Source organism: Callospermophilus lateralis, chromosome 6 (assembly GCF_048772815.1).
Source record: "Callospermophilus lateralis isolate mCalLat2 chromosome 6, mCalLat2.hap1, whole genome shotgun sequence".
Lineage (NCBI taxonomy): Eukaryota > Metazoa > Chordata > Mammalia > Rodentia > Sciuridae > Callospermophilus > Callospermophilus lateralis.
The window spans coordinates 148,538,763-148,610,677 of record NC_135310.1 but is presented as its reverse complement, the minus strand read 5'-3'; the positions used below and the strand labels follow the sequence as shown (position 1 = coordinate 148,610,677).

The following is a 71,915-nucleotide window of genomic DNA, read 5'->3' as shown; positions in this document are numbered from 1 at the left end:
TACTACGGAGCTCCATCTTCAGCCCTTTGTATTTATTTATTTAGAGACAGGGTCCTGCTAAGTTGCTGAGACTGGCCTTGAACTTGTGATCCTCCTGCCTCACCCTCCTGAGTCACTGAGATTATAGGCAGGCGCACCACCCCTGGCGACTCTCAGCAATTTGCAAGCACTGAATACCCTGTTATTAGACATAAGTCCCGATGATGTAGAACAGATCTCTTGCACTTATTCCTCCTTCTGTGCTGAAATGTCATATCCTTTCCCCTGTCCCCACTCCTAGCCCTTACTAACCACCTTTCTACTCTCGGCTTCTATGTATTTGGCCTTCATAGATTTCCTGTGTGAGAGAGCAGGCAGTATTTGTCTTTCCACCCCTGGCTTATTCCACATAACGCAGTGTCCTCTGAGTTCACCCGGGCTGTTGGAAATGGCGGGATCCTTCTTCTTTTAAAAGCTGAGTAATAGTATTCCAGGATGTGTCCCATGTATACCACATTCTCTCTCTCCATTGATCCATCATTTAACACTTAGAATGATTCCATATCACACTATTGTAAATAATGGTGCAATGAACTTGCAAGTGAAGCTGTATCGTCCACATTCTGATTTCATTTCCTTTGGATACATACCCCGTAGTGGGAATTCTGGATCATACAATAGTTCCATTTTGAATTTTTTTTGGAGGAACCTCCCTACTGTTTACCGCCATGGCTGTATTCATTTACATTCCTACCAGTAGTGTATTAGGGTTCCCTTTTCTCCACCTCCTCACCCAAATTTGCTTTTGTCTTTTTGATAATAGCCATCTGACGGGTGTAAAGTGACAGCTCTTTGTGGTTTTAACTTGCGTTCCCCTGACCACTGATGATGTGGAACATCTCTTCTTATACCTGTTGTCCACTTTAGTCTTTTGGGGGGAAATGTCTGTTCAGGTCCTTTGTACATTTTCAATTAGGTTATTATTTTCTTATTCAACAGATATTTATGAAGTATTTACTCTGAGCCCAGCACTCTGCTAAAGCTCTGGGAATTCAAACAATAGCAAACGAGAAGAAAAAGACTTTCTAATCATCATACAACTTGCAGAGATTCATGGGCATTAAGGGGGGTCATTAAACACGGCTTGGTGGAGGAGAGGTTCAGGAAGGGTTACTAGAGAAAGATACTGCTGGGCTGCATTTTGGAGGCTAATTCTGAGATAACCAGTCAAAAACTTGTTAAGAGAGGCCATCAGGAAAAGGAGACAGTAGGAGAAAAGGCACTGGGGCATGTCCCCACCAAGGCTTGGGTGGGAGGCTCTGCCAATTTGGCATCATAGGAAGATGACAAAAGATGAGATGGAGAAAGTACCCAAGCCAGGTGTGTGTGTGTGTGTGTGTGTGTGTGTGTGTGTGTGTGTTGCAGGGGGCGGGTATTAAAAGTTTCCAAACTCATATATTATCCTGTTGGTGATATTGATGTGATAAAGGGACATAAGCAGAGGACAAATGTAGCATTTTGGAAAAAAATCACATCCTCCAACCTTGTGAAGTACAGAACGGAGGGATTAAAGCTAGATTTGGGAAAACCAATTAAGAGGCAGTTGCTCTGGTGCTGGCAGGAGATGAAGACCTGGACCAGGGAAGGTATAGAAAGGATGGGGAGAAGGGGACCCATTTGAGCCTTAACTTGCAGAATTGGGACTTGAGGAACAAGGGAGAGAGAGCAGAGGACAGCCTCTCAGGTCGATGATGGAGCCTTCATCCAAAATAGAGCAATGGACAGGAAAGGCCAGGTTTGGGGAAAGGAAACAAGTCCTCTTTAGACACCTTAAGTTTGAGGTGTGTCTTCCTCATTCTGGGGGATGTCCAATGGCAGGGAGTTGAAGATATATCTGAACTTGGAGGGGGCTTAGGCAGAGCAGATCTGATCTTGAGGAATAGACTTTGTGACAATAAAAATGGTGGTTGAGTATGCATCACCACAAGAACAGGAGGGTACCAGCTCTGGGGGAAACACCACCCAGAGGAGCTGGTGAAGAGGAGTCACCGAGGGGACAAGGAGGCCAGAGGGTGTGGGCTGGGTGGGGAGAGCACCCCAGTCACCCCACCTCTGAATCTGCCGTTCCTTCCAATGATCCCACTGTGCTGGCCCTTCACAGAGGTTTCCATATTTGTGAATTAACACCTGGTTTTGTTCTTGTTTAACATCTGCCTCCCATGCTGGAATAGAGACTCTCTGAGGTCAGAGATTGCCCCTCTCTTAGTCCTCGGGAACTCCCCACCACCTAGCAAGTCTCCTGCAAATAGCAATTGCTCAATAAATACTTGGGAAATTAAGCAAGGGTACTGGTACTCCAGTTTCCTAGAGAGTAGAGAGTTGTTAAGAATGGCCCGTCTACTAATCAAGTTACATGCGTATTATTCAAATCAAAATATGAAATATGCTGATGTTTATATTTTTAATATTTCTTGGGTAAAAATATTAAGTTTCTGCTATATTTGTCTTTTTTACTTTAAGTCATTGAATAATTCTCTCCATTTCTCAATTTTAGCCTTTCAGATTATTGCAGAAAGGAGAAAGACAGTCAAGGAGCACATTTAGGATGTGTTCATAATATTGTTTAGGCTAATTGGTGGTATTCATTTTTCTCCCAAGCTCCACCTGGTTTTATGGTGGGGGACAGATAGCCAAACTGCTCCATAATGTACCTGGTTATTCATCCTGGGATACAAATTATGTTGTAAATATGGTCTTAATCCAGAGACACCATTTTTTGTGTGACTAGGGATTAAACCCAGGGGTGCTTAACCACCGAGCCACATCAACAGCCCTGTTTTCTACTTTATTTAGAAACAGGGTCTGCTAAGTTGCTTAGGGCCTTGCTAAATTGCAAAGTCTAGCTGTGAACTTGAGACCCTCCTGTCTCAGCCTCCCAAGCTGCTGGGATTACATGCATGTGCCATTGCTCCTGGCCAAACTCTCTTTTGGGCAACACTTTTAAGTTTCATAAGTAAATGCAGATATTGAGTTTAGAAATCATGTAGTTTTTATATACGAATCCTCACACGCATATATTATTTTACTATTTATTAAAATGCTAACAACTAATTGGATTCTAATGTCAAACCCTGAATCTCTTGCAAATCAAATTAAATAATCACATCAATATTTATGAGAGTTCTCCTCTGTGGGCATCGAGGCAAGAACAAGGAAAAAAAATAAGGTCTTGCAGTTAAAAGGCCTAGATTTTGACAAACCTATTTCAGAGATGTGGGTCTTTATCCATCTTTTTCCCATCTTTCCCTCAGTCTTTACCCATCTGCAGAATTATATTTGAGATTTTTTTATAAAGGCATGAAATCTCCAAAGCTACAACAAAGTCTAAAATGGAAACGCCCCTGGAGACATAGCATGAGAGCTCATAGGTGCACCAAGTTTCAAAACACTTCTGATCCTTTTCTGAGACCATTTTCTGATGGGAAGAAAAAGGCCCTCAGCAGAGAGGGCGAGACTGTTGGAAAGAGGGGTTGGGGGGCCTGCAGAGGAGACCTGATTCTTGGTTCCAGGTCCACTGGTTACAGGACAGACAGCTCTGCTCTTAACTTGTTGTCAGACCCATGATTTGGGCAGCCAGGGTTTTCCTTTCCTCATTAGTACTGCCCAGAAAGTGGGCGGTAGTGCTATTCTGGGCGGCACTAACCTCACAGTGGATTCTAAGGTGTTGAATGTGTTCCCATGTAAAGCCTTGGAACGATGCCTGGCAAACAGTTAAATGCTATTAAAGTATTAGCTGCCATTTATTATTTTACTAATTTTAGACCAGGCCATGGAGTTTTGTACAGAGTCAAAAAGTCCTGGATCCCTGTCTCTTGGGGGAGTGATTTGCCATTAGAATCTGAAATTCACATGTTGAGGATGTGGAGGGTGGGGATGGGGGGAGGTGACGGGGCCCCAAGAACCCAACTTTCACAAATGGGATTCTTGACCTGATAAGAGAGGACCAAGGGGACTTGTCTCCCCACCCCCACCCCCACCTTTACGCAAGGACCCGGTGAGAAGATGGCCATCTCTGAACCGGAAAGTGGGCCCCCAGCAGATAGGGATCTTCCAGCATCTCCGCCTTTATCCTCTGGCCCCTGGGTCTGTGAAAGATAAATCCCTGCTGTTTCTCAGCCACCCAGGTTGTGGTGTCTTGTTGTAGCAGCCCCCACCGACTGGCACATGGTGACAGTGCAGACCCTGGGGGGCTGGCTCAGATGTACTCTCCTCCCATCAGTAGCTCCTGATGTGTGAAGTTCATTGACTCTCAGTCCTCAGGCTTGGTTCTGTATTTGTTTGGCTGTCCAGGACCCCCCCCCTGTGGTTCTTGGGAGCCCTGGTGAAATCGGCAATAGCACGGACAGCAGACTTACATAACTGCATTGGGAGCTTTTCTCGGAGGAATTTGCTCAACCCTCTTAGTCGGTTGCCCAGGGAGACAAGCTGGTGATGTCACAAGGCTTGGCACTTCCAGTGGTCCCTCAGTTCCCCGCTACTGGGCTGAGGCAGGTACATCACTGCATTCTACCCAGCCCAACCATGTCTCATCCCCTCCAGGGCAGTGCAGAGACCCTTCCCCTTCCCAGGCACTATTCACCCTCAGGTATTTTGGGGGTTTGGGCCGCAGATCTCTTCCGGTGCTTCTTGCCTCTTGGCACAGGAACTCCCAGGTGCAAGGAGTGCCTGCGGACTCTTGGTTATCTAGATTAAAGATAAACTAAAACAAAACAAAATCAACGGAAAACCAAAAGGAAAGAACCCCTCCAGGGTTCCCCTGAGGGATCAGAGGTTGGCAATCTCAGAAGACAGATTACAAGGATCCTTCCTTCCTTTCCTCCTTACCTTGATTCTTGCCCTCAACATACCCAGTCTCCACCTCCTGGTTTATCACCTGCTTCTCTCAAAGAGATACTATTGCAACTTCCTGTTCTTTCCAAATGAAGAGAGAGTTGGGCCAGGAGAGGGTTTTATTAGCTAAAGCTGTCGGTGTTTCATAATAAGGTTGTTTAAACATGCCACCACCACTGCTCCAGGGCCCCAGCTAAATGGTTCAAAGGGCAGCTCTGGCCCCTTGCCCTCCTCCAAGGCTAATAGGTTGAAACAAATGCAAATCTGCAGATTATCATTATGTAAACAGGATTCTGAAAAACAGCACTAATCCTTTCTCCCCAAGTTTATCAGGACCACAGCCTAAGAGAGACGCCAAGCCAGAGATAGAACTCTCAACTCCCAGGGGTGTGTCTTACAGCTCTCCCAACTGCCTAGGAGTTGATCTGTGACTCACAGAAGGACACTACAAAGAAGTGACCTGAGGTATTCAGTGCCCTGGCCAGAGGGAGCTGGGATGAGGACCTGTACGTGCATATACCACTTCCTCGTTTTGAACTGGTACATTTTCCTCAATTACTACATCCCACGACATGGAAATGAACAGAAGGAATATAAAATATTTCAAGATGGTGCCCAGTGGAAGTACTTGACTCTTCTTAATCTGGTAAGTCCACATGGTCATATCAGGGGCCAATGTATGTGCTATGTCAGTGCTTCACCCCATACCTCCTTTGGGTTTTTATGAAATACAAAACTCCATTTTTGTTTATCTTCTTCATTGGTGGTGAATTTTGTCTTTTTCTATTACCTAACAGTTTTGTTTTGTTTTGTTCTTTTCCTGAGAATTCTACTTTGGAAGTTATCTATAGCTACATTTTTTGGACTGGCTAATTGTTACGTGTTCTTTTGCAAAGAATCTCATCTTGGAACCCCAATGGGGAACCAGACTAATGGTTTCCCCCTGGGATTGACTACAAATACAGGAGGGATTTTGAACCTTGCTTGGGAAAGTCTGTGGAGAGAAGGCAGAGTGGCGTCTGTTGTGTAGGAAGTGTGGTTTCCATTGGAGGAATAATGCCATTTTATAGCACACACAGACTAACAGATTTATCTAAGAAAAGCAAACACATTTTGCCATGCTCAGCTCCCACTTCAACTTTTTATAGGCTCAAACTCCACCTTAAAGGACAAATCACTCAACCCAATAGCAAACACACATTTTCAAATAGTTAAAAACCTTCTTGTCTTCCTAACCTGGCTGACCACACACTGATGAATGAAGTGTGAATGAATAGGAGAAAAAAGAAACTTAAAAAAAAAAAAAGTATTTTGGGAATCTGTTTAAAAAAAAAAAAAAAGTCTTGGAAATTAAAAGCTAAAAAGGGAGCATCTTTTGGGGGAAGAAAACTAATGTATGAGGGTTTTGTCTAAAATACAGGGTGCTGTGTAAACATCTGATTTTAAAAACTGGGTGTAATATGCTAATCCTTTGGAATTATAATCCTCTTGACAGAGGGTGTGTGTGGTCAGAAATAGTGACATTGAAATCCTGAGGTGGAAAAGTCGGAGTTCAAGTTGAGGAGGCCTCTGGGTACTGCCTCCTCCCTCTCTGGCCATTTGCTACCTCTGGGTTCTGGCCAGAAAAATTTGAGGTCCAAACACAGCTTGTTTTGGTGACTGCTTGTTTTAATCCTATACTTTTGTGGAAAAAGAAAAAGAAAGCAGAAAACGAAATGAAATTGCTTTTTCAGGACTAAAAGAGTGCTATCGTGTTTTTAAAATGCTGTTAAGAGTTGTATTGGCTTTATATTAAAAAGGGGGGGGGGAGAGAGAGAGAGAGAGAGAGAGAGAGAGAGAGAGTCAGTCTGTAGCCAAGATTGACGCTCTAATCAAATCCAAGTTCCAGTATGGATGTTCTGTCTCACATAAGGGTGGCTAAGAATAGATGTATCACCTACTCCCATAGACCAGCTCCCTGACTTCCTAGCTCTGAGTTCCCTTACATGCCAAAGAACCTTCATTCTCTTCAATTACCACCAGTGGGGAAACACTTTCATTAACAATACCCTCCTCGTATCTCAGTGTTAATCCCATGTTTACCTCCCTGACCAATCAGCCACCGATCCCACTGGTGGGATTTTTTTTTGCTAGGTCTGACCTTCTCCCCGAGTAGGCCTGCCTCTCCTATTCCAGGCTCTTATTACTTTGGACCTGGAAGGCCACATCAGCTCTTTTCTGTTCTCCCTGTTCAGTCCCTCCACCCACCACTCAGATTCCATGAATCTTCCCAAAGCTGTTTATCATTTTGTTTTGATGATCTCCTTTTCCCCCATTTCTGTTAGTGCATTGCAAATAGACGTAATAAACAGTCGGATTCATTATGACATATTCATACATGCACATCACTCAATCAATCTCATTCCCAGGACCTTCCGTCCTTGCTCCTTCCCCCTGATCTGCATGTTCTACTCTTCTACTATTGTTGTTTTCTAATTAGTGTGTTATAATTCCGTACACCAGCAGGATCCGTGGTGGGAGGTCTGTCCGTGGGCACAGCATCACTTGGTTGATCTCGCTCCTGTACTTCTCCTTCCTCCACCTCTCCTTCTCTCCTTCCTCGGCTCTGTTGGTCTCCCTTCTATTTTTTTGAGATACTCTTCTATTCTTTTTTCCCCTTAGCTTTTACATATGAGAGAAAAACATTTGACCCTTGACTTTCTGAGTCACTTAGCATGATGTTCTTCAATTCTGTCCATTTACCAGAAGATGACATCATCTCAGTTTTCTTTATGGTTGAGTAAAATTCCATTGTGGACATATGCCACATTTTATGGGTCCCTTTGTCTGTAGGCAGCTGGTTCCATAACTTGGCTATGGTGAATTGCGCTGCTATAAACATTGGTATGCATGTATCACTATAGTATGCGAGTTTGGCTTCCTTTGGATAAATACCAAGAGTAGGACAGCTGGGCCATATGGTGATGCCATCCTAGTCTGTAGAGAACTCTCCAAACTGCTTTCCAACGTGGTTATACTAATTTGGAGTCCCACCAACAGTGTAAGAGTAGACCTTTTCCCACATCCTCACCAGCATTCACTGTTCTTTGTATTCTCGATGATTGCCATTCTAACTGGAGTGAGATGAAATCTCAGAATAGTTTTGATTTGCATTTCCCTGATTGCTAAGGATGTTGACCATTTTTTTTTTTTCATATATTTGTTGGTCATTTGGATTCCTTCTTTTGAGAAATGTCTTTTGATTATCATCTGCCCATTTATTGTCAGGTTATTCATAAGCTCTATTTAAGTTGTGATCTGCTGCTCAAGACACTTCTGTGGCTCCCTTCTGTTTTATGGAACCAATCCCCAAACTCCTGGTTTAGTCATTCACCTGTTGGTGCAACCTTAAGGTCTCTCTCTCTCCCCAGGAAAGTTGAGTTCTTTTGCCAGAAGGCCTGTGTCCAACCCATATTGGTCCATAGGCTGGACCCTCCTTATCTGCTTGTATTCTCGTTATCTCTCCAACACTTTGCTTCATTCTTAGACCTCTTGAAATCCTACATTCTTTCTTAAAATCTTTGTGGAACAACTCCAGCCTGAATTCCTTTTTCCTTTCCTGATTTTTTAGAGCATCTCTCAGTCTGTGCTTACTTACCTATAGTATCACTTTTGACTTCCTTCTAAAGTTGAAATATTGGACCTCCAAAATTTCTAGCTCTTGAGATCTCATGAGCTGGTTAATGACTGTGGGTTCTTACTGATTTATTTGTGTTAACTAATGATCGATTCATTGATGATCGCATTGATCATTCATGGAATCGATCATTAGTTAACACAAATAAATCAGTCCCATAGTTTGCCATAACACCTGTGTATTTATTTTATCTCAGCTTGGTGAAGTTAGTATCCCACCCATGTTACTGGGGGAGTTCATACCCCTCCTCTGGAATACCTGCCACTTCACATTGGCTGAGTCCCGCTTACATCTCCTTTTGAAAAGCCAAGCCCATCTTAGTGCAAGTCTGCATTCTGACCACTTCCGCACTCCCCCCCTGAAACTATTCCAGGAATCCAAAGAGAATAGGGATGGGAGTTCCTCCAGGGTTGGTGGCTGTGGTGGAGCGCCACTGAAGAGCAAGAGTAAAGGAAGGAGAGGAGGGGAGGTGTGACTCTCTGCCTAATGAGGGAGTGAACTGACCCCAGGGCAGAGGCAGCTGATTCGGCCTTTGGAGGGAGAGGTAGTGTAGTCAGGTGGTTAGTCGTGAGCTCTGGGCCTGTCTCTCTGAGATGTCATCTCGGTTCCGTCACTGACTATCTCTGTCACCTTGGTCTAGGAACTTCTTTGTACTTCTTTGTAATTTCCACAAATTTCACAGAAATGAAAGTAGTACTTAACCACAGTGTGGCCGCCAGGGATGGATGAGCTGATAGGTGATAAACAGACAGAATGGCCACAGCCCAGCGTGAGCAGACGGAGAGAAGGTGGGAAGCGGGTGGTGAGCTTCCAGCCATCTGTCTTTCACGGATAGTGCAGCTCAGAGGGTGATTCCAAGGAACATCAGTTTCCTCACTCAACACCATGTTGGTGTGTGGTGGAGCTGGGCAGGGTCCCCCACCACCCTCAAAGCTCCCATTTCCCCCGGCTGCATGCTCCGTCGCCCCAGCTGAGCTGCTGTGCTTGCCCTCAGGTTCTTGGAGAGATACAGTTTGCAGGTTCAAGCAGAGAGCAGCCAGTCCTGCTGAATGGGGGCACCCCAGAAGCTGGGCGTGGGAACCCAGCTGTGGATGTCCCTGATCTGCTTGGGTTGGCTTCGTCCATCCAATGCCTGAGTCCTACACAAATGTTGCAACCCTCCCCTCCACTCCACTTTCATTCACGGACTGTCCTTGACCCCTGGGAGTATAAGCTGGTGGGTGCTGGGGTGGAGGATGTTTGGCCACAAAGACTTGCTGTACAGAGTTCATGGGGCTGGTTGGTGGTTCCTCTTTTTAAAAATAAACTTCTTTCAGAAGCGTTGCTAGAGGTGGTGCCACAAAACTAACTGCATCTCCAGGGAGATTCTGGCTCCCGTCTCCCTCCACCCCTTCAACAACAGACATGTGACCTTTCCCGCCCCTCTCTGCAAAACTTCCATCCCAAGATATTCTACTGTGATCCAACTCTTGCTATCAGCCATGCCACACTGGCCCTGCATGCTCCCCCACCTATCCCATAATATTCTTCATCCAAATTTTTGTCATTATTCAAAATGGCATACTTGTGACCTCTATCTTATCCTTTTATCTCAGTTTCTTACTGAAGCTAAATGAGTATGAATGAAAATCGAATGTTACATGTCTATACCCATAGGCTTGGCCAAGGTTCCCTTCCATCCACTTGCCCCAAATGCTACCCCATCCACCACTGAGAGAGAGAATATTCATCCCAGTTCATCCTGATTGCTCTTTTATTCTGGGATATTCATTTATTGAAGGGATTGCATCATTTTGAAGGAGAGGAATAAAAAAGTCCCAACCCAGCTGAGTCAGACACAGAATCTTGAGCCGGGCTGGGATCACTCAACTTTTGAGTGCAGAGAACTTGTGGAATCTCCCTCTCTGGAAATTATTATTATTTTTTTTAATGGAATAAATTCTCATTTCCTGGGGTGGTTTAGCGGGGCTCTGGCTTTAAGGCGAGGAAATAAACTTGATGACTTAGGCTAAGTTTTCGTGGCTTTAAGATTTCTGTGGATCTATGAAGACACAGGAATGTGAAAAGTAAATACCTCTTAACTACGGCTTCATAAACTGCATTAGTTATGAAAAATGTAAATCCAGCTCTGTCACGGGTGGTTAAGTTCGCCAGTTAGCAACAGAAACCAAAGACAGCTCACAAATTTAGAACATCTTAGAAAAAGGTATAGAGCTCTCCATGGGAGCAGAGCTATGGAAGAACCAGTAGAAAAGAAGATCAGAGACAGAAGTTTCCAAACAGCAAGAACAAGAGAGGACCACGTGCCGTCTGCTGTCTCAGGCAGCCCAAATAGGGCATCATCTGCATCAACAAGGGATATCTGGGAGGGAATTTCTCAACTCCCATTGAGAAATGGGAATGCCTGTCACTTGGTTGCAAGATTCTTTAAAGAAGACCAGTTGTTACTACCACGTTAATGCCATTACATGGTGAGGGCTGCCATAGCATCCACCGCAGACCAGTGGCTGACCCGGCCCCATTTTATCCCCCGACTTCTGGAAGCTGCAGGCTGAGATCAAGGGGGCAGGAGTGGATTCTCCAGGCTTGCATATACCATCTTCTCCCTGTGTCCTCGGGGCTCCTCCCTCTGTGTCTGGGTCACGATCTCTTCTTGTAAGGACACCAGTCCTGTTGAAGTAGGGCATGGAGCCCATTTTAACATAATTGCCTCTCGAAAGACCCTACCTCCAAATGCAGTTAGATTGGAATCATTGAGGTCTTCAGCATTGGACTCAACTGACCTCAAAACAACTAGCATTTTCTCCCCGGGTTGCACTTTCTAGGCCTGTTTGACAAACATGATATGATATTGTCCTTGGAGAATGAGCAGACTGTGACTGTTTGGAGGAGTTGATTCAAATCTGTCTTCAATGTCCCCTACCGCATGCGTCCCCTTAGAGCTCAGGGCTCACCTTCCTGGTCCTCCAGCTCTGGTGACTTCCTCTTGGTGATACTGTCCTGCTTCCCTCTTGGGCACTGATGTGGGGACTCCCCAGATATCCCTTGTTGGTACAGATGATGCCCTGTCCCATCAGTGTGAGCTGGGGCCGAGGCGGGAGGGGACTGGCAGGTTTGCAGTGGGGAGCCAACTTTTATTGATGGAGGAGCCCCGGAGGAGCCGAGTAATGTGCTTTCTTCCCTCGTCCGATTTCTACATCTTGTAACTGGGGAAAACAAGAGAGGTTCAGCTTGATCACAAGGACTCTAGGAAGCTCTGGCTGGAGGAGAGCAGGTCACGTGGACTTCATATGCTGGGCGGAGGCAGCCTCTGACCCAAAGGGGAAGTCCTGGCGGAGGCTCAGCCAGTGCAGGACTTTAAACAGTGTAGTCCTTGTCTCCGGGTCCCAGGGCCCAGGTCTGCTCCTCCTGACTCAAGCAGCTGCCTGTTACGGCCTGAGCAGCTGCAGGCGAACCCAGGGGAGAGATGAGAGCTACCTGGGCCGTGGGAGCCGCCGCAGGGAGGCAACTTCTTCTGACATCCTGGGCAAAGGCCTGCCCGTCAAATTCTCCAGCCCTGAGGGGATGATGTGAAAAGCACCCACAAGGTGACAAGAACTGGGGTGGCAGCCCCTGCATGGAATTTATAGCCATTGCCAACCTTCCCGATATATGCTCTTCCAGTGGGAGCTCCCTTTTCCATGGGACCATGGGGCCTTGTCCAGGCCTGGTTTTCTACCACTCGCTCACTCTATGCCACCTGCCTGGCCTATTGCCCCCCTCCTGTCCCTTAGGTGAGGACGCTCTCCCCTCTCCCACCCCCACCTCTTTAGCAGTCTCATGGCACCTGGAGGCTTTGACTACCTTGATCTCCTTGACCTCATCTCTCTGGAGACCCCGGGTCCGAATCTCTGCACAGAAGTCCCTCTAGGCAGGTGGTTGTCACCCTCAGCTACGGAGGACTAGAGTCACCTGGGAGGAGTTGAAGACACCCTGAAGCCCAGGCTGCACCCCCAGACCCACTAAAGTAGAATCTCTAGGGAGAGTCATCGGCGTTTTTGAAAAGTTGTTTTTGATTTTTAATTCCCCCACCCGAAGATAACGCTCTCCCTTCCCGCCTCCTACTGTGCTTTATGTGAACCGTTCTTAGAAATCGGCTGTATATGTAGAAATCTGGTTCTTGTATGTATATGAACCAGACTCTGAAGCCATGAGCCTTTAGGCAAGTTTGTTCATCTCTCTCTGTGCCCCAGTTTCCCCATCTGTAAAATGGTGTTGAGGAGCTTAATAATAGCACTTACTTTATGAGGTTGTGCAGTTATCAATCTTAGCTATGTCTGGCACGAGACTTGTAAGGACTCAAGTCAGCTGCTGCAGTTTTGAGTAGTTAGATTTCTGAGTGATGAATTTATGTCTGATTTAGGGGTTTTAAAACTTCAGCTTGATTTTTTCAGTCTACACCCAAAGGACTTAAAAATAGCATACTACAGGGACATAGCCAAATCAATGTTTATTGCAGCACAATTCACAATAGCTAAACCGTGGAACCAACCTAGGTGACCTTCAGTAGATGAATGGATAAAGAAAATGTGAGATATATACATAATGGAATATTACCCGGCAATAAATAAGAATAAAATCATGGCCTTTGTATGTAAATGGATGGAGTTAGAGAAGATAATGCTAAGTGAAGTTAGCCAATCCCCCAAAACAAATGCCGAATGTCTTCTCTGATACAAGGAGGCTGATTCATGGTGGGGTTGGGAGGGGGAGCATGGGGAGCATGGGAAGATTAGATGAACTCTAGCTAGAACAAAGGGGAGGGAGGGGAAGGGAGGGACAAGAGGTGTAAAAAAGGTGGTGGAATGAGATGGACATCATTACCCTAAGTCCATGTATGAAGACGTGAATGGTGTGAATCTACTTAGTAGACAACCAGAGATGTGAAAAATCATGCTCTATATGTGTAAGATGAATTCTAATGCATTTTGCTGTCATGTATAACAAATTAGAATAAAAGTTAAGGAAAAAGAACTTCAGCTGACATAAGGAACTCCTGGAGGGCCTACTAAAACAACTTCTTGACCCCCTTTTCCAGAGATTCAGACCCCACAGTCCAGGGTAGGGATGTGTCCTGCCTTTCTAAAAAGCTCCCAGGTGATGGGGTGCTCAGGTCTGAGGGCCCAGCAGGGAGGGAACAGAGACTGAATTCACCCCGTTTCCTCTCCTGCCACCCCTTGGCCCAGGGAGTGGTGTGAGGACAACTCTGCAAGATCTCTCCTAGAGTCTGGACCCCAGAGACCAGGCCCCACGGCCAACTTGACTAATCGCTGGTCCAGCTCCCGGCTCCAGAGCGTGCCGTCTCCTCCCTAAGAGCAAGGGTCTCACTCCCCTGGTGGAGCCTCCAGAGCTTCCAAAGATTAGGACGGATTCCGGCAGGAGCCCAGCGCAATACTGGCCCAGACTCTGTGTAGTGGTGACCCGACCCCACCAGGCCTTAACTTAGACGTCCCAGATTGTGACCAACACTGAGAATGGGCAAGGTTTGCCTTCCGGGTTGAACTGCAGGTTGAACATCCAAATCCAAAAGAACCTGACATTTGAAATGCTCCCAAATCCAAAACTGTTGGAACACCAACGCAAGGACACAAGCGAAAATTTCACAGTGCGAAACTTGGTTTCATGTATGAAATTATTAAAAAATATAAAAAAATCACTTTCGGATTTTTTTATTAGGGATATATGAAATATAAACGAGTTTTGTGCATAAACTTGGGTCTCATCCCTAAGATATCTTATTCTAAAATAAAATAAAAAATCCCAATCTGAAATTCTTCTGGTCTCAAGCATTTTGGATAAGGGACACTCTGCTGAGCTTCCCTGAGAGGGACTTTGCTTCTCTTTGGCCTTGCCTCAGGGGCCTCACCAGGGCCCAGGGCTTTCTTGCTCCTTCCTAGGCCAGAGGGTCTCAGAGGAAGTAATCACACCGGCTCCTCCCTGAGCTAAGCAAGCCGCCATCTTGGGTATCTTCCACAGGCTGGCGGGGAGCTCCAACCTGGTGCTCTTGACCCTGATCCTGGCTTTCCCAGTGAGATTTCAGCCCTGGGCCCTTTTCTTAGTTTTTCTTCCCAGGAAGACTCCTGAGGCCAGTCTGTCCTACCTGGCTCTTTGTCCTTCCCTGCTCTCTTTGTTTGGCTCTTCCCACTTTGGTACTGCCAAGGTGTCTCCTTTCAAGCTGAATTTTAATTTTGTTTCCATTTTAACTCAAGCCCATTACACGAAATACTGTACCCATCACCATCCCCTAAGTGAATTAATTTCCTCCATCAGTTTTGGAGAGCAAGGTCAGGGTCCAAGGAGCTGGAAGCCCAGCCCTTGAGTTGGCTCTTAACCAAAGCAGCTCAACATCCCCCTCCTCCTCAGACCCACATTGCTCCCAGAGGGATGCAGTTTTACATCCGTGAAGAAGGTATTAATTAAAGCAGATGGAAATGCCCTCATTTGTTGTAATGAATTTAGTTCTTGCAGGCCTTTTTCTTCGGGGTCGCCTGCCTGGATGATGTGCTAAAAAGAATCAAAGGAAGAAGAAACATTAGGTTCGTAACTGCCTTCAGAGATCTACTGTTCACCACGTTGGCTTTCCCTGTGTCCACAGTAAGTTGCCAGGACGTAGATCTCATGGAATAGACGCGTACAGGTGGACAGACTCTTCTGGGCAGCCAGACTGTTCCGGAACCTATTATGGAAAACCACAGTCACTGCATTTGCAAAAACATTCTGTCTGAGGGCTGTAGCACACTGCCCAGGGTCATCAGGAAATAGGAGACTTTAATGATCAGATTTAATTGTTAGTTTTTGTATCTTTGTGAAAACTCAATGCAAGGTCCTTATCGCTGTCCAATGGGGAAGTTTGAAGGACCTTCCTTAATCAAAATACAGTCGATCCTTCATATCTGTGGGTTTCAATCCATGAATTTAGCCAACCATGGATCAACAATATTTGGGGGAAAAAACACACAATTAAATACAAATTTAAAAATAATACATTGTAACAACTATTTACATTATATTGGATATAAGTAATCGAGGGATTAAAAGTGCACCAGAGGATATGTGCAGGTTATATGCATATACTGGGCCATTTTGTATAAGAGTATGAAGCATCCACGGGTTTTGGTATCCTGGGGGGGTTCTTGGAATTAACCCTTCAGGAATACTGAAGTCGACGGTGCCACTGAGACAACTTTATTTCCATCCAGGTGATGAGACTGGAAAGCCCTGGGGAAGAAGGTGACTTGCTTTCCCTGTTGTACAGCTTGTTTTTCACTTGGTACAACAAAAGCCTATGTTACTTCTACTAGCGGAAAAATTATCTAATTAAAATAATTTTAAAAATGAAAGAGACTTTCAGAGTTGGCACATGGAAAAGACGATCTAAGAGAAAGACAAGCCTGGTGTAGGGCACATAGTAGGTGCTTCGTTCTTGCTGAATGAACGGACATCAGGAAAAGGCAGACGTGAAAGGGTCAGTAAGCTAGTTCACTGACGCCATCTATGGCCTTGTTCCTGTTCATTGCTAGAATGAAACAAACCGGTTCAGCCTGCGGGCTGGCCAGTGGGGCCTAGGATAAGGAATGACCACCTTCCTCCACCTGCCGTTGTCCTGCTTCCTGTGGCACCCCGACTTCACAACCAAATGCAAAACAAAATTCTGCAAACAAAAGTGAGTTCTCAGGTGACAGAGCCGACACCAGCACTCCAGGTTCACTGGGCTGAATACCCCCACGTGCACCCCGTAAAGTCCTGTAAAGATCAAGTTTTAAAAATCAACAGTGAGATCTGTTTTTTTTTTTTAAGGCTTATAAATTAAGCCTATGCAATTTCAGAAGATGGGAAGATCCGAGGATGAACAGTTCTCCCACATCCCATCCCAGTTCAGCATGGACTGTAACACAGAGGACAGATGCTTGGACAAGGCCTTAGATGGAGATCAGGGCAAGGAAGAGATCTAACTCTCAGCAAGCTCGCTTCTGAGTTACCCAAGAGTTGGTCAGTTTTAAGGGGTAGGCAAGGGTGTGTTGGCATCAAGCCATTCCAGGTGCAAGCTGAGAGGAGAAAGAAGTCATTGGTTAAAGTGCTTGTGGTCTATGCACCTAGTTTTTTGTTTGTTTTATTTTTAGTAGTGGGGATCTGATCCACTGAGCCACATCCCCAGCCCATTTTAAACTTTATTTTGAGACAGGGTCTCACTAAGTTGTGTGTGCCACCATGCCCAGCCTGTGTTATCTAGCTTATCCCAGTCTTCTCTGCCTGCCTTGATAACAGATAATTGAGTTGCTAACTAACCAGCACATGGAGGTAACCCCGGGGAGCTCAAATATTGCATTTCTACCATAAGCATTCTTTCCTTTAGTTTGACATTCCTATAACGTATATAGGAGGTATCTTTAAGACTGGTATCTATTTTTATTTTGCTGTTTCCTTGATTATCTTAGAAAACTTTGATGAAAAGCAAACCTAATGTTATATATATATATATTTTTTTTTCTGTTTTATTTTCAGTTTGTATTTTTGGTATTCTGGACCATCTTTCTCTATGACCGAGAGCTCGTTTACCCCAAGATCCTAGATGAAATCTTTCCGATATGGATGAACCACGCAATGGTGAGTTGAGGGGACATCAAGTGACCGTGGAAGGTCAGTGAGCTGTGCCCTGAACACTCCCAAGTGCTTATTCATGAGCTTCTCTCAACCCCCAACATCCAATCACTCCTCCCTCCCTACCCTGTCACTAGAGGTCGTGAGATGAACAAAAACTGCCACGGTGTTGCAGAGCTCACTGAGAGCAGAGGAGATGGCTGGACAAGACTCTGTCATGTCACTTAGGAAGTCATCAAAAAGCCATGCCACCCAAAGGGCAGGTCACCTTCTGGTTCAGCCTCAGTCCTGAAAAAGAAACAACTTCCACACGTAACACTCGATGCAATTCCTGGCTAGGAGTGGAATAAAGCAACTTTAAACAAAACCCACCCCTCACCCACTGCAGCCACAGGACACCCAGCGCAGCTCAGCCACGACTCCTAGCTGGCCTTCCCTCCAGACTCTGCATCACAAATGGATTCTTCTTTGCATACTTCTCTGGATACATTTCTATTTGGTTTTTCATTCCCTTGTGTGTTTTTGAGGGACTACATAGTGAACAGAACATGGCCTGAGATATACAGGCCACCGGAGCCCGAAGGCCACTAACGGTGACCCCCAAAGCAGGCCTGGCACAGAGTTGTCCAGTGCCGAAGTCTGGCTGCAGCAAAATAACCGGGGGTGGGGGTGGGGTGACGAGCAACTTGTGTAGATTGATACAGCAGGAGTGGGAGCCCTTTATTGTAGGACAGGAGGGGTATATATACATTCCACACAGCTTATCTTAATTAACATAAACTAGATACAGCAGCCAACCAATCAGGAATCTCCACCCTTAATGGCTCGCTGGTGTTACTTCACAAACCACTCCCTCTGGCAAAATGCCAGGCGCCATCCTGACTTGTTTACAGACCCTAACAGTCCAGGTCATTGTTGGGGCACTGAGCTCCAGTCTTTGATGCTAAGTGCATGAGGTCATCGTTCGAAAACCTAATTCGTCTTCTCAATGCTTGCAAATGTATTTCCGTGTCCGTCAGGAGGTGATAAGGAGGTTTCAGAGTCTGGGAAGCACATGGCATTTAAAAATCAGAGGAAGCCAGGCACCACCGTGGCCCATGCCTAGAATCTCTCAGTGGCTTGGGAGGGTCTCAAGTTCAAAGCCAGCCTCAGCAACTGAGCGAGGCCCAAAGCAATTGAGCAAAACCCTGTCTCAAAATGAAAAGTCAAAAGGGCTGGGGATGTGGCTCAGTGAGTGACTAAGAGCCCCTGGGTTCAACCCCTGGTAGAAACCAACCAACAAACAAACAAATAAAAATCAGAAGGAATCTCAAGGGAGGAGCATAGGAAGGGCCAGGTCCACGCAGACCTCCTCCTGCCCCTGAGCCTTCCATTGTCTTCAGACTCACATGATGACCAACCTGGAGAGCAGCTCAGTCCTCTCACAAGGCTGCCCATGCGGGCACCTCCCAGAAAAAAAGTCTCACCTTCAGTTCAAATATTTTGCTCCGTGAACTATTACAGATGAATATGCGTTGGTTCTAATCTAATTTAGAGTTCAAGACCCAAAACGATGTATTAAATAAGCTCTACCTCTCAGAAATCCCCTCCTACCAGCTGCTTCCTGTCTTCTGCATTCTCCATTAGTGTTAACCTGAGACACCTCTCAGGGGAATCTTCCTGTTCTTTCTTTCTTTCTGTTAATGACACATTACACTATACAAATCCAGTTCTTCATCTATGAGCTCATTTAATTCATACAACCTTCTTTTGATAACTAGCATCATCTTGATTTTTATAAATGAAAAAACAATCAGCTAAGAGAGGGCAAGTGACCTGCCTGGGGTCATCAAGCTCTCATCCGTGGTCTACAGCTAGGATTGTTATCTGAGGACCGATTGACTCTGTGTGGGCTCTGGTCAAAGGTAAGTCCACACTTTGTGGTTTTGATCCAGTTTCCCAATTTACCAGGCAACCCAAAGGACGCCAATGGCTTGGTTAACTAATACAGCAAAGTGAGAATTTTCACTTAAAAAAAAAAAAAAAAAGCCCAGGATCCCCATCTGTATACTTCTAAGCAAAAACTGAGAAAGCAAAGTGATTTGAAACAATTGGCTGAGCTGGAAGTTGTAAAAATAATAAAGAGGCAGAATCTTGAGTGTGCCTTCTAATTAGGGCCCAAACCCATATATCACACACGGCGGGCGTCATGCGGTGTGAGCTCACCCAGTCGCTGTCTTACACTGACGGCCATCTCCCTCCCTATTGGGAGCTCCATTTTCTACCGCGATGCATGACTGGCTTTCTTCCAGATAGTAATGTTGGTGGTGCCCAATATTTGTGACCTTGCTAAATAAACAGCCATATGGGTTGTTGATCATTTTGGGAAGCAGAGAGCCGGATAATGTAGTACATCCATGAGCTGATTAACGAGGAAGGCGGATACTGTACAATGGAGATGTTTCAGTGTTCGGTGCCTTTACAACCTGGGGTGGGGTTGGGGACCCTGCCCCTTGCTCTTTGGTCAGTCGAGTCACTCATGTCCCTTAGGGAGGGACAAGAGCCCCAGGAGGTGGGACAGGGATGACCAGGAGAGAAGAGGAGGAGTCAGCCTGCCTTGGGTCCGAGGCAGATACGAGTCTGTGTTTCTCTCAAGTTAATTGGAGAAATCCCAGCAGAACCATCTCTAGGAAAAGCATCAGTGTCAGCAAGACTGATGTGGAGGGTCCCTGATGCGGTTATCTCCAAACTTCCTGCTTGCCTTGGTGTAGACGCTCCAAATCAGTGTCCTCATGGCTACATCTGATCCCTCCATCCCAGGAGGTCCCTCCCCCTGAACATTCTCCTCCCTTGCTATTAAACTCTCCTGGCCTGTTCCCTGAAGGATGCTCTTTGCCAACCTCTCAAACACCAAGCTTCCATTGCAATGGCTATTCTTGGTGGCAGGGTTCAGGCCTGGAATCCCCCCGAAGGCCCATGTGGTAAAAGACACCGTCTCCAGGGAGGTGCTGTTGGGAGGTGGTGGGCCTCGTGGGAGGTCTCTAGGTCACTGTGGTCTTTAGAAGGGAGAGTGGAGCTCCTGCCCCCTTTCTCTTCCTCTTTTTCACTTCCCAGCCTCAAAGTGAGAGGTTTGGCTCCTCCACACTCTCCCTGCCATGATTCCTACCTCATCACATGCCCCAAAGCAGTGGGGCCCACTGATCATAGACTGGACATATAAAAAATAGTGAGCCCCAATAAACCTTTTTTCTTTATAAGTTGATCATCTTAGGTATTTGTTATAGTAATGAAAGCTGACTAGCACTGGACCAATTCGTTAATACTTCCCATATTTTACTAGTGTCCTTACGTGACAACCCCCAGGAGTGCATATGATGCTGGAGAATTGCCCCTGTGGGTGCCAGAGTGATGCCAGGTAGCCTGGATAGACAGTTGATACTAGTGGCTTCTTTTGGGGGGTGGGCCCTCTGGGAATCACTCCCTGTACTGCGCTGCTCCCTCTTCCTCTTCACAGTGTAAGAATTAATGCCTCAGGTCACCAGCATCAGGCTGTCCTGAAAGGTCCTCTCACTTTGCAGGGCTCCTATTTTGCTATTCTGTCTTTAGCTCTTGAATCTTCTCCCTGTTACCATTTGCGATGCTGCCCCAGGTTTTATGAGGAGTAGCCATTAAGTGCAGAAATACCTCTGTGCCCTTTGGCCCCAGTGTGGTTCCAGAAGCTTCCTGACTCATCAAGCCTTTGGAATCCTCCCAGCCCAACCCTTCTAATTCCTCAGGAACTCTTCATTGCCGTCGGAATCTCCTCAGATGACAGTCACCTCCACTGGACATCTTCCCTGCCGTGGCTTCACCTGCAGCCCAAATAGTAGCAACATTGGTGGGACGGACAGGCTGCTGCTGTGCTGGGAAGAGCTCCCACCTGGGCCTGGCTGCCGTAGTTTAAGTAGATCAACCTGACTGTTTTATTGCTAAGCAGTTCTCCAGTCTTCAGTTTTTTATGGGAAAGAACAACAAAGTATTCCTCCAGGTTTTGCCAGGAGAACATGAACTCTTCAGGTCTTATCTAAATGCTTGCTAAAGATAGAACCTGAGCAGACCGATTTAAATAGCAGGAACCGAAGTCTTAGTAACTGACTGCTTCCCTCCAGAACCCAACTAGAGGGAACCTGGGGAACTTATTTCTCTAGAAATCAACCTAAATTGTTCAGGTTGCCCCAAGGAGGAGTGAGAGAGACCAGGTCCCTGCTGCATTAGCAAACAGCACATGGTTACTGAGAACATGCGCCTAAGCTCTTCATAAAAGACTACCAGGGACTGCAGGAGCATCAGGGATTATCATGTAAAACTTAAGAATTCCCAGCCAGGGTCCATGGCTCTGCTTTCCATCAGTCTCAGAACTTAAAAAAAAAAAGAAAAAAAACCCTGCATTGATGGAAGTGGCGACTTCAGAACCATCTGCCACTGTTAAAAGGAAGGCCTTTCCTGGGCTCTTTAAATTGGGGGAAGCATCCGCTGTAGCTACTGAGCTGCTGAATATGTTGTCACTCATTCACTTAAAAAAAAAGAATCACTAAGCACCATTATGTCTGTGACATTGATATTTGACAAGGAGTTTTGACATCTAGTGGTCTCGAATCTCGAATCGGAGTTTAGTATATACATACACAAGTGAAATAAATAACACTAATGCAAGACACTGGCCCAGCTGGGGGCGTGCAGTGGTCTGTGGTCACCGCCAGGTGTGTCCTGGCCTGGCAGTGACCTACATGCGGGCACCACTGGACAACCTGCGGCCTCAGAGCCCTCTCCCAGAACGTCCTGGGAGTCCAGATGGCCAAGGAGGAAAACCCAAAACTTTCCAGCTCCTTCTTCAGTCACAATAGGCAAGATGTGGTCTCATCCCTAGGACTCAGGCCCAGCCTCAGATTTTTATCTCCCATTCATAAGCTTGATATGAAATTGTTGAGCTCTTCAGTAGGGATCGGTGAGTCCTGAGGAGTGAAGATGATCCGCAGTGGCCACATCAGTGCAGATGGCAGTCCTTTGTCCCCAGGCATGATAAACTCCTCCCAGCCCTGGGGATTCCCCACCTGCATCCCAGCCCCCCCCTCTGGGCACAGGCCACTCATGGTCTAGAAATCTCTCGACAGCTTGGTGTTTCCCAGCCTTTAGGAAACAGACTCCTCTGTGAATCTTGGGGCCTTCCCCAAGAAAAACACAATTGCCTATTAAATTTTGTATAGTATTTGAGGCTCATGGACCTTCAAAATTCTATTTATGAGCCTTGAAATAAGAATGCCTGACATAATTAACCCGAAAAGAGGGGGCCCAGTTGACTTCCAATACTGGGTTCCAAATAAGTGGACAGAATCAAGATTTAAAAATTTTTTTAAATCACTTTTATGTGTTTAGTGCTGTTCTTGTCTCTATGGGGGGGGGTATAGGAGAAATATGAGACATGGTTCCTAATCTTAAGAAATTTAACATATAGACATTAAATACGTAATCCAAAATGTATCTAAAATTTGGCTAATTTATGTAATAAAATAGGCAAGACATTTGACTTGGATATAAGAAAGTGCTTAAACAAAGGTACATATTAAGTACCTCCTATGTACCAGATTCTGTTGTAAGTCCTGAGAATGCAGCAATAACCAACACCATCCAGAAAAATCCTGTCCTTGTATATATACCTAATCCTGTCCTTGTACAGTATGCATAATCCTAATTATTAAGCAATAAGTGAATAGCACAATGCCACAGAGTAAAATAGCTAAAGCTAAAGCTAAGCAGGGTAAAGAGACAGACTGGTATGTGGGCATGATTGTGAGTCTACGCGTGCAGGTGTGTAGGTCTGTACCTGTGGTATGTGTGTGTGTATGAGTGTATACATATGCACATGCATGGTTTTAACAGGGTGTAGGGCAGTTTGGGGGGTGTGTTAGTCAGCTCTCTATCACTATGGCGGAATATCTGAGCGAATCACTTGGAAGGAGGAAAGATTGATTTTAGCTCACAATTTCAGAGGTTCCAGTCGATGGCCACAGGACCCCTTTGTTTTTGGATTGTGGTGAGGCGGAGCGTCATGGCAGGGAGCGTGTGGTAGAAGAGCACAGCTGCTCACCTCCTGGTGTCCAGGAAGCCAAGGGAGAGAAAGGGGGAGGGGCCCAGGTCCCCACGTCCCCCAACCCATAATAGGTGGTCAAGGGATGCCTCTATGATGAACTGAGACTTGAACAGAAATGTGGCTAAGTGAGAGAATCAGCCAGGAAAGGGCCTGGCAGAAGAAGGGTCCAGGGAGATGCAGCAGCAGGTCAAAGACGCTTAGAGGAAAGGCTGGAGTCCTTAAGAAACAGGGAGATGATGGATGAGGAAATCCGTTGTCCTATTGGATATATCATCACGAGATGCTTGTTAGACAATGAAGGCAAGATATGGAACGGGAAGCTGGACATGCTGTTCTAGGTGGGACAAAGTTAAGGGAGATCTCTGGACTGGTGACATAAATGTGGTCGTCTTGATCATGCAGATATTTTTTTTTTAAAGTTGAGTAAGATCACATAGGGACTAGATGTGGTAGATGACATACCCCAGGGACTGAGTCTTCAGTGGTTGGAGGAGGAAGGCGCAGATTAGAGGAAGGTACCTGAGAACCAAGTGCCAATGAGCTCGGCGGAAACCCAGCCCGGTTTGGTCGTTGGAAGTCAAGTATCAAGATGTTTCTGGAAAGAGGAAATACTTATGTCCAAGGCTAATGACAGGTCAAGGCTGATGACAATGCAGGGGTACCCGAGTTGGGCCTTTCCGTTGGACTTGGTGATTCTGAGCCCACTGGTAACCTGTGTGAGAACAGTTCTGAGGCCCTGCTGGGGGTCGGCAGAACCCTGGTTTCTCATTGCTGCTTTAACAAATTAATGCAAACTTAGTCGCTGAAAGAAATTTCTTACATTATACTTTGGGAGGTCAGAATTTCAATTTGAAATTTATGGGATAAAAGCCAGGTGTCTGCAGAGCTGTGTTCCTTGGGGAGCCCCCCAAAGACAGCCTGCTTCTGTGCTTTGTCCATCTACTGTCTGTCTGTCAGCCTTTCCTGGGTCGTGGCCTCTTCCTCTTTCTTCAAAGGCTGTCACTCCAACCTCTACTTCCACCATCCCATCTCATTTATTTCTACTTCTGTCTTCAAAGCACTTCTCTCTCTGCCTCCGCCCTACCTGCCTGTCTTCCTCCTAAAAAGGACTCTTTTGATTACACTAAACTTACTCATAAATTTCAGGGTATGTCTCCATCTCAAGGTCTTTCCTTTAACCACATCTATGTATTCGTCCATTTCTCATTACTATAACAAAATACCTGAAGCAAAATTTGTATAAAGAAGTTTTTTTTTAGCCCATACTTTGGGGAGTCTGAAAGTCCAAATAGGAACGCAGCAGCTCTGTCGTGGGACCCATGGTAAATGGTGGAAGGAAGGAAGAAATCACATCGCCAAACAGGAAGTGAGAGAGCAATTCAGAGGCCCGCTCAGGCTTTTATAATCATCTGCTCTCCAAGGAGCTACCTTCATCCCTTCCAAGAGCAAGTCCCCAGTGACCTAAGGACCTCCTCCTCCTAGACTCCACCCCTTAAAGGCTCCACCTCCTCCCCATCTTACCACACTGGAGTCAAAACCTCCAACACTTATACCTTTGGGGGACACATGCAAACTGTAGACAAACTGTACCAATCTAAAAGAGTTCCTTTGCCATAGAAGGTAATATGTTCACAGGTTCCAAGGATTAGGACATAGATATCTTTGGGAACCTTTATTCAGCCAGCTATTCTGTCTTCATAGCACTAATGCAAACCTAGGTCCCTACATTTTATTTCCCCCGTTTTGAAAAGCTTGTCCAAACACTGCATGTAATAAAAAGATCCCATGCTGCTGGGTGGAAGTAGCAACAAGTTACCTAAACTCATGAATATGGACCTGAATTCTAAGTATTTTCTTTTCCAAAAGTTACCCAGTACCCAACAAGGGAAGGCACTTGATGGTGGTTATATGATGCAGATGAAAATTTTAATAGTAGGAAAGGGAGCTCGGAATCTTGAAGGGTATTGACAAGTAGGATATTGATCAAGGTGAGAGCACATTCCCAAGTATCAATAACATCAACCCCTAATTTAGGTTTCTCTGGAAGCTTCTACTCTCCCCGTTTCCTTCTGCTTGCCCTCTCTGGCCTTATTCCCTCATGGAGAATTGCTGGGTAAGTGTTATTCTTCCAAAGAGATCAACAAAAGACTCCATGGCATTTCAAGAGTGAATGGTACACCTCCCTCTGCCCATGTCACTTGGCATGAAGCACACCATCTTGCTACCTGCCAGGGGAGCAGAATTGCCCCTTCTCCATATTGTCTGAGAGAAAGCTGACCTCAAATTTTTTTGCGACATTGGCCTGAGCATGAGCAGGGGAAGGTGATCGGAAGATGGTGGGGAGCATCACAGAGCAGACTAAGGAACGGATGGATTTTTACCAAATGTTCCTCTTCACAACCCCCAATCAAAACCCACCCCCAGCTGTCCTGCACTCCATCCCGATGTTTCCTGTAGGTATTGAAATTCCGGAAGAGACTGGAGAGAACCTGGAGGCTGAGCCGTTTACAGAGCTACCTATGCAGATCCCTACGTCAGAGGGGCACTGAACTTCCACGACCACCAGGTCAATCCAACAACCAGTGTCCAAGAAAACCTCACAACATTAGGCACAGAAGGGGCACCATGCGGGAATGCAGGGGGTAAAAGAGAAGGTGCACAGTGTAGAAATAGCCAAGTGTCCAGCAATGATCCAAGTTGCCGTCAATACATACAAGATGAGGTTTGGACATAGCTTTCGAGGAAAGTGTCCCTTCCCACTGCAAGGTTTGGGAAAAGAGGACAAATGAGGTGGAGATTTGAACTGGATTTCAAAGGATGGATGGAAAAGCTAGCAAGGGGTGTCTTAAATAGGAGGAACGTGAACCCCAGGCAGAGCAGTGGCCCAGGCCAGGCAAGCTGAGGGGCCATGAGCATTGCTGTATTAGTTTCCTAGGACCCTGGGTGACTTCAGTCAACCGACCTGTGTTCTCTCACAGTTCTGAAGCCTACAAGTCTGAACTCCAGGATCGGCAGGGCCTTGCTCTCTCAGGAGGCCATGGGGAGGCTCTGGTCCGTGTCCATCTCTAGCTCCCTGTGTTGCTGGTGATCCTTGCCTTATGGACACCTACCCCATTCTCCGCTCTGTCATTACAGGGTGTTTTCTCCCTGGTGCCTTCCCTGTGTGCACGTGTCTCTGGGTCCCCTCTCCTCTTTCATAAAGACGTCAGTCGAACTGGTTTAGGGACCCTTGCCTAGTCCAACGTGACCTCATCTTAACTAATTACACCTGCATCTATTTCCAAATGAGGTAGTATCCTGGGGTGCCAGGAAGAATATGAAGCGTGAAGAGGACCCTGTTCCACCCAGCGTAATCAGCTTGACAAGAGCAGAGCTGGTAAAGGGCGAAAATGCAGGGAAGACATGGAAAGAGACAGGGGGGATCCGATGCTGAAGAGCATGGTTCTGTAGGTAAAGGAGATTGACAGAAGGGTTTGAACTTGAAATTGACCTTGCCTTCAAGTACTAATAGGGAGACTCAAGAGTAAGACACGGGGGGATACAGGACGACATGTCACTATAGAGGGTGAGTTGGGATTACAAACACCCGACTAGCTAGGAAAATCAGAATCGCTGAGTTTCAGATGCTGCATTTATGTTTAATGGAATTCTAGAAAGACTCACCGCATTATTTTTCCTCTATTAAGTCCTGTTTTGTAGGCAAATGCATTAGAGAGTAAAAATCTACTTCCAGCACCTACTTAAAATACCCATTTTGATTCTGCTTTTTAATGAATGCAAGTCATTTCTCCTCTGCGTTGGTATCGATCTCAGTTTGTGCTAGTTACTGTCAACCAGCCCCGATTCATCTTTCCTTGAGTTGCTTCCTGGAGACACAAACACAGGCCTAGAATCACAGAGCCAAAATGTCTCCATCTCTACAAACTGGTTGCCCTGCAGAAGAGGAAACCAAGGGTCAAGCCGTCTATTCACAGGAATTACTTCTCCTGTGACCCTAGGGAAGGCAGAGGATCAGTGAACCCAGTGTGGGTGCTTCCCACTGACACCTTGGGGAAGACTCTGGTCCAGCATTGCTGAATATGTGCTGAGCCTCCTCAGAAGAATGAAAAAGAGCAGCCACTTCACCCTGACATTTCCTTGAATGTTATTCCAGGTTGGAGCACCACAGTGTCCCTCGTAGGTCATCCCACTTCCCAGAAACGCTTTCTAGCCACCCCTTTTGCCACTTCGTTCCATTTCTAACACCAGCTGGGTGAAGCTCTGCTTTGCATTCACCTGGGAAACACAAGAAGCTAAATGAATGCGTAGATCTCAGGGGCAGGATCAGATGCCAACCTAGGATTAGGAGGCAGAGTGACCTTAGTAACAACAGTGAGGCTGTCGTCCCCTCTGGAAAACTGAAGGTGAGCATAAGAGAGATCCCCAGTCCACGCTGGGTTTTGCACAACTAGAATCCACCCAGCAGCCCGATCGATGTCTGCTTTCTTCATCTCCTTGGGGCCCAAACTAGGAGGACAGTATGTTTCTTCATTATTTTGTTTTGTTTTGTTTTAAATCTCAACTCAGAGAATTTGCAGTAGGTGCTGAAGAGTAGTCTGCTTTTGAAATTCCGGTCTGCAGTGAACACCAATCCACAGAAGAGCACCCGTGAACAGTGCATCTCAATTTCAACATCAAGGTCAAAGGTTTTCGTAGGTGATCAGAAAAGCATAAGTGTTCTTGGAGAAGTTCTCAGGAATTCCAGTAACCAACATCCCTTGGTGCCCTTGCGGGTTGGCTCAAGGGTCCCCTCCTGTGTGAATCAGCCCATCCTCACTTCCATGGCAACATGTGCGACACCCCAACGGGAAGAATGGCTTTATGCTGGAGAATAACCAAAAGGAAGAAACTCATAACAGAAGACTCTAAGCCTCTCTGAAATACCAAGCCACAAAAATAAAACTCTAAGTAGGTAGGAAAGAGCCAACGTCTCCAAATCTCAAGACAGGAGTGAAAATACCCGAGAGCAGACTGGTGAGTGGGTGGGGTAGGCTGCTCTGCCAGATTCGAGTGGACACCCAATCTCCCTGCTGATGAGCTAGCCACCGCACAGAACCGCACTTCTAATTGCTTAATAAGCCCACAGGCAGAGGCTCTGACAGCTGCGGGATGCTGTCCTGGTCTTCAACAGGGAGCTGCTGTCAGGCACGCAGCGGCCCCCGCACCTCTCTTCCCTGGCCTCCTCTCTTCCCTGCCTCTCTCGTGGCCACCCGTGCCTTGGGAATTTGAGTCTGTCCAACAGCTCTATCTCCTTCCCACCTCCAGGTCCCTGGCTTACCAAGTCACTAGACTCATTCTGCAGGACTTTGTCCCCAAGTCTGCTTGAGCTTATAATTAACACTTGCCCACCTGTGACACGTCCGTCGCATGGTTCTTAGCTCTCAGAGACTTTGTGCCTTGAGTATCCAAATTTTCAGCTCATCCCTTCAATCACCTTCCCCATCTGTGAGTTGATCCATTTCCATATCAGGTGCTTGGTTTTCCATCTCGTTCTTCTGGACTCTCACCAACTCCTTTAACCTATTACCAGCCTCACTTACCCCACTGCTGTGGCTTGAGGGTGTTCCCCGAAAGTTCACCTGTTGGCAGCCATTCCAACACAATAGTGTTGACAGGTGGGATCTTAAAGAGGCAACTGGGTTGAGAAGGCTCCACCCCCATGAATGGATTAACTGAATTTAGAGAAAGTTTAATTAAGTGGACTGTGGGAAGGGGATTTCCTGATAAATGATGAGTCCAGCCCTCCCTGTCCATGTCCCTCTTCCCTGTGCCCTTCCGCCTTCTGCCATGGGATGATATAACAAGAATCATGAGATACAGGCCCCCCAACTTTAGACTTTCCAGTCCCCAGAACTGTAAGAAATAAGTTTTTGTTCTTTATAATTCACTGGGTCTGTGGTGTTCTGTCCTAACAACAGAAAGCAAGCTAAGGCATCTAGATTTATTTCCTTTCTACCGTCTCCATGTATGTGTTAGATTCATTTGTGTCCTCAAAGATTTTATGTGAGAAAAACTTGAAAAGAAACGAGGACGTGGGGACAAGAAAGCCTTGTGGTCCAGGCGGCCCAGACACGCTAAGCCATGTGACAGACAGGCGTATCGCCAGAGTCTGCATGAGTCAAACTGTGCTCAAGTTTGGGAGTGTGTTCTTCTAGCCTGGCGATTCTACATCGAGTACTGGGTGTAAACTTGTGGTCCCTTACCAGCGGCTGACAACTCAAGGTGCCCAGATGCCACTAGAGAGCACCTCCAGGTCTCTTGGGAAACATTCCCTCTGTCCACTCCAAGAATCAGCTATTTACGATGGTATTAAAACAGAATGAAAACCCATCCAGGGCTGCCAGGGAGACCAGGGTGTGGCCTGTGTTAGCAAATGCTGCTTTTGCTGTCATCTTAGGACCTATGACTCTAACAGATGATCAGAAGATGAGATTTCCTTTTTCACCCATTTCAGACTCAACGATGAATACTCTTTTGTAGGAATGATTGGCAGAGACATTAAAATACTTAACCTATCAACTAGTATTTAATAAAGGTCTTTTGTCTCCAATTGGCACAGGGAGTCTAGTTTAAGGCTTATATATGGGAACATTTTAATTAATATGCATACTCTCACTGACATATTTTAAAATAATACTTCACTAACCTAATGTCAGAGTCGGTAGCAATAAAATATCATTGCAATCACAGAAATTGTAAGCCTGGCAAAAAAAAAAAATGGTGCTTAAGAAATATTTGCGAATGATATGTGACAACTGGAACGTGGAGTTGTGTGTCCAGTGGGAACAATAATTAGTTTTAGTGACTTTTTTGTTATTATTGTTGCTTTGAGAAGGTGACTTTTAGAGTCTGGTGTAGATAATCATATCATCTCCCCCTACGGGCCATTAGGAAATGGAGCGTTTTGGTGGATCAAATTCTTTATGCACGGACATCCACACACGTGTTAAACGCCTACTTGGGCTAAAAGGTTGAAAGGGATAAATGTTAGAGCTGAATGCCTAGAACTGAGATGGGGGGTGGGGAGTGGAAATAAATTTTCTTAGCTCTATGTCTAAGTTGCAAAAATAATTAATTTCAGATATTTCTACAGGTTGATCTTTGATTTCATGAAATGAATGGACCGTAGTTCCAGAAAGCCTTGATTTCTGATCCCATTTGTGCCATTGTCTTGCTGGTTGATTTTGGAAAAGTTAGTGAACCTCTCTAGGTTTTGGATTCCTTAGAATAGGGAAAGCATGTTTATTGTCCATGCACTTCTGCGCCACCATCAGGAGCAAGTAAAACACTCATGTGCCTTAGACAGTGCTGTCAGTGATATATGATGACTCCTTCCAAATTGTGCTCCTCCCAGAGGTGCCATCGCCTCTTCTCCATTCTCTGCACTGCACACACAGTGCCTAGAGTTCTGGGCAAGAGTCATCCACCCTGGTGAGGTGTGAAAGGGAAGGAGAGGCCATTACTCTCTAGTGGCAGGTGAAAGCAGACAGGGGCGTAGTAGTGATATCCAAAGACCCAGGAATCATACGCCTCACACCCCAAGCAGCTGAGATCAATGGTGGCTGTTCATGGAGAATTTGACATTCGAACCCTGTGTCTTCCTGGTGAGCCCCCACAATTCACCTCCTCTATCAGAAGGTTCTCTGCCCTTCCCAATGGCTGCTGAAGCCTCAGAGCCCTTGCTTCTAGTAGTTGCTGGATGGATTTCTGTTTTTCTGAGAGAACCCCTGTTGATGCATGACCATAACATTTTCTTCCTTTTGAATCCTGCCCATAATCCTGAACAGGAGGAGAAGTCATGTATTTTCAAAGGATACGAGGTCCTTGGTGACTTCCATTTCTGGCCATATACTGGAGTCATGGCCTGAAAAATACTTCTTTTGTTATAAGAAAGACAAGTAAAATATTGAACAAAGCTTTTTTTTTTTTACTTTTTTAAAATCTTTTTAAGTACTTGGCTTCCAGATAAGAACATAATGGAAATTCCCAAAAGCCAAAATAAGCAGATGAAGAGATAACAAAAGTAGTGAAGTAAGGACAATATTTGAAGAGATAACCACTAATGATTTTCCAGAAATTATGAAAATTGATCCTCAGAGTCAAGACATGCAAGATTTTATGTATATACACATATATGTCCCCACAGAGCTAAGGGAAGACAAAGACCACTCTCATCTAGTTACTCGTTACTCATGTGACAGTGCAGACATCTGAGACAAAAAAAAAAAAAAAACCCTAAATGCAGTCAGATTCATAGAGTAGATTTCCTAAACAACCACAGTCCCATGGCTGCAGGTTCTGAATCTGCAGATTCAACCAATTGCTGATTAGAAATATTTGAAAAAGAAATTTGCATCTGTACTGACTTGTCCATTTTCTCTTATCAATGTTTCCTAAACAATGTACAGATCTGTGCATTTTGTTTCCTATTGTTGATGGACCTTTATTTTATTTATTTATATGTGGTGCTGAAAATTGAACCCAGTGCCTCACACGTGCTAGGCAAATGCTGTATCACTGAGCCACATCCCAGCTACGAACAACTATTTGCGCAACATTGACAGGACATGAGGTGCTATAAGTAATCTAGAGATGACTTAAAGAATATGATGTGCGTATGTTCTATGCAAATACGGCTGTTTGGTATAAAGAACTGAAGATCTGTAGATTTTGAGAGGGGAGGCATCTTGGGACCAAATCCCCCATGATACCTAAAGACCACGGTAGTGTCAGACTGAGGGTTGAATTCTCAGTGGCAACAAAGCCAGGAGATGGAATAATTGCTTCAAGGTGCTGAGAATAAAACCTCAAACTGTCAATCTATTACTCCCTGAAAGAATCTTCTAAAATAGAAGATAAATTTCCGTCACTAGGGAAATTTTCTAAAGGTCCACTTTGGGAAGAAATGTGATTTTGGAAGTGACGGCAACCACCTCGTCCAACTTGAAGTAATTAAAACCCCCAAACTAAAACTAAAATGGATTAAAATACTAGATGGGAACACTGTAAATTGGGAGAGGGGGGACTTGGGGCTAAGGCGTTCCAGGAGTTATTGCAGCCAGTAACATAGTCAGACTGGGGAAGGGCTATGGATGGTCAGACTGCATTTGAGGAGATACACGTTTATAAAATACTCATTTTAAAGGGATAAGTGAAAGGAAGGAGGGAAATCGAATAATCCACATTGTTCATCTCGTTTTTAGGGACAGGGTCCCTGTTCTCTGAGGCTTATTCCCAGGCTGCTATTTCTGATTGCGACTGTGGATGAATTTGGTGGATTGTTCTTTCTGATCCTGGCAGCTGTCCCCTGGAGGAGAGACCCTCAGGGTTTCTGGCAATTAAGAAAAAGCTCTTGTTCATGACATTATTGCTGGAGGTGATCAAAGGGCCTGCTTTCCCTGCTGGGTACTCTGACAATTAACTATAAATTTGTATTTCTTTATATTCTGATGCATTATTAAAGTTTTGGGGTTGTGTGTTAGTGGCCCTAGGATTATTTGATTGACTTCTTGGCAGTTACCTTCAGCCATAGAAGGTGTGCACAAAAAAAAACCCAGAGTCACCTGGGGTTTCTTGTGAGGAGCATCCTGGATTGTGGGTCCTGTTGTTAAACTGGGATTTCCACCCCACCCCCCCATGAAAGATTTAACCTAAACTTAATTCTCAAGTCCTCTGTCCCCCAGCCTACACTAGTTGCCCAAATTCCTGATGAGAAGACTCTGCATACAGAGGTGCCTTGAACCCCACCCCCAATCCTTCTATTCCTGCAAATTAGATCAGGCCATCTTGTTCCTTTACCTTGAGACCTCTCGGGAAGCAGGATGGCTTCAGCTTCCATTCTTCACCTTCTGCATACAGCAAAAAAGTAGCTAGGGAGTTACTAGCCCCCTTCCCAATCTTTATCTGAGGCTTCCCATTCCACTTGGCTGCTAAACTCCCAGCAGCCAACAGGGCTAATTAACCTGGTTTATCAAGTTTAATGCCACAGACTCAGGCTGAAGTTCTCTCTTCTAAATTCCAGCTGTTCCTGGCTCTCCTCTGTTCCTGCAAACCTTGCAGCTCTTTCCTATACCCGGACCTTTGCACATGCCATCCTTCTTGCCTGGAATGCCCCCCACCTGCTCTTCCATGGTTCTTGTCTTTCAAGACTCAGCTTAAACATGGCCTTCTCAGATGGCCTTCCCTGACCATCTGCCATAGTTAGTCCCACCCATATGATAATGGCAAGGACAGAGGCCATATTTGCTCACCTTTTCATCCACAGCACCTGCATGTCACAGGTGCTTCACAAAGATGGTTATCCAAGAGAATGATCAAAGGCTTCTCTTATTCTCATAGCTTATCTGTGCCCTTGACCTATCCCAGTGTGTGCTGGGGCCATGGGAGCATTGAGGGCAAGGAAAAGCCCTTAGCAGCCCTGTTTGAGAAGCTGTGGATGACACATATATGCTTTGAAAATCTGGGGTATGCACTGTAGGAAAAGTTACAAAAGAGGAAAGCTCTATAGAGTTTTCTAGTACCTTAAAATATCTATGGGACTTTTGGTAATTATATCTGAGACGTGTGGTAAGTTAGCGACTGATTTGTGTCTAAGGAAATGCAGACTTGTAGCAATCACATTTATCGTATTGAAGGAGGAATCGGGTGTGCTGTGGGCTGCAGCTCACAGGTGGATGCTCTCTGGCAGACACTTCCAGGATGACACTCTCCACCGTCAGGTGTTTCTTGGGTAACTGTGCATCCTTGGAGCCAAGGACCACTGAAAAAGCCATTGAATCGGGGAACAATAGTGGCAGAGACTGATATTAAGAAGATGGATGAGGAAATGGTGGTGGAGGTGACCAAACGAAAGAGAAAGGGTGGCAGAAATGGTGGGAGGTAGAAGCAGCTTCTTTTTGTCTCTGTGAAAGTGTTGGAGGGGTCACTTTCCCTCCTTCCATTATTGCCAGGAGAGATGCTTGACATAGCAACCAAGGGCTTCCATGGGCAAAGTGGCCACTAATGGGGGCATTCGGCTTGTGTGTGGAAAGTGACCCTTGGGAGCCTTGAACAAGGAACTCCACAAGTGAAGACACAGCCTGTTCTTTGGTGGCGGCCATGGAACCGAGCAATTTAATAGTTCCATAGTAATCAAGGACCCTCTTATGTTGAGATCTCCTTTGAAAAACAAGCCTCATAAAAGCAGGGGAGATTTTAGCATTTCATTTTCCTTTTTAGGGGGCAGATTTTACAAGTGAAAATTCAGATTTGGAAGCTGAAACACACGCGAACAAAACAAAACAAAAAACAAAAGATAAAAACCCCCTCCTGCTCATTTTCTTTGTCTTCTGAGTTTGGAAACCCAAAACTGCATGATGACTTCAGAGGGGTATTCCAGAGAGCTCTGAGGGGCACACCACCCCTCAGGAGCCAAGACGTGTGTGTTTAGAGTTTATACATGAACTCGGAAAAAACAACATTTCTGTTTTTGATGATGTTGTTTGTTTGATTCTCTGATGAGAAGGAATTTTGTCATCTTTGGAGAAATTTTGTTTCTGTTTTTCCTAAGAAGACCATGAAAAGGAAGTGTGCCCGGGTCCTCGGTGACAGGGGGTTTGGGTCAATGCCCCAGGCATGCGCTCTCAGGAGTGTGGAGGGTTCTGAGCAGCACCCATCTGTTCTGCATGTGGGTTCCCAGATTATATATGTACACACCTAAGATTTCTGCTCTCCTTTGTGATTTGTGGAACAGATAATGGTGGCAACTGGAGATGTCCCCCAGTCAGTCTCCTGCTCCAGGCTCTGTGTCTAAGAACACTACAGACAGCAGGTTGAACCCCAAGGGTCCGGAGGAGTGGGCAAGGGATGCAGGACTCAGCCTGGGAGGAAGGACAAACCATTTGGGAATTCAAGGAGTGAGTTTGCAACAGTGTGCTTGTCTGTTGTTCATCCAGTGTGTGTGCTGCTTCTGTCTTCAACTTGGGCGTGTTCGTCATTTAATTCACTGCTGTGACTAAAAGATATAACCAGAACATCTGTGGAGGAGAAAAGGTTCATTTGAGGGCTCACAGTTTCCAGAGGTCTTAGACCATAGAAGGCCAGAGACTGGCAGAGGGAAGGAACTCACTTAGTGATCAGGAAGCAGAGACTCCACCCTCCAGATACACACACCTACCCCAAGCCACGCCCCAATTCCCAGCTCCCCAGCCACGCCCACCACTGCAGTTACCACTGGGTTCATCCCCATCAGGAGATTAAATCACTGATGGGGTTAAGACTCTCACAACCCAATCATTTCTCCTCTGAACTGTCTTGCATTGCTCACCTGTGAGCTTTTGGGAGACACCTCATATCCAAACCATAACATGGGACACTTGTGGCCACATCCTTCTTGAAATGACCTCTTTCCATCTCTTAATTCCGCGCTTTCTCTCTGCTTTGGTCAGTTTCCTTCACAGAATGCTCTTCTTTTGCTTGCCCTATAAGTCACGGGCACCCAACCAAGATAGGTGTTGTTCCCCAGAAGACTTTCACCAATGTCTGCAGACAGTCATCATTGGTGCAACCAGCGGGGAGGGTTGGGCACGGTTGCCACTGGCATCTAGTGGGTAGAAGCCAAGGATGCTGCTAAATACCCTACGTGCACAGCACCGCCCTCCAGCACAGGGAATGATCTGTTCTAAAATGTCCATGGTGCAGATGTTCAGAAACCCTGACGTAGTGCTGGGGTTCCGCAGTGTTTACCCCCAGATCCTTTATTCTTCCATTCATTCTCACATTCTCTTCAAGTCATCTTCTCTTCTGACCCTTAGAAATGGTTGTATCTATGAATGTAATTCCAGTGACTCAGGAGGCTGAGGCAAGAGGATTGCAAGTTCAAGGCAGCCAGCCTCAGCAACTTAGCAAGGTCCTAAGTAACTTAGTGAGGCCCTGTCTCAAAATAAAAAAGGCTAGTAATGTGGCTCAGTGGCTAAGAGTGCCTGGGTTCAATACCCAGTTATCACCCCCCCCCCAAAAAAAAAGCGGATATATCTACACTCTGACGACTCCCCAATCCCTGTCTCCAGGTAGATTTCTCTTCTGAGTGCCAAATTCATTTATCTGCCACTTTCCTGGACATCTTTAGTTTGAGAGCCTAACCACAGCGCTTATTTCATTTTTTCTTCCATCACTGTTATTGGTTTGGGTTAGAATTTTCATGAAGAAAAAGCGTTCATAATTGAAAAAGTCCCTGTGATATGTAATTAACTAAAATCCATGTTTATTTTGTAATAACAAAATACAACTTGGTGACACACTGTGAGACTGATCAGACCTGGCTTTGGGAGACCAATAAAAAGGATTACAGGAATGACCTTTTGGACCCAGTGAGCCCTGCGAAAGGGGAGTAGCTCTTGGAGTTGAGCAAAGGCTTGTTTTCTTTGGTTGCTCCTACTGCTGTCTCACATTGTTCAGATTCCCCACTACATAATGGTTTAGGACCAGCCTGGTCCTAGAGTGACACAGCATGAAGTTAAGTTTCAGTTCGTTAATATTTCTTGGACGACAAAGACGATACTTTACATGCTTTTCAACTGGTGATACTGCTGAATCAAGACCCTTCTTGGGAGATATTTGATGGATATTGAATGAGAGCATTTCCTATAGGAAAAGTTCCCCTTATCTTTTGTCTCACTCCAGCCATTTCCTGCTCCATTGGCAAGAACCCCACAGTGAGAGCATGTGACCCCCGCTCCCCCCCCACACACAGAGTAACCCTGAATCAGCTGATTATAACCACCAGGGAGCAATTGCCACACACTCTCTCTCTTTCTTGATACTGGGGATTGAACTCAGGGGTGCATAACCACTGAGCCACATCCCCAGACCTTCTTCGTATTTTGTTGAGAGATGACAGGGTCTCATTGAGTTGCTTAGCACATCTCTAAGTTGCTGAGGCTGGCTTTGAACTTGCCATCCTCCGGCCTCAGCCTCCTGAGCAGCTGGGATGACAGGCTTCACCACCATGCCCAGCAGCAACTGCCATTCCTGCACAGCAGCTGGGGAGCCCCTGTAGAGCTTGCGGATCGGCCAGGGAGAGCTCCGAGCGTGTGTTTAGAGGGAGCTATCCTGAGTCACTGTCATCTCTCAGGGAAACCAGCTGCTTACAATCTGAGCTCTTCACGGACGTGGGGATGAGATATCTGGAGAGGAACGGACGGTGCCTTAAGACCAAAGCCAGGGCAGACCCCGGCGCTCCCTGCACTTCCTCTTTGGTGAAAAGAACAACCTCCTCCCTCCAGGTTGCAGCAGCTTTCTTCAGAGCTGCCCCTCTGTCTCTGTCTTTAAATCAAGTCTCTGCGTGGAGCCGGGCCAGCACACGTGGAGGAGGGTCGCATGATGAAGGGGGAGGGTACCCAAAGCTGGAGGCGGGGAGGTAGTTGTCTCTCCTGGCCCAGCCTCAGAATGGAGGCCGTCAGGCCAGGGAGTCCCAAGATGGACATAGGGCACTCTGCTATGGCCTCTCAGTTCCCTCAGGGCTGTCAGCTCCTCTGTAGTGACACCAATTTTAGAGTCCACTATTTAGTTGTCATGGTTGGGGCACCTGCTGGTGGTTCCCAGGAGTCACAGTCACTCAGAAGCTTCCCTGTAAACTCCCTGTAAGACACGTGCTTCATCTTTAGCCACGAGGAAGGGCGAAGATGACCATCTGGGATGGAGATTGATTCTGTGACCCTGCCATCCTGGATGTGACCTGACGGGTGGCTGCCGCTGTCACAGGACCAGGTCTGAGTTGGCTTCCGGGGCTATGCAGACCTCTTTCCCTTCTGCTCCATTTTTGTTTCATGGACTCCCACATCAATGCCACTGCTTCTTTAAGTGGCCCGAGTAGGTTAAGCTCTGTGCTGGGCACTGGAGAGAAAGTGGTGGCAGCCCCAGGCCTTGAGTTCCTTCTGTCTTGGAAGACTTTTTAGTTATTAGCAGGTGGATGTTGTGATGTGACACGAAGGAAATGGCCAAAGACAGAGGACACTTGCTGGAGGTCAAGGAGCCTCACACAGTGGGGTGGGGGGGGGAGATAATTGACTTATCATTGGTGAAGGAGGGAGTGGCATCTTCAGGGGGACTGCAGAGCAATCCGAAGGTGGGGGAAGAGAAGCAGGCAGGAAGCCAGGGAGCAGAGGAAACTCAAAATTTCTCCATGCATTGGCCTCTGCTGTCTCCAGTGGATCACACCTGCACACCAGGCTTTCAACAGAGAACAAGATCTCCACCGGTGTCCAATTAACCATTGGAACCCAAATATTGGTGGAGAGGATCCTGCTTATGGAGTCCAACTGCTGTTCCGATCACAGAGGGCCACATCATTTTAAAACCTCATCTCCTTACCTGCAGGGTCCCCTTCTCTTGATGGGGTTTTATTATGTTTTAGTTGATGGAATCTAGAACTCTGGACTTTGTTGAAATCGCTATACTTCAGTGTCCCCTAGAAGCAATACAATGGCATAAATTTCTTTTTGACCTATTTACTGCAGGAAAAACTTTTTTTCTCTAAGAGAAAAAAATAATTAATTAATTAAAAAGGAGATTTGTCCGTTTCATCTCTTTTGACTTTGGCTTTCTGGAAACATATTGCTAAACTTGAGTCTCTATAATAGCAGACCTATAAATCTTTGGTTGGTAGAATCGTGTTTCAGTGTCCTCCTGAGTCTTAATTTTCTTTTATATATTCTTGTGTGAATGTGTGAAAGGTATCTTTTATGGAAAGGTATCTCGAAGGTGTATAGGACTACTTTAAAGAATCAAGTTAAAATGAAAAAGTGGGAAGGATTCTAGGGAAGGAAACATTGTAACAACAGGATAATGATGGGATCAAGTTTGAACAGGAGTTGGGGAGGGGAGTTGAGGTGCTGCGGGCGGAAGGCAGGCAGATTAGGAAGGAGTGTAGAGAGCAGATGGAGGCAATAGGGATCCATGGAAGGTTTTGAGCAGGGGAGTAGCAACAGGCGACTTTTTTAGAAGGTTGGCCTGATTGTAGTGTACCAAAATATGCATCTGATTGATAAAAAGCTCAGAAGTTGAAACTCGGGAAGATGAAAGCGTATGAGGCCATGGAGAGTGTTTTGGAGAAGAGCAAATGAAGAGAAATAAAGGTATAAGTCAAAGATTGTGGGTGGGTAGGATGTTATTGCTAGAGAGTGCTCAATTAGGTAAAGGATTTGGATACCTTGGAAGAGTGAATAAAGAGGAAGGAGACCATAAGAGGCAGATATAGTCCTGCTTGGAGGGTCCTAAAATCCCAAATCTTTCTTTTATCTCATCCTGAATGAGATGGAACCCAAATAGTCACTTTTTTTTTTTTTTTAACTAGGCTTGACTCTTTCAAAACCAACTAGCTTCCCAATTGAAAAAGAATGATGCGGGCTGGGGCTATAGCTCAGTGGTGAGTGCCTGTCTCAGCACCACATAAAAATAAAGAAAGAAAGAAAGTGTACATTTACAACTAAGACAAACAAAAATAATAATAACAAAAGAAAGAATGATGCTTGGAGATGTTGGCCAAACTACATGTTAACCCAAAGGACAACAGTTAGCAAATAAAAGATCACTTAGAATCTCTCTAGAAGATTTGTGGAGTTACAATGTAACCACCAGTTCAATTCATATACAAGTTCATAAATGATGGTATATGTTCCTCCTTGGCCCAGTGGACCATTCATATCTCTTTCGAGGTCAATAAAGATGATTCCCTTTTCCTTCAAGGTTTTATTATGAAAATTTTCCAACATAAAGCAAGGATGAAAGCATTTTACAGTGAGCACCTGTGTCATGCACCACTTTGATTCCACAATTAATAGTTGACTTTTTCTGCTTTAGCATAAATATGTCCATCTGTCTGTGCCTGTATTCACCTTGTTTTGGGTGCATTTCAGAGTGAAGTGTAGTAAACATTCTTACTCTTTTTTTTTAATTGTTGGTTGTTCAAAACATTACATAGTTCTTGATATATCATATTTCACACTTTGATTCAAGTGGGTTATGAACTCCCATTTTTACCCCATATACAGATTGCAGAATCACATAAGTTACACTTCCATTGATTTATATATTGCCATACTAGTGTCTGTTGTATTCTGCTGCCTTTCCTATCCTTTACTATCCCCCCTCCCCTCAATGTCTTCTTTGATATAAGGAGAGTAACTAAGAACAGAGTAGGGACGAAGAGCATGAGAAGAAGATTAACATTAAACAGGGATGAGAGGTGGGAGGGAAAGGGAGAGAGAAGGGAAATTGCATGGAAATGGAAGGAGACCCTCAGGGTTATACAAAATTACATATAAGAGGAAGCGAGGGGAAAGGGAAAAATAATACAAGGGGGAGATATGAACTACAGTAGAGGGGGTAGAGAGAGAACATTCTTACTTTTGGTGTACATAAGACGGTTGGTTTTTAACTTCTGCTTGCAGGCTGTGCAACCTGGCTCAGCCCACCTAGGTGGATCTGGAGATCAAAGAGAAGCCTGCCTGTGGCTCCTTCTGTGGGTGTTTATCTCCCTCTCCCTCCACCCCAGGCATTTTACCACTGACTCTTTAATTACAGTGGTGGAGCTGCCAGTGAGTTCCTAGAAAGTGGAATAGAAATGGTTTGCAAATTCAGTCATCTGAAAACTTGTGATTGAAAAACACTCCTGCAGATAGCAAAGGTGGACATTTTTGTGCTTGTTCTGAAGCTCCCTAGAAATATAAGCTCTATGGCCCATGGGCACATTTCCGAGTTTACCTATATGAGATTCACGTAAATAGAAATTGTGCCTTTTACAGGATAAGGAACCTAGAGATGGTTTCTGTTTCAAATATAAAAATTTCTGGAAGTGTGTCCAAGACCTTCGCCACTGTTCTTACAGGGAGTTAGAGGCAGAAAGTGAGGTGTGGGGGATGTAGAGAGAGGGAGATTATTTGTGGTAGCACAGAAACCAGGGCTTTCATTGCTAGAATTTAAGGAGTAACTATTACTCCAAGTCTTTACTGCAGGCAGTTTTTAAACTTAAGGGGATGCTCCCACAGTGTAACAAGAAGCCTGGGTATAATGACACTCTATCAAGATTGTGTTGCCTCCATTTCCACGTTTGTTTTCTTTGTATTTAAAACTGTAATTGATGTTTTAATGATGTGTTGGTCTCTGCAGAGCTTCTGTGATGGCTCTTCTTTTAAATTAAAAAAGAAGATACATCTAATGTATTATAAGCCCCAAATCTTCCTCTGTGTGCCCAGATGAGATCTTGTCAGTACATTAAAACTTCATTAAAAATATCTATCTGTTAGTACCATGAATAATCCAAAGGCATTCTCTTAGAGACTTGAAGGAATGGACCTCAGCTGGGGAAAGCCAGTATCAGGAACTAATTCTCAAATCCACATGTTGCCTGAACAGAGGGAAGAACAAGAAGATCGAGGCACATAGGAAGTGGTGGGCAGTGTTATGTGAGGCACACAGGAAGTGGACAGTATTATGGCAGGGCATTCAAGAAGGAAGCCCCTTGATGATTGGCCTGTGTAGCAATTTTAGTCAACTCAACACGAGAGAGAGAGAGAGAGAGAGAGAGAGAGAGAGAGAGAGAGAGAGAGAGAGAGCGAGCGCTTGATGGTAAAATATAACGGAGGAAGGAGATTATATTATATTTACAAATCATGGGATTTGTAAAATGTGTCAGCTTCTTGAATTTCTTTCACTGGAGGAAATTAAGTGCTCTTAGGAGGAGTGTGACCCTCCCCTCTTTATGGATCCAGTCTTTGGAGAATCCATGACTTGGGGCTCCACAGATGATCTTGGTGACAAAGGCTTGCCCCTTTCTCAGGAGTCAGGCCAAATGCTTCCACTCCAAGTTTAGCCTCATATGCAAAGAAATTGTTTATAAAAGCTACTTATCTCCTGCTATGGGGTGAGTAGAAACAAGTTCTTAAATCATTATCATTACTTTCCAAGTTGCCACTCACTCATGCAAGCTTTTAAGAATGTTTTATGGGCTGGTGGATTTTAGTAATGCTCTCCAAGGCTATTTTGCCACCAGAGAATCTCAAGTGCAATTATTTTGCTAATACTTAAATCAGTGCTTATGGTTCTGTCTTCAAGATATTCAGATAGAAGTGGAAATTATACAAAGGCTGGAAGGGGAAGGGACAATGGCGGGAGTAATGGATGGGGAAAGAACAAGGCTGTCCTTCTGACCAATGCACTTGAAAGGAGACACTCAGAGCAAAGTCCCCCCAAACACAGGACTCCACTGACAGAAAACGTAACTTCATGCCTCTGTTTACATGTGCTATTGTTTCAGCCCTTGGGTGCTTTGTTTACTTTGAAAGGAAATATTTTACCCCCTCTGAGATAATTAATTTTTGTCAGTTTCACTGTTTATAAGGGAAACTGAGAAACTGTTAATTGAAATACAGAGTGAGTCACTGTTTTCCGTAATTTTTGGCAGCATGCTAATTTGTGTCAATCCCAGCCTAATTATTAGATTTTTTGGAAGCATAAAGCATATTTGATTTTTCTCTTACTGATTTTTTTCCCTTCCTTTTTTTGGATATAATATGCTATCTAACAAAGGTTATATAACTGATGTCAATGTGTGGTGGAAATTCAAGTACATTTGAAATTCCGGGAGGTTCCTCGGTCCTTCTTGGCCCCTTACGGGCAGCTCAATATTTAGAAAGTTCACAGAATGGGGTCTTCCTGTCTCCCAGGCCCACCCTGCCCCCACCAGAAAATGTGGTTCTTCTAAAGACCCTCCAGCTAGTGTGAAGCCACCGCCTATGGCCCATCACTAATGACATCACCCAAGTCCATTTCCCAGAAGCCAGTCGGGGGGAATTCATTTGGAAATCCAATTGAATGTCACATACAAAGGGCAGACTCCTTGAAGAGGTGACCAGCCATGCATTCCCAAGTTGTTTATTGTAAAAGCATTAATCACCACAGACTCATTTGCTCCTAAAGCAAACACGCTACATTATCCCACAGGAATCCTGTTCCAGATGATCATTAATGTCGAGAACAGGGAGCTGCTGATTGTGGGCGAGGTTAATAAAATCTGTCAGATCAGTGGTCAGCATAATGGGCCTGTTAATGGCTCTTAATAGCCGAGGCTTCCTTCTGGCTGCAGAGAGTGCGCGCGGGCAGAGAGGCAGATGGCTGTGCCGCGCACACAGTGCTCTCTCTCGCCTCTTGAGGTGGCCCCTGGATAAAGGGAGCATGGAAATCAGTCACTGAAGTGCCCTCGACCCCCAAGGGAGGAAGCCCCCACGACTGCCCAGGAGGATAGTCCCACAGTCCAGCAGCGTGCACATGGCTGCCTCTTGCAAACCACAGGCCAGCGGACACCCAGCCACCTGGACAGACACTATCCCAGACCCTTGGCCTTGACCCCTGGGCCCACCAGTGAGATGCAGAATGGCAGTCACACTGATAATAGTGACATCCACAGGGAATGTCACTGGAGGCTCTCACGGGGCCCGTGACTAAGTACTTGGCAGGCCTGTGTCCCTGAAGCTGAAGGACGGAGGAAGGTCAGAGGTAGCTAGTAACTAGCCCCAGGTTAGGTTTGGGAGCTTGTGTCCTCAAACACCGGTGCTCCTTTGTTGGAGGAGGACACAGATGAGCAGCAGCCTAAACTCAGACCAAAGAAGGACACGAACAATGGGCTTGGACATTGTTCCACTGGCACATCCAATGGTCGACGTGTTTGGGACCAAGCTGAGGCAGAACAGCCATGGTTTGTCAGCAATGTTGTCCCACTGGGATTTGTTACTAAAATGTGGGTCCCAGTTGTTCTGTGTCACCCTCCAGGAAGTCTTCTCTCCCCAGTGATGGCCACCCCCTTCTCTACCCCCAAGAATTAATCTTTCTTGTTCCACCCCTGCCCCATCAAAGCTTGTCACATTTCTTGTCATCAGAGGGTCATCTTGATGATCTAACGGTGCCCTCGCTAGCTGGTCTGGGCTGGGAGGAACCTACTCCCTCTTGGGAATGCCTCCTGAGCACCAGACTCATGGCACCTGATGGTAAAGAGTGCCTGGAGCTGAGGACTGTTGTTCCAAATACGTGGAATGAGAGCCCAGTGACATTCCCGAGCTCTGAGCACTGCTGTGATCATGCCAGCTACCTGGAGGCTCAGGATCAGGAGTGGAATGGAGCTGGAAAGCAGACACTTTATATGCAAGAAGCTGCCAAGACTGTGGAAATTGGGGTGCAGGAATGAAAGAGGAATAATAACTGCGACTCTGAAAAACAGAACGTTCTAATACGATTGGAAATTGCCAATAAGTACAGAATGTGGCCAGAGGGGTTTGTGCATGTTTTCAGTAAATGAAAGGGCATTTCAGTGTCTCCAGTGACCCTTCCCAGATGAGTTTCCAGAGCCAAGAAGGGGTGAGCTTCAGTAGTCTCCACAAACACCACCCCTCCTAAGGTGGATCCCTGGCTTATGTCATTTTTACAAGTCTAGTTTTAAAAGTTTGGAAGATGTGAGAAAACAGATGGTTATAACTAGGGGTGATGCAGGGAAGGGGGGCCGTGGAAGGTTACCCAGGGAGGTGTATGCACACCCCACAGCACCTAGCGCCCTCGGCAGGATTGAGCTCAGTCACACGGTGCTGCGTGCAGTGGGGGATACAGAGAGGTAAGATGTGTTTCCTGTCCCCAGAGCTTGTAGATCTGCACCCCGAGTGCCAGACTGCAGGGTGCAGGATATCATGGCAGCAGAACTGAGTGAGAGAAACTAGCATGGGGAGAATTCAGAGGCATCATCTTGGGAGATTGCGTTGGCCACAAAGAACAGAGAGGATCAGAAAACAGAGAAGACAAGGTCCACACGGATAGAGGGTCACCCAGTTCTACCATCACACCCTGTGCCATGCAGTCTGGCACTTGGGGTGCAGGTCCACAAGCTCTGGGGACAGGGAACATGTCTTACCCCTGTGTCCCCTATTGCATGTAGCAGCACGTGACTGAGTTTAGTCCTGCCTGGAGCACTGTTGGAAGTGGGGGAAATAGGTTAAGTACAATGGAGAATGAGAGTCTTGTTCCTGCGGAGGTTGAATGTGTGTGAGTGTGTGTGTGTGTGTGTGTGTGTGTGTGTGTGTGTGAGAGAGAGAGAGAGAGAGAGAGAGAAAGACAGAGAGAGAGAGAGAGAGAAAGAGAGAGAGAGAGAGAGAGAGAGAGAGAGAGAGCGCATGTGCATGGGACGTTGTATATTTGAAAGAATGTATGAGTGTGTGCGTGCTTGTGTTTTCATGTGTAGGTGTGTGCATGTGTGTACACATGTGTGTGTTTGCTCATGTGTGTTAGAAGAGGATAGCAGTGGCAGTGGGCAGTGAGCAGGGCCATTAAGGTTGATGACACATTATAAAGAGCCTTGGTAGCCAGACAGAGGAGTTTAGACCAATATGGTAGTGAATAGGGAGAAACTGTAGGTCTTGGGCCCCAAGGAGCGTGATCTAAACCACCTGTAGAAAGTTCAGCCTTCAGTGTGTGAGTGGGCAGACTGGAGAAGGAGGTGAGAATCATGGGTACCTTGGGCAGCAGGACACCCTCATGATCTGCCATCTTTTCTCCTCCAGCACACGTTCATATTGCCCTTCTCGCTGCTTGAAGTCATCCTCAGGCCACATCACTATCCATCCAAGAAGACAGGAATCACGTTGTTGGCTGCTGGCACTGTTGCTTACACTGCCAGGTAAGAACTGCACAGAGGAAGTCACCTTACGCTTGCTCAGGACCTTCTGGAATATTCCACAAAAGCGTACCATTCTGTCAGAGTCTCTTTATGTTGGTTTAAAGAGCGTTTGACCATGTTTAAGCTTCTAGGTTAGAAGAATACTTGTCGCTTGATTTCAACACCTGTGGCATGCTCACGTGCATAGGAATGAACGTGCAGGTGTGAGCGCAAACATGGCAAGTCACGACTTCTTCTCACTCCCTTATGAAAAATTAATCTTTCCAAAGCCACACATGTTGCTTTCCCAAGAAAATGTTTGTCTTTGGTTCCATTTGGAATTAAAATATTTGGGTGGCTGAATGATCTGAGGCCTGTAAATGCTTTCCATCTAAAAAGGCATTTGACAGGTGGAGTGTGTTTTGGCCCTTCCTGGGGCCTGGTCATGGTGGGCTTATTTGCATCCACATCTGCCATTGGAGCACCTGGAAGGCCTGGGACGATTGCCCAGGGTCCTGCAGAATGGCCTCACGGGAGGCTGGGGAGAATCAAGTAGCTGGCCTAGATTTCATCATTCAGCCACCTGGCGACATGACACTCAGAAATGCTGGCCCCGGTCTGTAATCAGGGAATGTGCCTGACCTCCACCTAGTGACAGGCAAGGTCCCTTGCTGCTCTTCCCATCCAGCTGCAAGCTCCTACCAGAGGGACCACACCAAGTAGGAGACCTGCAGACTGGAGGATGATCCTGTTCCTCTCTAGGCTCGAATAAGCTCTTCCCATATGTCCATCTGGAGAACCTCTCAGTCCCTGTACAGGGGGTGAGTTCATCCAGTGCAGTTTTGTCAGGGATGGAAGCTTCGAGAGCAGGAGCAGGAGAAAGACAGGGAGAGCCTATGCCCAACAACGCGGTTCCAACAGCACCTACCTGGTGGATTTCCACAGACTTTGCTTTAGAGCAAATAAGCTTGGCACTCATAACTCAGGTGCTGGTTTCTCCCTAACATTCCTGTCCACTTTCCATGGCTCTTTTCCCGGGGTGCACAAAGTCTTTCTTGCTCTTTCATCTTAACAAAAACACTTGCTAAGGAAATCTACCCAGACCCCAGTGTTTTGACTGCTCTTCAGCCTTGGGAGCCTTTGCATTTTAACAAAGGACGTTTTTAGAGAGCAGGGCTTAGGCTGAGGACCAGCACCATGAATTCTCCGGAGAAAAACTTGTGTGATCCATAGCAATGTCTCACCGCAGCATAAGACTGGATTGTGGTAGGGTATATGCCTTATGGTTGTCATATGTGACTTAACATCATGGAATAAATTCTTCAATATAGAGGGGACCTGGATTGAGGTTAGAGTATATGCGCATAAAGATATACCTCTCCGTTTTACGTGTTGAAGAGAATGAGAGTGGAAAGCATCTGTTTGTACATTCTATCTTTTGTAGACTTCAATTTTTTTTTGACCAAATGCAATTGTTGGAGTTTTAAGTTAGTACCTTTAGCACACTACCTTTTTCTACCTAAGGATTTGAAAGTTGATCATCAACTCACAGATCCAACCTTGATTTTCTTTTCCTCTTGGAGGCCTGAAGAGCACCTATTGTAGTGGTCATAATGATGAAAAGCAGTGCCCAGGGAGTCTTGGCTTGTCAGTACCTGGGCACAAGTTCCTACGATGCAGAGGATCAGGGGTTTGGGGAAGAAGGTGCAATGGGGGAGTGGAGTGTGAGCACCTCCAATGTCCACTCAGTTATTTGTCCATGTGGTGCTGATGCCGAGGATGTGACCAGATACACGTGGTCTGCTGTGTTTAAGGACTGTCTCGGGAAGAGGAGTGCGAACAGACAGTCGGAAGGCAGAGTGGTGAGACCAGCCCTGGGTGCCAGGAATGCTCAGGAATGGTTTTCTAAAGGGAACGGTTTACCAAACTGAGACCCAAGAGGGAGTAGGAATAAGTCATAAGAGACATGGAAAGACCTTCAGATAGAGGGAAGAGCAGCTCCATAGGGCCAGGGAATCGGGGGTGCAGCTGAATTGGGGGACAGGGCAAGGCTAGGTCATGAATCACAACAATGGATTTGGACTTTCAAACTATTAAGCAGAGAAGTTAAGCGTTGTGGTTTACATAAGAAAAAATAGATGATGCTGGCTGAAGTGTGGAAATTAGACTGAAGAGGAATAAAGTGGAATCGATGTTGGTGTTTGTGGAACTGCAGGGGGGCTGATGGTAGCAACAGATGACAATACTGACCAACCGCAAATAAAAGCAGAGTGTGTGAATGGCAGCGGGTGACTTAGAGATCTCCTGGTGTTACGGTTTGGATGTGAGGTGTACCTTGAAAGCTCCTGTGTTAATGCAGAAATGTTCAGAGGTGAGATGGTCGGATAGAGATTGGTACCCTAAAGAGTCCACCTCAGTTTTAATGGACTGACTGGGTGATAACTGTAGGTAGCTGGGGCGTGGCTGAAAGGAGGGGGTCCCTGGGGGCATACCCTGGAAGGGTACATATTCTCTGTGGTCCCCTTCTCTCCCCTCTGCTTCCTGGCTACCATGTAGGAAGCAGCCTTCCTCCATCTCTTCTGCCACCATGAAGTTCTGCCTCACTGTGGGCCCAGAGCAATGGACTCAGCCAAGTATGGGCTCAACCTCTGGAACCATGAACCAAAATAACTTTCCTTCCTCTAAGTTATTCTTGTCCAGTATTTTGGTCACAGAAATGTAAATCTGACTAAACGCACCTGACATTGAAAAACTGGAGCTCCAATGGGTTAGACAACATGTCCAAGGTCATACAGCAGAGTTGGGGGGACACGCAAAGCTGGGACCTGGGTCAACTTAAACCGAGGTCTCCTATCTCCAGACTCCGTTCTCTACGCACTGCATTCCCAGGGCCAGGCACTTGTTCAGTTCCCAGCATGTGCAAAACCACCCAGTTGAGTGCTGGTGGCTGGGCAGCCAGAACAGATTCTGCAGCCTAAAAATCGTGCTTTTCTTCCCAGTTCTGTGCTTGGAGGGACACTAGAGTAATGGTAACGGAGCCAAGATTGGAGGGATGGAGCCCTGGGGCCAACAGGGTGGGCCCCGCTGCTGGGAAGCTGGGATGATTTGGTCCTTGTATTGATGAGAAGTACTAAATCAGCACTTGGTACATCCTGCTCCATTTTTGCTAGAATAAATCAAATCAGCTTATTTGAGGTCATTTTATGCTGGTCTATTGGGGAAAATTTCCCCATCTCTGTCCATTCTCTGGTTAGGGGACCTTCGACTCTTTTTTGCCTGCCATCTCCACCCTTTCACATCATGCAGGGGCCCATGGGCCCTCGTGGCCACAGACAACCATCAGCAAGTCCCACACACCATGGATACCCATGGAGACGCTGCTGGGCGGTGGCAACGGGCCAGCTGTCAGGTGTGCCAATTTGGGTGGTCAAATGAGGGAAATGGCAGAGCAGGAATGAGGTAAAAACATGGGCTGTGGGCACAGGGAGCGTGAGAAACAACCATGAGTCAGAGAAAAACTGCAGTAACTCTGAGCTGGAGAAGCATTTCACTGCTAAAACTATGTTACAATGACCTAAAAATAGCCCCGGAGACCGTGGGGACTGCCATCCAGATACTGCTTGCTTTTTGTTATTTTTCAGATTGCAAAATCGGAGGGCTGGCCCCGAAGTGGGAAAATAAAGCTTTGCAAAGTAGTAATGACTACAAATCTTTCACTTCCTTTGGAAAGCATTAGTCACCTGTGAGGATGGGAGCTGTTCTCTCCTTCCTGCTCTCTCGCCCCAAAACACCTCACCTAGCGCCCTGTGAGGCAGTGGTGAGGAGCAGGAAAAATAGAAACATTCCTTCTGCTGGTTTTTATTTCTTCTTTGATTGAACAAATATTTCTTCTAACACAGCACGGTCCTGCTGGGAAAAGCAGCCACACAAGCCAAGCCTCAGCCTGCGTGGGGTTTATACTTAATAAGTGGAAATGAGCTGTGCATCCATGTTGTAAGAACATAAGCTGGAAAGTAATAAAATGTCATTAAAAAATACCAGGAGCCACAGGAACACGGAAGAGGAGGAAGAGGGGACATCTGGCTGAGAACTGTGGGAAGGACTAGCAGGATCCAAGCTACAACAAGTCAGAGAATGTAAACCCAGGAGCACAATCCAAGGGCAAGAGGTGGCAGAACACAGGGAAGCAAGGGTCGTACGTACCTCTCTTCAGCTGGACCTGGGAGTAAATGAGACCAATAGGAATTAGCCCTGGAACTACCCACTCATGGGGGCTTATAGGTGCCAACCAGAGGAGATATGTGCACATGTTCCTTAACTTATAATGAGCTTTGATCCCAACAAACTCTTCATCAGTTGAAACTTTCCTAAGTGGAAAATTCATTGAATCCACCTGATCCACTGAACAGCACAGCTCAGCAGCCAGGATTCTGTGGAGGGCTGGTGTGCCCCTGCTGGTCATGTGACCGACTGGGAGCTGGAGCTCACTGTCAGTGCCCAACATCGGAAGAGGACTGGACTGTATCTCACTATCCTGGGAAAAGATCCAAATTCAGGATTCTAAGCACCGTTTCTACCCAGTGCCTATCATGTTCCCGTTGCTGTGAAGTCAAAAGATGGCTAAGTTGAGCTGGGTGCACTGGTGCATGCCTGCAATCCCAGCCACTGGGGAGGCTCAGGGAGGAGGATCACAAGTTCAAGGCCTGCCTCAGCACTATGGTGAGGCCGTCAACAACTTAGCAAGACCCTATCTCAAAAATTAAAAAGAGGTGGGGATGTGGCTCAGTGGTTAAGTGCCCCTGGGTTCCATCCCAGTACAAAAAAAAAAAAAAAATTGAATGGAACCATATATGTAGACAGAGTTGGAGAGTTTATTGTTGCTGTTGTTTGTTACTGTGGGGTGGGGACAAGAGTGAGAAGTATTAATGACTTGGATCCCACATGATTTTGCCTTAAAGAGTCTTGACAGTTGTGCTGAAAGTGGATTGGACTGAGAGATGGGAGCAACGTGAAGTAAAGTCATACTGTGCAAGTGAACCTCAGCCAAGGTGTTATCTAGCTTAGTCCCAATGTCTTATTCTCCACCCAAGGTTATTTCCACTTCAGTGTATCCCACTTCTGAGAGTTTGGAGCACCCTTTGGCCTAGCTGGTGTAGTCCATTCCTTTAAGCACTCTATCCCTGAAGAGTTCCAGTAATCTGCTGAGGGCCACTACATGTCCACGTTGTACTCCATACTGAATATTGCAGGCTCCTAGAAATGGCAGAGCGTAACTCCCAGCCCCTGAGCCCAACTTGTCCACCTGGCACCGCGTTAAGATTTGTCACGCCACTTCCTCTGGCCAAGGCTGCCAACGCTGCCATTCCTCACTTGCCCCCCCGCTGGTAGAAGTAGAACAATGCCACTGGCCTCTACAATAGCCCTAGCTGGCCTGCAGGACACCATCCTCTGCTCTTGAAAGACTAGAAACCTGCTGAGGTGTGTGTCTGCTAGTGTGTAAGGCATTCCATACTCAGCACAAGTGTCCCTCAGATATGCAGCTGCAACTCAGCCCTGGGGAGACGTCTGTGAAGTCACTTCCCAAAAGCAACTCCCATGAGGCATTGTCTTCTAGGCTCACTCGGGTGAGGTCTCCCTGCAAAGCTTCCTGCACCTACGAGTGCAGCGATCCTTTTAATTTATGCCCCATTTATACATGCACACTTACACATCCAAGAATACATTGACAATCACCAAAAGCTGGCCTAAGGGGAGTTCTAGACCAGCCTCTTGCCATACCCAGCATCAGCAGTCCCTCTTCTCCTATAAATATGTTATGGTAAACTTCCTTCCAGAGCCGCTGTTACCTTTCCTGAAATATGACCTTCATCAAGGTCACCATAGTTTATAACTTCCAATCTCAGTGGGAATTGGGATCCCAGTTTCACTTTCCAAAGAAGGACTCCTCAGCTCTCATATAAATGAATGTATAGAAATAAATGCCAGGATGCCACACCAGCATCCTTATAATCAACATCTGGGGTCCAGCCAGGCTGGGATGCAAATTCAAAGAGGGCCAGTGGTGGAGGGCCAGGAGGGGAAAATGTTACCTAGACTTCCCATCCTCCCAGTCCAGACCTCCTTCCTGTCATAGCACAGCGTCTGTAACAGAAATTAGAAACAAGAACAGCCTCAAGAGGTTAAGAGCTGTACAGTCAGAAATAAGAGATGGACCTGAGTCACATAGTTGAGGGAACAGAGTGGGTTTATGGACTAATTGACACACAGTCAGCAAATGCAAAGGGAAAATTAGGGATATTTGTAAGAATTTTCAGTGAATGAACTGGAAAGACAGTATTTCCATGACTAGATGAAGATGAGTAGGGAAAGAATTAGTTTTGGGTGTAAGTAAAGAAGTAAGTTTGAAATTCCATACCTAGGTCCTATCCCCAAAAATTATCCATTCAATTGGTTCAGGATATGTCCTGGGCATTGGAATTTTTAAAACTCCCAAGGCAATTATAACATTCAGGTGGGACTCCCGGCCTGCAGGAGCTCCAATCTGGAAATTCACGGTGGCCGACTTAAGAGAGATGGAGTTTGGGAGATTCAGGGAGTTGAACCCTCATGGTCAGATGAGATGACTGGGGAGACAAGGGAACAGGAGAGAAGCTATAAGCCCATCTGGGAGGTGCCCTCCTGTAAGGGACAGGAGGGACCAGAGGCCAGCCAAGGTAGCAGAGGATGATCAGATCATCAGGTGGTAGAAAACAAAGACTGAACAAGAACCCCATGGTCCCTAAGTGGAGAGGAAGCTTCTCAATGGAAGAGGTATGTCAGGGAGGGTTTAGGCAAGTGTTTTCAATCTCCATTCAGGGGTTGCTATTCCAACAGCTCTTCTCATTCCTGATATTGTCAAAATCCAGGCAAACTATTTGTTTAATATTCTTGCTTTGAAGTTTCTCTTCTGTATTAGTCAGCTTTTCATTACTATAATAAAATACCAGATGCAGACTATTTTGTGAAGAAAAGAGTTTTATTTAATTTAGAGTTTTGGAAGCTGAAATCTAAACAGTATGCACAGGTTTGGTCGAGGGCCCCCTTTGGCTGTATCACTTCATGGCAGGAACAAATATACACTTCTGTGTCTTTGTGTTCTCTTCCTCACCTTATTAAGCCACCACAATTCAATCATGGGGGCTCTACCATAATGACCTAACCTAATCTTCCCCAAAGTCTTGTCTCTAAACACCACAGTCAGATTAAATTTCCATTCCAAAGGGTGAAAACTTAATACCAGAAGACTTTGGAGATTAAACTCTTGCGTGAATTTGGGGGGGACAAATTATAGCTTCTTTATTCTTTTATTGTGCTTTATTCTGCTGAGTGGGAAAGACATGACAGGAAAGAAGGTTAAAACTTCAAAAATGATATGCCAAAAGCCCACAGAACTTCCTTATCTCCTTATCTCTAACCACAGACTGCCACTACTTCCTTACTGATAAGAGAGGAGATCTGAATTCCATGGGCACCAAGTTGATGCTGTGAGGTTCAGAATGAAGAAACTCTAATTACTATATATTTGTATGTATGTTGTGGCCTTCCAGCCTGGCACCCAAAGATTCCTATGGCAGATAGTTCTAGAAGGACATAAAACATTCTTCCATGACAATTGAGGGGCAGCACATTGGCCTCTTCAAAGTATTAATTCAGTGAAATCCAAACTTGGAAGGCTGGGGGGTTCAGCTCTCAAATTCCAGAGGCGACAGTGATGTGGTGGTTCAGGAAGTGGGGAGAGCTGACTACTGTAACTGTGTGAGCCCCAACAGACCACCCTGACAGCCATCACTTGCAGCAGGAAGAACTGGCTGGTCCTGGGTCCTTGGGAAACTGATGTGCGCGGTGGAAACACCAGCCCTGTCCAATGCAGAGCTTCCAACCAGCGACAAGGGTGAGCTCCAGGGTGGGGAGCCGGTGCCGTAAGCCCCCACCTGAATGGAGGTTGGCGTAAGGCTCTCCAGGAGATCTTTCTAGAGAAGTGGATTTTCAAGATGAGACTTGAAGTGCAAGGCTGAGCCTGGCAAAGAGCAAGGAGACGTGTGTCCCAGGAGATAAACTCTTTGGAGACGTTGCAGGAGGAGATAACTGCAGGGGTTAAAAACCCAGGAACTGCTACATTCAAAACCCAGAAGGGGTCCAATAGGGGTGGACTGTAGGTTTGGGCAGGAGGGTGGCAGGCAGGCAGGGCCAGGGAGGCCAGGTGAAGGAGTCTTGGAATTTTCTGGATGCAGAGCTCCTGAAAGCAGCAGGTGTCATGAACAGGGACACCTTGAACAAGGATAGCTTTAGACAGATGCCTGGTTCCTGGTGGCTTGCAGGGTGGAAAGCGAAGGGAGGGCAGCAAGAAGACCAGACGGGAGAAAAGGACAGAATGACAGGCGGCATGAAGGGGCCTGGACCAAGGTCCTGAAAAGCAGGTGCTGGAGGGACCTTCAGATAGAATGACATGGGATTGGCTGTGGGGGCAAGAGGGAGCCAAGAGCTGGCGCGGGCTGAGAGACGGACCCGTGAGGGCCAAGTTCCCTTCTCTCTTGGGCAGCATGGCCCCCCTGCTGAGGGCCCTTCCTCAAGTTCCTCTCCCTCCTCCCAGTTCTATTTCCATGACCTTCCCCGCCCTCAGCCAGCCCATCTATGACTTCCTCAGCCCCGTCTCTGTGAGAACTCGCAATTCACTCCGTCACCTTTGGAACTTTCCTTTACGTGTCTTATGCTGAAGGAAACAAAAACTGAGGTAAACAGAGCTTCCCAGGCCTCTGGGGGGATGTCTTTGTTTGTAGACTCTCTTATATAAATGTGCATGGGAACCGGGAAGCCCTGATCTCAGGTATACGAAATAAACCGACTGAACAAATGAATACGATGTGTTTGGAGTGTTTTCACATCTCCTTGCTGAAGCCCTCTTGACTTGGGGATATTTCTTTTCTGCCTCTGGGATGTTCTCTGCCCTGCTGTGGGAAGCAGCCATGCAGGCAGGAAGCCCTGTGGCTAGCCTTCCACAACGCCTCCCTCGGACAAGGCTTCCAATAATAGTAACAATGGCAAGAGCTATTCTTGTTGTAGTCATCTCATTATCTATCATTCTGGGAGGAGCATCGAAATAGGATTGGGAAAACAAAGTGGTATAAACAGGACCAGGACCAGGGACCATGTATCAGACCTACACTCGTACAGCCCACAGACAGACATCTCCTTCAAGTTTTAAAATTGTGATAAAATACACATGGCATAATATCCACCATTTTAACCACTTTGAAGTATACAGGTCAGTGGTTTTCCATCACCACCACCATCCATCCAGGACTTTTTTTTTTCTTCCAAAGCTGAGACTCCGAACCGTTTTTACAACAGTCCCAATGCCTCGCGATCACCATTCCACCCTCTGTCTCTGTTGCTTCTTCATATAACTCGAATTTTACAGCAGGTGACCTTTGTGATTGGCTTGTTTTACTTAGCATAATGTCCTCAAGGTTCACCCATGTTGTAGCGTAAGTTTGAGTTCTTTCGGTTTTAATGGGTGCATGGATGCCACATTTTAATTATCCATTCATCCAACAATGGATGCATGAGATGGTTCCACCTTTTGGCTACTGTGAATAATGCTGCTAATGAATGCACATGTATTTCTTTGAATCCCTCCCTTGGGTATATACCCAGAGGTGAAATTACAAGATCATATGATTATTCTAGTTTAATTTCTGAGGAATGGACATATAGTATTCCATAGCAGGTGCGCCTTTTTACATTCTTGCCAACAATGCAAGGAGGATTCAATTTCTCCCCATCCTCACTGCTTATTGTTTTTTCTTTATACTGACTATCCTAATGCAGGTAAGTGATATAGCATCTTGTTGTGGTTTTGATTTAGTGATCAAAATTTATTAGTGATGTTGGCCATCACTCCATGGGTTTGCTAGCCATCTGTATGTCTCCTTTGCAGAATTCTATTAAGTCCTTCATCTGTTTTCAGTTGGGCTATTTAAGTTTTTTGTTGAGTTATATGACTTATTTATATATTCTGAATATTAGCCCCTTATTAGATATGATTTGCAAACTTCATCTCCCTTCCCATTGGTACCCTTTAATGCTGTTGATTTATGTCTTTTGATGCACAAAGATGAGTCCTGAGTTTACACCCCAACTGCCTCCTTGGCTTCACTCTGCTCCTGGGCCTGAATGTTACCTCTTGTCTCTTTCCTGAGACATTTAACGAAGAATTTGAAATGACAGAGATCACACTTGAGCTTCTGCAAGTTTAATTAATCTCAAAACTTCATTCTCCTCTCTTAACTCTTTTGATAACCCAGCATAGTCACAATTGAGTGCTGACTCTGAAGCAGAACCTGGCTTGTCTCAATGGCTGTAAGAGATCAGCAGACTCAAAGAAAAGTTGCTGAGAAGATTCTCATGGTGCCACCCCTCTGTGGAGACAGAAGCTGGGAACTCTTGTCAGTGATCACAGTGGGTCAGGCACTGTTCTAGGTAGCTTCCTTAGAACACACACCTGCAGTTAACAGGCGTTACCTTCCTTCTTCTTACAAGAGCCTCATAAGGTGCCGCAGTCCGGCTGCAGCAAAATAACGGGGGGGGGGGGGGGGGGGGGGGATGACGAGCAACTTGTGTACATTGAAAGAGCAGGAGTGGGAGCCCTTTATTGTAGGACAGGAGGGGTATATATACATTCCACACAGCTTATCTAATTAACATAAACTAGATACAGCAGTCAACCAATCAGGAATCTCCACACTTAATGGCTCGCTGGCGTTACTTCACAAGCCATTCCCTCTGGCAGAATGCCAGGCGCCATCCAGACTTGTTTACAGACCCCAACAATAAGGTGTGTGCTGCTCAGGTCCCCACTTTACACAATAAAGGTTGGATAAACTACTGCAGGTAACATAGCTAGTAGATGGCAGAGTCGGGATTTGAATCACAGAAACCTGGTTCCAGATTCTGTACTCTTAACCAATTACAAACTGTGGCTGATGCGACGTCTTCCCCATATTTAATTTTTAAAGTTATTTTAGACTTTGGCATCTTCCAGTGAAGCATCTTGGTTTCCAGCAAACCACATTTTTAGGCTTCGCTTAGAGATATCACGGCTTCTCTCCTAGCATTTCTTTTCCTTCTCTTGGCTTTCGGAAATGACTTACAGTCAATCTCACAGGAACAAGATCTGGGCCTCCCTGTAAATCCATCCATTCCTACTTAGCACTCTGTCCATAATTATATCCTTGAGCTAAAATTAGAGCCAACAATTAAACCCAGGCCTACTGTATCAGGGCAATAAAGCTCCATCTCTCCATCTCTGTTCCTCCTAGTCCTAAAGGATTTGGAGAGCTCATGGGAAGCTCTTTCTTACTCTTAGGTACTAAAACAAAAACAAAAAATCCTTCACTTCTTTGGCGAGAGCCAGCAAATGGCGCCATCTTAGCAGGTCCCTGGTCTCAGCAAACCGTCAGTCTCAGGGGAGGAATAATTCATTCACAGATTCACAAACTCTCCTTCACTAATGATTCGTTTCCCTTATTCTTTCACCAAGATTTGATTTTAATGGATCAGGAAGGAAAGGCCCCACCCACCCCATGAAATTAGATGTCTTGTTAAATCAAGTTAATTTACCAAGAGAAGACTCACACTGCTAGAGAGCTGTGGGAATCTGTGGACAGACACTCCTCGTGCTTGCTTTTGTCTAGTGCTCCTCTGACGGTGGGGAGAGAGTGGCTAGTCTGTCTGTCTTTTCCCAATGGTTGTCACTTGCTGCTTTCTACAGGGTCCTGTGGATCTACTCCGAGACTGGCCGGTGGGTGTACCCTGTGCTTGGGAAACTCAGTCCGCTGGGCCTCACAGTCTTCTTCTCCTCCAGCTACTTCCTGAGTGTCAGCATCTACCTGTTTGGAGAAAAGGTCAACCGCTGGAAATGGGGTCAGTGTATTTCTCTCTTGTGTACAAAGATATTTCTTTCTTACCCTTTCCTCCACTTTTTCTGGAAATGGAAGGAAAAACTACTCCAACCGAGAAGGCAGTGGTGTTTGAGGATGTTTAGCCAAAGGACTGGGAGAAGTCCTACCAAAGTAGGCCCAGGCATGGCCTGGGATGAGCTGGCATTCCCAAAGGACTCCATCAAATCATCTCCCCTTTCCCCCCAGACAGCATCTTATTTAACTTGAAAGGTACATCTTATTTAGAAAGCTCAGGACTCAGAGAACAAGATAATATTGTTCTAGAAATGAAAAAAAAAAAAATGGTAGCAGAGTCTCCTACTACCTAAGCCAGGAGGACAAAAGCTGTTACAAGGACAAGGACAAGATTTCCTTTTTGAAGGAAATGAGCTCAGGTGACCCTCTTAGCTAGTCCAATCTCGGCAGTGCATTCCCAGATGAGTTTTTATCCCTCTTTTATTAGGTTGCTTCTCAAGCTTAAAAAAGCATTTACTAAATAGAATCACAGGCTCTACTTGACATTGGGATTCTCATTTAGACAGGGTCCTGGGCGGTGGGAAGATGTGAGCAAGCCAAGCTTTCTTATCCCAGGCAGGTAGAACCAGATAGGTTCTTCATAGAATAATCCTCAGTTAATTTTGGAAGGGAAGACTTTATTCTCCTCTTTGTTTCCCCCTCTGCACCTTACCTCTAGAACATGCTTTTGCTGGAAAAGTAACCACAGGTACGAGAAAGTCAGGTTGCAAAATGTGACCTTTGTCTCCTACTCAAGGAGATGTCCAGGAATTCTGCCCTCGTTGTGCATTTGAAAGAAGGCAGAGAGTCAGCTACAGTCCCCCATACCACTAGCTCAACGGCCATTCTGCTCCACCCAAATAGAGAGGGCATCTTCTGCCTTTGCCTGAATAGGTGTGACCCCTAAGCTGCTGTGTGCAAAATGCCCCCAGTTTAGAAGGCTTGGCACCACAGTGTGTATTTCTGAGGACAGGCTGAGACCCTGGAGAAATAAGCAAGCAACTTGGACTTACGATGTGTTTTCTACTCTTGGAGTATTTGGTTGAGAAGATCGCTAAGGCAATGTCCTATAGGAAAGCAAACACTTAAAAATAAAATACTAAAAATTATAGTTCCCGAAGCAAGATTCCATATTGTAGAAAATTATCCAGAAAAAAAAAAAGATATCTTGACATTTCAAATGCATTGACAGCTAATTCTGACTATTTGTGGCTCTTTGGAGTTCTGAGTAAAGATTTTCTGATGCCCTCCACAAATCTATACTTAAAAAAGAAAGAAAGAAAGAAAAATTCCATTTGAAATTTGGCAGATGTAAGAAGTACAGGAAAAAAAAATGGGAATACTTAGAGAACAACAACTTTTTCAATCAATTGTATTGAGTTCAATAATGTTTAATTTTTAAATTGTTACCCCACAATGAATTTTAAACATCCACTGAATTAAAAATAAAATTTCACTATTATTTATTATTCTTGAATTCACTACTTTCAACACAAAGCTCTTCTTTTTTTTCTTAAATTTTTTTTAGTTGTAGATGGACACAATATCTTTGATTATTTATTTTTATGTGGTGCTGAGGATTGAACCCAGAGCCTCACAAATGCGAGGCAGGCACTCTACCACCAAGCTACGGCCCCAGCCCCACAAAGCTCTTCCTAACATGCCCTATTGTTTAGGGGCTATATTCCAATTTTCCACTACAACTAAGTCAATTTAGGGACGCTCAGATGCTTCTGTAAATGCAGATGGTCACATGAGTGATAGGACTGTACGTCTCTTCTCTTTTGATATGTTTATCTCCTTATGAAAATAATGGATGCCAGGCATGTAATCCCAGTGACTCTGGAGGCTGGAGCAGGAGGATCACAAGTTCAAGGCCAGCCGTGGTAACTTAGTGAGACCCTGTTTTAAAATAAAAAGGGCTGGGGATGGAACTCAGTGGTAGAGAATCTCTGGGGTCAACCCCCCACCCCCACAATCCTGCAAAAAAATTTAAAAATAAATAAATAAATTTAAAAAGAAGAGGAGAATAAGTGAAATGTGTTAAATACCAAACAGATCTTTATTAATTGCAAATAATTAAACAACAATTAAAAGAGAAACCGAATCCCTCAAAATTGCAATGGCAGCAAATGCTTTTAAATTGCTGAAAACCAAGTAGAGTGGCCTGTTGATCCATGTGGACACGGAGATCAATCCCCTGTCCTCCTCTGCTCATCACACTCTAATCTCCCATTTACAGAAGCAAGGCCAGCCCGTAGAACGTGCGACACACCAGGTTCTCCGTGACCCAGTCCCCGTCTCGTGTTCTCTCACCTTCTTCTTAAGTTGGGCCCCGGCAGCATCAGTTTACTTATTTTACTTGCCTGTTGTTGCTTCTGCCCTCCGTGGGCTTCTTTCTCATACCCCCAGTCTTTTCCCAGGTCTCGCCTCCTCATTCACTTCAGCTCACCTCTTCTGGGAAGCCTTCCCTGCTCTGCCCAGGCTGGACCTGATGTCCTTTCCAAATGCTCCATGGCTCCCCTGTGCCTCCTAATGCCAGACTTACATTATACTGCTGTTTTGTGTTCTAACCTCTGCCTTAGGGTTTTGTTTTTACGTGGACCTTGGGTTTCTGAAGGATGAGGAGCTTGCGTTGTCCATACCTTAAGCTTTCCCAGTCTCCAATCAGAGCGGTGGTGGGATATCCGAGGGTCCTCCTCTCCAGGCCTGAAGTGGGGCGTTTTGCAGAGGTGTTCCAGCGACAGCAGAGAAGGAGTGACTCCACTAGTTGTAGGTGAGGGCACTGTACCAGGAGGCTCAGGGGTATGGGAGGTGATGATATGGGCTTCTGGTTGCAGAGCTGTTGAAGAAGAGATGCAGGTGAGGGCAGGCAACGCAGACCGAGGGAGAGACCCTGGAAAAGGGAATGGAGAGAGCCGGGGTGTGTCCCTCACCTGGCCTCAGACCCACCTAAGGGAACGCACTTCAACTCTTCCAAGGCAGGCGGACATCTCGGCAGGGTGGCCAAGAGGCCTGTTTTGTCTGGGCTGGTCCTAGTACAGGCGGCTGTGCCAGTGTCCTTACTGACTTCTGGATTGTCTTAGGCCCAACGATCCATCATCTGGCTCCCTTGACTGTGAGTCCCTCTCCACATCTCCTGTTCTGGATTTATGACAACATAGAGGTAGTCACCTTGTCTGTCCAAATCCAAACTGAAATTCTCTGCTCTCATCCTTCCGCAGTCGGAGCTCTTTGTGAGAGCAGCAAGTCACAGAAGACCTTCTGTGAGACAGTGGGGGGCAGCGGCTGGGAGATAAGCTCTGGGGTTGGGCTGCCTGGGTTCCATGTCACCAAGACTCTAGGCAAGGCACTCAAAGTGTTGGGTGCCAATTTTCTCCTTTCATAGTTGAGATAACACACCCTTCTTCTAAGATCCCGGAGGTCCTTAGATGACTGTCTGAGTATCAGAAGACTTGCCTACGAGCAAGAGTTGTCCCCATTGCTGTCAGTCTCAATCTCCCCACAAAATCACCATCTTTCTCCTCTGTGTGGGTATTTCCACCTTTCCCTTCCACTTTATGCATAAATTACCAGTTTCCTAGCTGAAGGTGATTTAAAGTAATAGTCACTAATTACCTGCAGCAAATGGATAAAGATGGTGCATGGAGTCAAGAACTTAGTGTGAAGCTAGAATTCATTGGGATCTCTTTCTCTGAAATTCTGAGTGTGTGACCTGGCTAGGTGCCACCAACCAGGATCAAAAACAAGTGATCAAAGATACCAGGCAAACTATCAGCTGTGACCAGTTAAATGTGCCAGGTATCTCTGTGACAGTAGTTCTCGACCTTAGCCTCACATCGTAGAAACACTAGAGATGTCTTAAAAATATTAAATCTCAAACCCACTTCAGACCAATTACGTCCACATTTCTGGAGATACGGGGATTTAACAAGGGTGTTATTTAAAGCTTCTCAGTTATTTTAATTTGCCGTCAGGGTCAAGAGTCACTGTTACGAAGCAGTGTTTCTCAAACCAGTATGTGCCTCTGGATAGTGCTAAAACGGAGATCTTGGAAAATCTGGAGATCTTTACAAAATAGGTTCTCATTCAGTAGACCTTGGATACAGATGGGATTCTGCCCTTTGAAAGCATGTCCCAGAAATACCATCGCTGGTCTGAGGATAAGTCTCTATAAAACTAGGACCCTGCAGGCCTCCCAAGGGAGATGATTATGTCAGGGCCACTGTTGCTGAACATCTGCTCGCCTCCTCCACCCTCGTTTACAATGTCAGTGGGTGAGTGAGAAGAGAGCAAGAAGGACAGTTACAAGAAAATGAGACCAAGAATTCAATGGAAACTTGGCAAGCGTACGAAGTCCTCCCAGGCCCACAGTGGCAGGGTCTGGCCCTGCGTGCCAGGGATACAAATGCTATTGCACCGGAGTCATTATTAAGATAACCCACCCACCTAGAAAGATTCCATTTCTACTTTTGGAGCATGGAATTGATTTCAAACAATGATAGAAAACAGACAGGGGAAGCGGTCTTGGCAGATCACTGTGAGATTGGCCTGCGCTGTCTGACCATCTAGATGGGCCCCAGGCAGATTCTCCTCCTACCCGATCCAGGCAAGGGTCCACACCCCCTCTTCCTATATCCTTAGGGCCACTAGCCAGGGATCAAGCTATCTTTTGTCAGGTCCCAAGACCATGGATGCTTTTTCTCCTAAGGACAATCATAAATTGATACACTGAAAATTAGTCTAGCCAAGTGACTTCGGGATGGTACTGGAAAAGAATTATGTTAAGATTTTCCTAAAACATAATAAAACAACAATAAAATAAAACAACAAAAACTTACCTTCAGAAGCTTTTGTAGTTGTAGATTCATAGTTGTAAATTTTTAAGAACACTGTTTTTATTTATCCTATGTTCTGCCTATTGAGTAATATAATACAGTATAATTATACATGATACCTATAGCAATATTGGTTAAAACAGTGGTTTCTTGGACACACCAGTAGATGAACATTGAATCTTTGGCCTAAAATCTCTCTAGTCCTTGGCACATCTGATGGAGGATAAAGAAAGAACTATAAAGTTGGGGATGGATCTGATCCATCGCCTCCAACTAGCAGACTTTGTACTGGGAAAAAATTCTCTTCAATCAAGAAATGTTATAACAAATAATATTATTTCCCAGAGATTGAAATCCATTTTATGAACTCTGTTTTACTTAGATATATGACCTATTACTAAGTAAACAGTTCCCATGTACCATAGAAACAGAGAGATAAATTCAGACGACTTAAGAAACTTAGAAACTGCTCAGCTCTGTGAGAATTCAAAACTAAGGACCCACTCCATACCACCCATGTTTGAAGCAAAAAGAAAAACAAATTTCTGAGGTACTCATACATGTTAAATCTCCACAGAGTAAAATTATTGTTGAAGCTCAACACAAAAGACTGGGGATGGTGCCTTTCTAGAGTATTAGTGATATTAGTCAGCTTTTCATTTCTGTAATGAAGTACCTGAAACAGCTAACTTTACAAAGAGAAAAGGTTTATTTATAATATAGCTGTGGAGGCTCCAGGTCCAAGCTGGGTGGCCCCATTGGTTTGGTCTCTGATGGGGGAAGCAAGTGGCAGTGCATCAGGACGGGTGTATGTAGAGGAGCATTCATGTGGTGACAGCTCAAACCAGAAAAGGAGAGAAGGCCAAGTGGGGCCAAGCTAAGGCTCTTAGAGCTGCTACCTCTGAGTCCCATGAGAACTGCTTCCTGAGGGCAGGACCCCAATGAACAAAGGTCTCCCACTAGACCCCGTCTCCAGGAGATACCGCCACCTCCCAACATCACCACAGTGGGGACAAAGGCTTTAATCACAATAGGCCCTTGGGGTGCACTCAGACCACATCATTCACAGCAGTGGGTAGGTGGGAATCTCCTGGTTTTCCACCAACTGCTTGGTTTTGGTTAGAGGAGACTCTGATCTACCAGGAGGACTGTCCTTCTCTCCTCTTCTGTCAGAACTTCACACCATGATTTCTCCTTCTCTCTAAGCCTTCCTGTTCTGCTGTGCTTCCTAAAAGGAGGGATCTCCAGCCCCTGGCACCTGATCCCAGTTAGCCTCAGGGGGCTTGGGTTACTAAACAGCATGATCAAGAAAGGGACTGCTGAGGGGACAGATTTCAGGAGTTCATATTGACCAAGCTCTTGAACGGGAGGGTATAGGGCTGCTACTCAGTTTACAAATGATTCCTTAAAGGCCCAAAGTACGCACTGCAGAAAAGAGAAGGTGCTATGATTACAGTTAGTGTGTGACCTAGGCAGGACCTAATTGGGTGGGAGTTTCACATCAAGATGAAAATAAGTGGAAACATAAATAGGAAGTATGTTTACCCTGCAAAACTAAATAAATGCCGAGACACTGCCGGGGAGGCTGGATTGGTGAGGAACAGAACAACAAGGGAGAGTTCTGGCCTCAAACCCTTGTTGAGAGGGATGAAAACAAGGGTGGTCCTAAGACTGAGTGACCAGGAGATGGCAGTTCTAGAAAATCAGAGCCTAAGAGGCCACAAGTAGGACTTTATGTCACCAATCACTGCAGCCTCTGAGGAAGGGGAGTTCCAGCAAAATAAAATGAACGGAAGATATTTAATGTTTCCTATCAGAGATAAAACTGGTGAAAGTGGAGGGTCTGAATGGTAAACTTGGCCTAGACTCGGGAGCATGAGATCGCTATGGTAAAACCAAACCAAACTACAGGGGATCTAATTTCCAGAATGAAGGATAAGACACCAAGCTGAGAAAAGTTTTCAGAGTAGGATTGAAAGTATTTGGCAAATGGCAGAAAAGATAATGAGCTAATATAATCTTATCAATCTCAAAGCTTATGCAAAGATTCGTGATCAATCAATATGGAGGTACTAACTGATTGATTGAATGGATGCCATTCTAGAAATTGAATGCTATGCTTTCAGTAGAAGAAGGTCCCTACACTGTGCTTACAAAAAAACAAAAAAAACAAAAAATAGAATCCATATGTCAGTACTTTTCCACCTGGGTTGATATACTTTGATTTGGTGAGAGGTGGTAGAATTGACCCCAGTTAGGTGGATACTCACCCTTCTTCCGTCTCCTCTCTAATTGGACGTGGTCCCTTCCTTTCCATCTCTGAGGTCTCAGCATTTGCCCTTGCACATGTGAACAGCCTACACTCACCAAAGCAGCAAAGACCACTGCCTCAGATGCAGAGCTACCAACAGCAGTAGCACCATCAAAGGAGGAGGGCAGTTGGCTTCCTGCCCTGGCAGCTGTGGGCTGGGTTTTTCAGAACTCCTCTTGCTGGAGAAACAGTGTCCTTGAATTCCCACTGCTGCCCCATCAGGCTGGGTCTCTACCCACATGAGAATCCCTCTTAGGGAAGCCCCAAAGCCTGAGGTGTGTCTATGTTCTGTTTGTACAGGTCACATGATGCAGCCATGGATGAAGAGGAAGTGACTACGGGCCAGGTTCCAAGGACCGAGGAGGAAGAAAACATGAGAGATTTTTTTTTCTCATATTATTATTATTACTTATTATTATTATTTCTGTGGGGGAGGTGATGGAATAACATAGGAAGGTAGAAAAGACAGAGGCTGATGTTCAAATGTCATAAGAAGTTATGAAGATAGCTTAACTGGAGGATTCTTGGTCCTTTGAAAGTTTATACATGCCCCAAACAACTCCTTGCCATCTCAGAATTTGTTACCTGTGTCTGACCTCCACTGAGGATGATGGTTTCTGCGTCAAAATTTGGCCAAAGACCAAAGAATCTCACATACAATTGGTGTTAAAGAATACTTAGAGAAAGGGAGAGGAACTTGGGGTCCTCCAAACTCTTCACTTTCCGAAGGAGGACAATGAGGATCCAGAAGAAAAGTTACCTGTGTCAAAGTGTCTAAATGAAGATAATGGCTCTGTCTCCCAGATCTCCTAACTTCCCGTTCTGGGCCATTTTCCAATAATCTCTTTTTGTCTAAAAAATAAGTATTTTAGTAAGGTAGTTATGTTCGTGGATCTCTCTCTCTCTCTCTCTCTCTCTCTCTCTCTCTCTCTCTCTGCTTGATTTAGAAATGTAGGGAGGTGGTTGCCCCAAAAGTTCTGTCTACCTGGTATCATAGCAAATTAGTTGGGACAATGAGAAAATAAGTTAAAAACTATTTGGAAATTGGTCCTTTTTGGAAATAAACGTTTGGGACAGGACTGAATTGTGAACATAATGACATTATCAAAATCTCTTCCATTCAAATATTGTTTAATGTGTCAAATAAATGTTGTGCTTTATGCTTGGGGAGTAATACAATAATGAGGTCTTCTGAGATGCCTGTGGTAAAAAGCACTTTGTTGAGATAGTATATGGTTTAAGAAAGCTGATTGAAAGGTGATTAACAAGGATTTCTGAACCCTTATTTAATTGTCCAAGTGGTTTTATTCTAGGCCTTTATTTATAGACATATTTTTAAAAGAACACAAATGGCCAGTGTCCACTGGTAGGTAACCATGATTGAGCCTTCTAGTGTGTATCTGGGCTCATAGGGTCGGGATATAGACTGCAAAGTATGGCCAGGGCAGAGCCGGGGAGAGAGGTCCGCAGCCCCTTGGTCCTCAAGAGCCTGTCTTCAGCACACTCTGGGTGCAGAGCAGGAAAACGACAGGATGACCTGACAGTCTATAGGAGAAAGTGGTAAAAATGGACACCATAAACAGTCTTCCTTTTAGGGAAGAGAGAAAGATATTCCAACAGGGCATGCATCCCCAGGAAAGAGGCGGGCCGGCACCAGGACACCTGTGCAATCCCCACTTCTCTTCTACTTGCTCATAAACATGAACTTTGGGTCTTTGGGGGATAGAGCTGGGGACATCTCCTCTTCCCACACCTGCTGCTGCCTCTTAACTGCTCTGAGACCTGGTCTCAGCAAGCCCCAGAAGCAGTTGCCACGGTGGAAATACCCCCACCATAATGCCTGCTGGGGATCACCCAAACTTTCCACACCCAGAGATGACTTGGGTGCAGACTTCTCAGTCATGGTAAGCTCTTGGCTGAGATGGGGCTGCAGAGGTCTATTTGTGGCTTTGCTATCCCAGGACCAAATTAAACCCTGGTTGCAATATGACTGGTCACTGTGCAAGTACGTCTATTCCCACAGCAGAGATCTCCGAGCCACTTCCCACTGAGCACGTATACAGCCAGCACACAAGAGCTTCCGTGGGGCAGCTGTAGCTTGAGAAAAGATGAGCAGTGACCCACCTGTAATGAACACGGACTAAACACGTGTTAAAAGATGTACAGTATTTGCTGCCTGTGCAGGGCTGTGTTAAGTCCCTTGTAATTACGAAATGACAATAATAGAAACCAAACCATGATACCAGCAAGATTCATAGCGTGTCATGAAATTTACAATCCCCCTCATTCATTTTAGCCTCGAAAAATTTTGCAAGTAGAAAACACGTCCTTGTTTTACAATGAGTAAATGAAGTTTCAAATGGTGGTAAATGTTTAACAACCAACTCTCTGTGGGGGGGGCGCAAAAGAGTTGTGAAATCCTGATTTATAGAGTTTGCCCATTTCCATGACATAGACATGGACACCATGTTTGTCCCCACCCCCACACACACACTGGGGCCTTTTTCAAGCTACCAACATGGGACCAAAGGCAGAATTGGGAAGAGATGTGACCAGTCCCTGGGTCCTCAATAGCCTGTCTCCAACACACATCTGGGTTCAGAGCAGGGAAATGATAGCACCAAGTTTATCAGGATATTTGATTTTGCAGCCTGTCTTTCTAGCTTTATTACAGAGCAAAGCAGTAACTGGTCATCTGAAGGCCTTTATTAAAAATGACAATGCATTCACATCTTGCACAGAGAAGGTGGTCAGGGCCCCCCCTCAGTGGTCGGAAACTCTCCCCCGCCCAGACACCAGGAGTAGCAGCAGCACCACCCCCAAGGACCGGCTCTTGCCTGGGCCTCTGTTTTCTGGTGGCTGGCTCCAATGTGAAACCGATTTTGAATTTGGGTAGAAGACCTCATCCACCTCTTCCTCCCCCCGAGGGCCATACATTTCCTGAGCTATTTTGAGCTCTGCACCTACATGCTAGCAGTATTTGTCATAACAGGAAGCCAGTTTCATATACTGTAATCCCCAAACATGTTGCACCCGCACCCAGGGAGCGTGAGGGGGCCGGGAGGGTGGTGCGACTAGGCCAGGCCTCCCCCAAGGCCGCAGGCGGTGCTCTGAGCCACCCCAGGGCTGAGTGCCCTGTCTTTCCTCCCAGGCCCAGAAACCTGACTCCATCCCCAGTCTTGTTTTCCTTTCTCATGCCTTTTTTTTTTTTTTTTTTTTTTTAATAAAGCATTTGAGTAGGCAGCAAAGCCAGTCAGAACTGTTTATTTATAGCTGTGGATTTTCAATGCTGTATAAATTAGAAATCATTGCTGAATGAGGCCTGCGCCCACTCACACACGCAGGGCCGCTATCTGGGAGTCCTTTCACACAGTTTGACTGTACGCAATCTAAAATGGGAGAAAATGACATGCTCCGAGTCAAATGACGGAGTCACAGCTAAACGGCAAAGCAGAAAACCAGCAATTATTTTTCTTCGGCACAATATGGGGAGCACGACAGGTGCAATTATCCAATATTATTTAACAGCACTGGTTTGTGGTGTAGGGAGAAAATAAAGGTTTCCGTGTCTTGGAGAGGAAAAAAAGAGAGAGAGAAAGAACCTGCCTCTGGCTCCGGTTTCTGTGGATTAAGCTGTTATGTAAATTGAAACTGGCCAGGCTTCCAGAGAGGGAAGGAGAACCACCTGGCTCCCTCACCTGTCCGCCCCCTCCTCAGCAGGCTCCTGTAAGCGGCTGTGGGACCTCTGAGCAGAGCCCCCACAACCTACTCCGGAGGCAGTGGCTCCTAGCAATCGTCCTCTTCCTAGAGGGACACGGCCTCCTGCATTTCACTCACCTTTCCACAGCTGCACACGGTGAGCTGAGAGAGAAGGTGGCCCCACAGAGATGACTTCATCCTCTTCTGGTCCCCCCTTTGGGGCCCAGCACATAGTTATCCTACTCTCAAGCCCTTGCTGGAGCTAATCTACCTGGGAAGACCCTGGTCTCCCAGCTACCGTGGAAGGAACCAGTCATTGTCCCTGGCTGCAGACTTCACCTGAGGGCCACTGAGCCCCTCTCCTAAAAGTTTTTTGTACCCCTCCAGGGTTCCTGAACTCCCACACCGTCCACATCACTGTCTGCACATTCCCCTTGGCCTCCGTTTCTTTCCTGGTGTGGAAGGCCAAAGGGAACACCCACTGGAGACCCAGACCAGACCTACGTTCCCATTCTGACTCCATCCTTCTTTCTCCGTATTGGACCTGGGGAAGACAGTTTGCTTATCTGAGCGGGAATTCCTTATCTGCAAAGATAAGATTACCATATCTACCAGGATTAGATAAGATTATCCAAAGTGGTGGCTGCAAGTGCCTGGCATTCGGGATCCCCCATTCTATCCTGCCTGATGGCAAACTCCTGAGGCCAAGTGCCATGTCTACCTGTCTTAATCCCCAACGAAGCTTAATTCCACGTCACTAGACAGTACTGAGGATATAAACTGACCAGAGAATGAATTGCAGCTTCTTCATCTTATAGACTTCATTACCAAATACCATCTACCTTAGGCTTCCCTGGAAGCTGGGGTCCCCAATATTAGAGAGAACGGTAACATTTAAGGTCCTCTCTCCACCGTCAATACCAGATTTCCTTTAAGAGGAAACTACAGTTTTACATGACTTTGCAGTGGAGAGAACATGGGTAGAATGGGACATAGGATAAATAAGTGTTTTAGTCAGCTTTTTCATTGCTGTCACTGAAAGACCTGACAAGAACAATTTTAAGGAGGAAACGTTTATTTAGGGGCTCACAGTGTCAGAGCGTGTGTGTAGCTAGCCTCATTCCTCCAGGCTCCAGGTGAGGCAGAACATCATGGCGGAAGAGTGTGGCCGAGGGAAGTGACTCACACATGAGCAGGAAGCAGAGAGACTCACTCACCAGATACAAAATGTGGATCCCAAAGTCATGCCCCCAATGCCCTCCTCCTCTAGCCACACCCTACCTGCCTTCAGTTACCACTCATGAGGAGATTAATCCCCATGAGGAGATTAATTCACTTACTGGGTTAAAGCTTTCGTAACCCCATCATTTCACCCCTAAGCCTTCTTGCATTGTCTCACACGTGAGCTTTTCGGGGACACCACATCCAAACCATAACGATAAGGAAAAAAGATAAGGAGGGGCCTTGAGCATCAGGGTCACATGCAGGTAGAGCTCCAGATTGGATGTGTGGATGGTCCTGGTCCCCAAAACAGAGTCTATCAGCTAGCTGGGTCCAAGCCAGGATCGTGCCTCCTTTAGCGGGAAGGACACGGAAGCCAAGTCTTGATTGTGATCTAGTCTGACCCCATCGCAGTACCACCCCGCCATCAGCCTCTGCCACCGTGTGAGTCTTCAGCGGCCTGAAAGAACCTCTGCTCTGACTGCACACCAAATATTCTGCTAATGTGGGAAGAAGAAATCCTCTGCTCGGAATAAAGTCTCCCACTTGACATGGAAAGACAATTTGAACATGAAACTACTTCCAAGAAAAGTGATGTGTTGGCTGAAACTCATGCATGTTCAACAACAAATGAGGGACGTGGGGTGACTTGTAAGTGTGTTTTAACATGGGAAGGAGTAGGCTTAGGAGTAGGAAAAGGAGGATATTGTAAGAAAAGGAACAGTAGGGACAGAAGGGGTTGGCTCTAAGGACAAATGTCACCTAATTTACAACTGTTCACTGTGCAAGTTGCCAGGAGATGGCTGGGTGTGTGTCTCAGCCCTCCACTCCTCCCTGAAAGAGCTAAGGCATGTTTACAGCACCCCCCCAAAATTAAGCTGGTCAGTGATCTTGGCAGCCGAGAGCCAACTTCATTTTGCCTGCTCTTGGAAGACACGATAAAAACTTAAGCTGTTTTAGAGAAGTTGGTGTTGGTTTGGCACCAGGGGCTGAAAGTAGAACAACTGTTGGATTCTACTGGCTCCTGAGGAGTCTCAGGTGGGCTGAGCTTTCCTAAGATCCCTTCTTACCCAAACAGGTATCATATCACCAGTCACAGAGATCCCGAAGCATTAGGGAGACTGAGAGTGAGCCCTGTGGGAGCAAGAAGTGTGTCTTATTCACCATTGCAACCCCCACAGAGCACAGAGAGTAACAGAGCAGAGACTTCAAGTGGGTGTTAGATGCCCAGACAGATTTAAGTAACACGCTCAGTGATTTACGCGCACTTGGAAGTCAAATCCAGATCGGTCTGACTCACGCCAGGATGGTTTTCTCTCCACCACCAACTTTTTTTTTTTATTATTATTATTTTGTTTTGTTTCGTTTCAGCACATTTTTTCTTGGTGCATATAGTTGTTAACAACAGTGGGGTTTGTTGCTACATCCCGGTACGGGCACACAATATAACAATATAGTTTGGCCAACATTCACCCCGGCACTTCCTCCTCCCTCCCCTCTCCCCACCCTAGAACTTTCCCTCTATTCTACTAATCTCCCTTTGCTTTTCATGAGATCACCCCCTCCCTTCTTCTCCTTCTTCCTCTCTAGCTTCCGCACGTGAGAGAAAGCACATGACCTTTGGCCTTCTGAGTTTGACCCATTTCACTTAACATCAAGGTTGCAAGTTCTATCTGTCACAGTCTTTCCTATTCCATTATTTGAACTCTATTGTGACCATTAAATGGGCATCCTCATCTAATTAATGGTGTAGTTAAACATAATGCATTTCTTTGGTGATAACAGGGTTCTACTTAATCCATTAAGGTCCCAAGTTTTCAGTTCTATGAATGTATCAATAAAACTGATACAAATGCA

At 45.8% G+C, this 71,915-nt stretch overlaps 1 protein-coding gene across 1 annotated transcript; it reads left to right on the top strand.

Moving 5' to 3' along the window:
- Positions 1 to 17,148: 17,148 nt before the first annotated feature.
- Adtrp (androgen dependent TFPI regulating protein) lies at positions 17,149 to 65,720 on the top strand. The gene is made up of 4 exons (XM_076857909.1): positions 17,149 to 17,188; positions 45,902 to 46,017; positions 57,806 to 57,957; positions 65,439 to 65,720. Exons 1-4 carry the CDS (start codon positions 17,174 to 17,176, stop codon positions 65,471 to 65,473), a joined length of 318 nt encoding a protein of 105 aa, XP_076714024.1. The 5' UTR covers positions 17,149 to 17,173; the 3' UTR covers positions 65,474 to 65,720.
- Positions 65,721 to 71,915: the final 6,195 nt, after the last annotated feature.

Bases quoted from the DNA above. Each gene is read 5' to 3' on its own strand.
- Adtrp (XM_076857909.1), top strand. The intron at 46,018-57,805 runs GTAAGAACTGCA...TGCTTTCTACAG, and splicing joins ACTGTTGCTTACACTGCCAG to GGTCCTGTGGATCTACTCCG. The intron at 57,958-65,438 runs GTCAGTGTATTT...CTGTTTGTACAG, and splicing joins GGTCAACCGCTGGAAATGGG to GTCACATGATGCAGCCATGG.